The sequence below is a fragment of the Nymphalis io genome, chromosome 19, assembly GCF_905147045.1.
Source record: "Nymphalis io chromosome 19, ilAglIoxx1.1, whole genome shotgun sequence".
Taxonomy (NCBI): domain Eukaryota; kingdom Metazoa; phylum Arthropoda; class Insecta; order Lepidoptera; family Nymphalidae; genus Nymphalis; species Nymphalis io.
In genome coordinates this window covers 1,955,404-2,027,492 of record NC_065906.1, presented here as the reverse complement: position 1 = coordinate 2,027,492, position 72,089 = coordinate 1,955,404, and positions in this window count along the sequence as shown.

Here is a 72,089-nt window from a genome sequence, read left to right as displayed (position 1 = left end):
TTACCTCGAATACAATCTCTTGAAAACTGACATTCTAACTGGCTTTTAACTCTTTAATCTAATATTATATTACGTCATTATATTATAACGCTTTAGATATCGGGGCTGGTACTATTCATTCACCATTCATTCTACCACCAAATTATTTTGGTGTACCTGGTTTTGATGACGATTCAAGTAATTGGATCACTTCTGGATAGCTCCTTGCTCCGGAGAAGATTTGAAGTTTATTCCACCAAGCTGGAAGACGGGTTGATGGGTATTTGATAGAATTTTATTCGACATATGCAAGTTTGTTAACGATGTGTTTTTTCACCACTGAGCATGAGATGGATTTATAAAAAAAATAGGAGAGTAGCAAATTTCGCAGGACATATTATAGTGCACAAATGTGTGTGCACAATAGATGCACTCTTTATTACCTTTCAGCCAAGGTCTTTACGTTCTGCAGCTGCATCAGCTAGCCATAAAATCAACGGGACTATCACATTTTTTTAATTCAAATTATACAGTATGGAAATACCATCCCATACTTTTATACAAACACTGATGACATTAAAATACAAATAGAATCCATTGTTAAGACATTAGTCCGAACTGGATTAAGCTTTAAAAGAAAAAACTCTTTTTTTTAATTATTCCCAAGATAGACCGAACTATAGTATAGACGCCAAAAGGCGTCATTGGTTCACATTAAACCATAAATCGTATAGTATTTTATAATAAAGTCATTATGTGAATGAAAGCTAACGACTATAGTCGCCAGGCGTCTACATCGACCATTACGGCTCACGACGGATATAAAATAACTAGATAGAACAGGACATTTTTATTTATTTATATTCTAAGATGTTGGAATAATAAATAAATATTCAAGTACAAAATTGTTCAATGAAGGCCAATCTCAAAGACCATCCAACAGCACAGGAAATATTATGCTGCACACGTGTGTGAGCAAGTTGAGGTATAATCCTCGCACTCACATTGTTCGATAAGACAGAGGGTTAGCGCCATAGGCAAAAGCGCATTGGTTGCCTAGCAACATGAAACTTGGTTCGACCCTTAAACTTATGTAGTAGGAATGGAGACTCTTGATCAAAATGTCGTATTTTAATATAAGTATTAAAAAACGACATTTTTATCACATTAATCATATTATATAAAAAGGTTACTATCATAATAAGGTTAATTTGTTTAACTTAAAAAAAAACTTTTTAGAACCATTAGTGATGCTTTTTAGTAATAAAATGTCCAAGTATATACGAAATTATAGTAAAAAAAGAAAAATATTTGTTCTAGAAACTTTAATTTCGTGTACTCGACGTCAGATAGGCGCTTCGGCTTTGTTTTTGAACGCCTTAATAGTTCATTGTGCTTTTTGCAACCATGTACATTTAATAGCATACTCAATTATAGAACCTTGTTACATTAACCTGATAAAAATTGAGTCGTACCATCGATATTAAAATTAAAATAACAAATAGTGACATGGTTCCATAAAAAAAAAATATCTTACTTGCTTTACATAAATATAATTAAATACGTTTTAAGTTTAAAGTAAAATAATATTCCAATAATTTCAACCTTTCAAGTCGTTATTGTCTTTGAATTTTTTTTTTTATTTTGATGTTCCGTTCGTTGAGACGCAATTTTGATGCGTATGTCTTTGAAATATTATAATGATTATAGGCAAAGTATATTTGTTATAACAACTTTCTGACCTTTTGCAATCGTTTTCTACGTCGAAATTTTGGGAAAGGGCTTTGTGCAAGCCCATCTGGTCACCACTAGGTAACACGCTTAGATATCTATAAAAGTTTCTGATGAGTATATTTATTTATACTCTTTTTTATAGAATAGGAAGGCGGACGAGCATATAGGCCACCTGATGGTAAGTGGTCACCAACGCCCATAGACATTGGCATTGTAAGAAATATTAACCATCGCTTACATCAACAATGCACCACCAACCTTGGGAACTAATATGCTATGTCCCTTGTGTATGTAATTACACTGGCTCACTCACCCTTCAAACCGGAACACAACAATAACAAGTACTGCTGTTTTGCGGTAGAATATCTGATGAGTGGGTGGTACCTACCCAGACGAGCTTGCACAAAGCTCTACCACCAGTAAAAGCTACTACTATTCATCAGATATTTTAGCGTAAAATAGCAATACTTACTCCCTCAATTATAGGAAACCACAGCATTGTTCTGATATAACTAAGTAAGTAATTTTGAAGCGGAAAAAACCGCTGGGAATAATATTATTTTAATAAAACGTTATATAAGTATCTATAATAAGGTTTTATTATATATTAAGTTGCTTTAGTAAATTTAAATTAACGTATACAATATAATATAAGGTTAATAATAAATGATGCAAAGTTAATTCCATAATTGTACATATTAATTCATCGAATACGCGACCTTCAACTCCGAACTCGTTTCCAACGCGGCGAACCGCGCGAGATCATGCGCGCGCGCAGACAGGATAATGTCTTCATTTGAGATAATTCCACCGGTTCGAAGTGGCTTACATTCCATCGAGATGGGTGGGATGTACCGACCGCAGAATCATATGAATTATATTCTATTTATAAATTTTAAATTATAGACTTATAGAGCAAATTTCAAAATGATATATTTCATACTAGATGTGAATTATTCATAGAGTGAATTTATTTTAAAATTTTATTCTCAATGTCTCTATTTAATGTATTTTTGATTATTTCGAATCATTTTTAACATTAATCGTATGATAAAATTAATTAGTTCGATATTTTTAAACATACTGTAACGGCGACTTAATAGGTTAACTTATTAGTTTGGCAAACGAGCTTACTTACATACTGTATTACGTACTGAATAATAATTATATGTATTGCATTATAATAATAATTTTTATTTTGAGAATAGATAGAATATATATAGAATTAATAGAGTGAGTGAGTCAGTGTAACTACAGGTACAAGGGAAATATTAACATATTAATCTTAATTCTTACTTCTCAATGTTGGTCACGCTTTGACGACGTATGGAACATTTCATACGCTATACGCCATAGCGCCAATGTCTATCGATGGTGGTCACCGCTTAAATAAGGTAGCTTATTTTAAGACCTGTTGCTTATTTCATTAAAAAAAAATTCCATGTCATTGCTAATGTCAACAAATGATGACAAAGTTGATGAAGCTGCTTCCACTGATACTAAATAAAATAACTAACTTTGTTTTACATGAAATCTCGGAACTGTTCCCGGTGGAAGGACTGCGTTGCAAGAATTGCATTGTTTTGCATTTTATGTTTTCTTATGACGTATATATAAACAAGAACTGTTAATTTATAATTATGAGATATTATGTATCAATATATACAATAGCCTATGTTTTAGCTGTATGTATATACAATATATGTATATACAATATCCCATATATCCCCATTACGAGATCACGTCAATCTTAACCGAAGATTATTATTCAAACCAGAACAAGATTTATAAAATTATGTGATTAATATGCTCGGCGGTGAAAGTAAACTTAATGAAGAAACCTACATGTTTCGAATGAAGTTCTGCCAACTTCAAGGGAGATTAGCCAACTACAGACATAGTATAATGCACGAGTGTGTGTATGTACATAGATGCCCATGCCAATAAAAGAGTTCAGGCACTGGAACGAAAGGCTTTACGTGCTTTACGAAACACGGTGCACAATTCCAACTTCAAAACTCCAGGCTGCCATTGAGAATCTTTCACAGATACAACCAATAACTTTTTACTAGATCAACCAGGGGGTTTGAGCCTCGGGTTTGGGGCTTTATATCTAACCACTATATCAACGAGACAGTAAATACATTTGTACCCAATCACCCGCAATAAAGCCTTTACCCAGTTGTGGCACATTTATGTGCCGACACTATTACATAGTTACATCAAATTGCATTACTTTTTATATTATACCACGAATGTATATAATTATTTCAGTTACACAAGAATTTCTGGTAGAATTTCTTCTAGAATGTCTTGTAATATTGTAGAACGAGCTTAGTTCTCCCGTGGGAGATAAATTCAATGAAACAAAGGACCACATGTGAGGTGTTGTAAAGGAGCTGAAATTTATGAATATTATACTTTAAGAACGTTTTAGATTTATTTATAAATTTTATTAAACCTTAAAAATTTAATCTTTCTTTCCTAATATATTAAGGTAGTTCTTTCGCTGTGCTTCTTGCAACAGATTTTAATTTACACTATAAAACGTAATATTTTTTTGGAATAATACAAATCATTTTTTAAACATGCAAAGTCCTTGTCTTATTACTTTGAACACAAGGTTATAAGACAAGGACAAAAACTATACTACCGATAAATTTGTATTATAACGCCTTATTAAGCAGCCAATATATTGCAGAGCACTAGTTAAAGCTGGCAGATCAATTACAGTCCCTGTTGTAATTTTGGCAAGTTAAGGCAATTTATGCTTGAACAAACCAAACAAACTTATACAGTAACAGCCTGTGAATGTCTCACTGCTGGACTAAGGCCTCTTCTCTCTCTTTTTTTTTTGAGAAGGTTTGGAGTTTATTCCACCACGCTGCTTCAATGCGGGTTGATGGAATACACATGTGGCAGAATTTCAGTGAGGTTAGACGCATGCAGGTTTCCTCACAATGTTTTCCTTCACCGTCCAGCACGAAAGAATTATAATCACAAATTTAGCACATGAAAATTCAGTGGTGCTTGCCCGGGCTTGAACCCATGATCATCGGTTAAGATTCACGCGTTCTAACCACTGGGCCATCTCGGCTTTTTTATAAGCCATCCAGCTCTCCTCGAGAAGACATAAATTACCTACGTCATGAGGTGAATTCGACTTTGACCAAACAAACTTACTTACATTTATATAAATTTTTAACAAATAAAAAATAACTAAAAATAAATTATATTTTTTTGTCAGAAATTTTACTTTCTTCTAAAAATAGGTACTCGAAAAAAGTAAAATAGGTAGTACCTACTCATCAGATATTCTTACTTCAAACAGCAATACTTAGTATTGTTGGAAGGAGGAGTGTGTGAAGGGTGAGTGACCCAATGTAATTACTGGCACAAAGGACATAATATCTTAGTTCCCATAGTTGGTGGCACATTGGTTATGCAAGGAGTTGTTAATATTTTGTACAGCGCCAATGTCTATGAGCAGTGGTAATCACTTACAATAAAATGACCCATTTTCCCGTCCGCCAACCTATTAAATATATTATATTGTATAAAAAAACACTAAGCAATTACACACCATAAAAAAGGTTATTCCATCTGACTCGGCATTTTTAAAAGAGATCTTGTAATTTGATTTCATCTTTTCGAATTGAAATGTGGGGTCATTCAATTCTAAATGCCAATTAATTTCTCACTCCGAGCAAGACGTCGCTTACGTCAAGGACTCTTGGCAAATTATGACGTGGTTTTTTTCATAATTAAATCATAAATTTTATGACGCCATTTAAGAAGGAAAATCAGCGGTATCTTATTAAATATATACTTACCAATATATAAATGCCAAATCGAGTTTGTTTGTTGTTACGCTTTCACGTCTTAAATACTAAACCGATTATTGTTTTTGGTTAATTTTGCATACACATTATCAGGGGTACAGAAAAGGACATAGGGTACCTCCCATAGGGATTCTTACCCTCGAAAGCCATTACAATGGCCGTCGTAGGCACGGATAAGAGAGCATGTCGATACAACACATGCGCGGCCCTCCCGTGCTATGCTCTGCTCGTGACTTGGCGGAGTTCTCCTCAGTGTTCTTGCACGCCACCCCTACTTATGGCGTGCGAGGCCATCGCGACTGCCGTCACCCTCAGGGTGAATATTCGCTTATAATTCAAAACGAGCTCGGCAGTAAAAGAAACGCAACCAAATTGGAGCAGTGTGGTGGAATAATCTGCAAACCATACCACACGACACCATATCAAACTCTAAGGATACTTCAGCCTTATTTACATGTTTCTTCAATTTTACTAGCTTTACTCTAAAACAAACAGAACATATTATATTTTTTTCACGTTTTGATAAATTGCTGCACTTATAGGCTTTCCAGGTTTCAATTACCGAACTTTTAGATAACTTTACAAGTTCTACCCAAAGGGCTTTATATCAGTTCAGTGTCCGAAAATTTCCAACTCTATATTTAATAATGATTAAAGCTCTACAGCGTAATAAAAGCTTAAAAGTGCCTAATAAAATAACTTTACTGCCGTAATGTCTTTCAGCGGTGCCTGTTAAGCATTAACGCAGGCATAACAGTCCGTGGTAACAAACTCAAACTTGGTTGAAAGTTGGTTAAGGCTCTTAGCACACCAAACCTACGCTGATAATTGAGTTATGCTTTTTATGTATTTGAGTAAATAATGATGCAAAATTAGCTTATTGTATTCATTAATTTTTGTAATTTGTTTTTGTAAATGTAAGGTACATTTTGTTTTTTATTTGTTAAGTGTAACTATTGTGTGTCTGAATTACTAATTAATATTTGTACTGAATTTTATTATATGGCTTTATGCAAGCCTGTCTGGGTAGGTACCAACCACTTATCACATATTCAAGCGCCAAACAGCAATACATATTATTGTTGGATTTCGATTGGACGAGTAAGCGAGTGAGTAACAAGCATAAGGGACCTAACATCTTAGTTCTCAAGACAGATTGCACATTGGTGATGTAAGGAATCGCTAATATTTCTTAATGTCTGGTGACCTGCTGCCATCAGGTGGCCCATTTATCCGTCCGTACATCATTTTCTTTTCAATGTTTTTTTTTATATAATATTGGAATTGGTTCAGAAAGTATAGCAAATAAATATTATTGTGGCATTATAAATTGAGTAAAGTAGTTTAAAGGTAATAAAATACTTAGCGACTCAATCTTCCTATATAACACATTTCTAACATATAACACAACACTAGACGAATGGTCTTTATATATAACAAGGATCCCAATTTTTCTAACAATAAAATTTACATTTTTGTCGAGAGTTACAAAACGTATGGATTAGGGACAACTCACAGTCAAGGCACACACAGCTCATCCGTTTGGTCAAAATATCAGAACTCGAGGCAAGCCTTGTCCTGTACATGCCGCGGGGCGAAACGCCGGCTGTCAGTTATTCGTTATCCTTGGCTTCGTTGTCCAGAGTAGTTTGGAAGCATAACCGAGTTTTTTTTCTTAGTACTCGTGTCTCGAGCATTGCAAAAGTTAGCCTAGGTTTCATTTACACTTTCAAGAATGATTTCGATATTTTTAACAGTAGTTTTTGCAGTCTAGGATAGACAAGAAATTTTGTATATAAAAGTTTGTTATTTTTTCTATTAATTTATTTAGGGTGGTTATTGCCTTATTGGTACGGGATGGATGCAAGCTGCCCACGATCAGGATGGTTGGCGTTCTATGGAGCAGGCTTTCTTCCATCAGTGGATGGCAATAAGCTAAAAAAAACTCTCTCTGACTTTCACTTTGATTTTATTTCTGATCTCCAGACACTGAAGTTCATAAGAGCATTAAAATAATTAATAGTTTTCTTTTTAATAATTATATCTTCAAGTTAATATTAGAAGTAATTTTTAGATACGTTACTTTTTAGGCTCATATTTTTTTATTCATTGTTCGTTGTGTGTTAAGACCCTATATTAAGATGTCGGGACCAATCACTGTCAATTAATTACGCTTCAGTAAATTTGAATTGGGGTTTTAGATTCTTTAAGTACATAATTAATTTACATTACTAACCTAGTATATAAACATTTACTTGGTGGTGGTAGGACTTTGTGCGAACCAGTCTAGGTAAATATCACCCACTTATTATATCACCAAACAGCAATACTTTATATTGTTTTGTTACGTTTTGAAGAGTGAGTGAGCCAGTGTTACTACAGGAAAGACAAATTAAGCACATAAGTTAATAATACTTGCCAGAATTTTAATCGTAATCTTGTACGATAGTATAAAGATTAGTGCGGTAATAAATTATAACATAATAAATAGAGAGCCTCATTGGCTACTTACTTCAAGTCGGCTCTTACAAGTATATAACCATTTCAATGTACTTTAGACTGCCTCGTTGGTCTAGTGACTAGATATAAAGCCGTGAACTCCGATGTCCTGTGTTCAAATTCCAGGTCGGACCAATAAAAGATTATTGGGTTTTTCTATCGAAAATTCTCAGTTGCGGCCCGGAGTCTGGAAGTTGAAAGTGTGCACATTCCGATCCGTTCTGCGCTTGAACTCTTTCCGGTCCATCGACATACGTAAGTATGTGAATAGTTAATTATTTTCAAACGAAGTAGATACTTAAGCGCTATAACTATATAACTTTACTTTTTACATTTTTACTGGTGGTAGGGCTTTGTGCAAGCTCGTCTGGGTAGGTACCACCCACTCATCAGATATTCTACCGCAAAACAGCAATACTTGATATTGTTGTGTTCCGGTTTGAAGGGTGAGTGAGCCAGTGCACATTTCTTTATTTTGAAAGATAACTTAATTCGTATTGAAAAGTATATGTAGTGATTAGTAGTTTAAGAAAGTTTTTATGAGTCGCGCATGAACAGACCTTCACAAGATTTGGTTGGCTGTATATGTAGGTCTATAAAGAAATGAGATTGCGACTTCAGAGTTTATAAGACAAAGTATTAAGGAAACAAGACAGTTCGATCGTTTCAACGGCTTCACAACGGGCCATTAATGAAATTCTGTTGGTGCTAAACTTTACTGAAATTCTTAATGGCTTTCTCGATCATTTTATAAAGGCTTTTAGAAGAAGGCTTTATTGTGATTTAAACATTCGCTAGAATGGTCTGAAAATTTACTTAATACGGGCTACCCTTATTGTAAATGTATTTAAAGACGCTGGTTCAAAACTGACCTCGTGATTTATTTTTGTATTTCCTCTTGCGTTAGTTTGATTATTATATAATTAAGACAATAATTTATTTATTTATTAAAGATTTCCAATAAAAGATACATAATTACGAGTACATTACATCGTGGAATAATGTTTTAAAATATGTGTGCTCCTTCAATTAAAGGAGACTACAGCAAGCACATAAATAATGACTAAACAGAAATTAACGAATTATAAAAATAAATGTTACATAGTGGCACTCAATAAATAAACACATTAACTATAAAAAAGGTAAACAATAGTTAAATTAACACTATGTTGTGCAAAGGTGAGTTAATTACATATTAAAAAACAAAATGTACACTGTAATTAAATAATAATAAAAATTAAAATTATAAAAACGAATTCTAATAAAACTAAAAATAAAAAATACTTTAAAAAAATCATAACATTAATAATGATTATCAAAATCATTATCCCCATCATTAATTACAAGCTGTTATTTAATTTTCTCTACTAGCATCTGTTGGTCAAATCTTACAAGTGAATTTGACGAGCCGGTTGGCGTGGTTGGTAGAACACTTGCCTTTCACGCCGAAGGTTGTGGGTTCGATTCGCACCCAGGACAGACATTTGTGTGCATGAACATGTCTGTTTGTCCTGAACATGTCTGTTTGTCCTGAGTCTAGGTGTAATTATCTATATAAGTACGTATTTACAAAAAGAAAAGTAGTATATGTAGTATATCAGTTGTCTGGTTTCCATAGCACAAGCTTTATACAAGCTTAATTTGGGATCAGATGGCCGTGTGTGAAAAATGTCCCAGGATATTATTATTATTATTATTATTAATTATCCTTTTCAGGAGTAGGTTTGCAGCTCATTTCATCACATTAACACAAGTGGCAGATTTTTATCCCACACATGTGTCGATGAAATTATGATGCTTACCTTCAACGACAAGTACACGATGAGGTATAGCACAAATTAATCACATGACAATTCATTGGCCCATCTTGGTTCTCACGAATAATTTTTAAATTCAGTATTTACTATGTGTCTATGTGTGTGTGTTATATATTATACAAAATGTTAACGCGTACAGTCTGTTCTGTACACAAAATCTTTTCGGTCTACTGGAATATGAGACTGTGTACGCTTTTGTATTGCACAATATGTTTAGAGTAGTTGGAAATAGACTTGACCTTGAAAATAGCCGAAGCCGTTCAGATGGACATCATCATTTTCAATGTACATACATTCTTTGTTCATCTTGACATGTAACGATATAATCTTTAAATTTTTGTATAATTATTCTGTACGTGTGTATGACACTGATGTTTTGGGTGTTTTTGAGTGCGTGCCTGCTTAGTTTAGATAGGACAAATAAGTCGGAAAAAGACCTGAAAGACGGCGTGGAGGGCCGTAGCCCGTAGTAAATAAAAAGATAGGACACATAATTTGTTAAAAAAAATATACACAGATTTTATCAACTGCTTCTTATTAATTAAGTATAATATTTTCTAAATTTTAGTTCACACCTTTTACCTAATAATTTAAATATTTTATATCACGTATAATTCAAATAGGCATCATGTACGTTGAAAATTGCAGATTTTCATTTTGTCAGAAGCTGCAACACGAAGTTGCGAGATTTGCAATAAATTAAAATCTTATTTTACACGTACGAATTCGGGAAGCATAGACAGATGATCGTGTCATATAGATTTAATGAATATGATACAATATTTTAAATATGAATCGAAGAAATTATCAAAGAAAACCGTTTTGTTAGAAAATTTGAGTTAAAAATATTTACACTTACTACAACATTTCTTTATTACTACTTATTTCTCTTTAATATTTAAATTGAGAATAAAACGAAAGAAAAAATAGTATTTTTAATAGTGTTAGATCATTCAATTATAAATAAACTTTTATACAAAGAGGAAACAAAATTATTAAAAGAGAAAATGTTTTTAAACATAAACATTCTTTCAAAGGAATATGAACTAAGACGTCCTTTGATACGCCTACAAAGAAGTTCACGGCAATGGTGAGGAATTAAAAACACTTTTTATTTGCTCTTTTCTGATCCTGAGGTGCCATCTTCGGCTCAAAGCGTCTGTTTCAGGCTCTACATTGAAAGCTTTCAAAAGAAATGTCTTTAAAGGCACCTTTCTAAGATCAAAGAGTGGATGCATTTATCAGCAACCACGTGCGCTTTTCTCTTTAAAATTCAGGTTTTATTCGGTAAAGATTGAGGATATCTTTCAGTTGATTGACCTGTAACTGATTATACGTGAGTGGCATTTATAATAATAATAATTATTATAATTTATTTATTCAAGTAACAAAACTTATATAAAAAAACAGTCTATCTACTACTTATACAATTTACTGGTCCAGCAGAAACTTTAAAACAGCGGTTTGAATTTTGTTAGACCTAGCCCGCACCCTGTGAACCAAGGATGCACACCTTTTTCGCATTAATGCGTAAACAGTCTATATTCGCTTCAGCAAACATCCCCAAATCACAACAGAAGTTAGGCAACCCCATCAGCAATCTAAAGGCGTTATTGTACTGGACACGAAGAGTATTATATTGGTTTACTTTATACTTCCAATTAATAAATATATAAAATACACAATTAAGAAACTAATTCAATTTTTAAGTTGTAAATAGGACAGTAGTAAGCATAGAAATTAAATAATATTTAAAACTAAACCAAATGAGAAAGGTGATCACTGCCTAAATTATGATTATTAAAAATGTTGTTAATAATTTAAGCATTATGTTGAATTACCTTTTGATTCACTATTATGAACCTCAGGCTTCAAAAGCACTAGCAAGGATCCTGACAAGGGGAGTCTATAAGAGATGTGTTATATCACATGTTGACTAGTTTATTGGTTAAATAAGAACGAAGATGATAATATAAATGAAAGTTACAGTATGCACAAGAAGCATTTGTTTCATATGACAATTATGATGACATTAATTTGCGCCAAGTTAAATAAACGCTTCCGAATTCAGCACTTCTATATTTCATTGGCGGATGTTAGCGCCATTGTTTGGCAAAATATGGTATATTGCAATGGTATTTATTACTGGTGTGCTACGATAGAAACGGTTCTAACTAACGGTCTGTCTGCGATGTATACTACTATTACCACAGCACTTGATTTATTGCGAAGTGTGTTCTGTTTTACAACGACTTGGCAAACTTATCGAATTTTATCTGCATTCGATTTTCTCGGAAAAATCTATAGAGTAATTCCATAAAAATAACTATTAAACACCACAGTGTATCGTGCGAAATAAATATATTATTTTAAAGAAAATAACTAAGACATACTTTGAGTGTATATATTTACTTTAATGAAGTAAAACAGTTGTACTTGGTATACCAGGCAGTCACCGAGGCCGATACTGGTCTTGGGCGACTTCAATGCTAAATCAAGTGCCTGGGGCAACCCTGCCACGAATCCGCGAGGAAGGGCTATTCAGGTGTGGGCACTACTCTCTAGCCTGTCCCTACTCAACAGGGGGCAGGTATACACGTGCGTGCGGCAACAGGGGGGGTCCGTGGTGGATCTCTCTTTCGCCACCCATGTTGTAGCACGCAGAGTGTTGAATTGGAGAGTAGAGGAGGAGGTGGAGACTCTGTCGGACCACAGGTACATCCGGTTTGAGATCTCTACCTCTCGCAGGTCGGTGGAACCCTCTAGGGTGCCAACCACGCTTCCAAGGTGGTCTCTTAGCCAGCTAGATCGTGAGCTGGCCAGGGAGGCTGCCATCGTACAGCAATGGGGTTCCACAGGAAGGTGGGAGGGCGCCAGTGCAGAAGCGGGCTACATGCGCAGTGCCCTCATAGAGGTCTGCGATGCTGCCATGCCTAGGATCCGGCGTAGAGCTCCGCGCCGGTAGGTGTATTGGTGGTCGCCCGAAATAGCAGAGCTTCGGGCGACGTGCAGCCGGGTGCGAAGGGCTTACGTCCGTTGTAGGAGGCGCAACGGTTTTGATGCGGACTTGGAGGGACAGCTATTGGCCGCTTATCGTCAGCTGAAAAAAGACACAGCTGGCGATAAGTCAGGCCAAGGAGTAAGCTAGGAAAGAACTACTGGCGGGCCTGAACCGGGACCCCTGGGGGCGTCCGTTCCGCGGTGTGCGTGGAAAATTCTGCACGCAGGGTGCCCCCGTGACAGAGACAATGTCATCGGATCTCCTCCTGCGCCTGGTCGGGGAACTTTTCCCCCATCCAGGTGAGCATGTCCCTCCACAGATGGTCCCTCGCTCTATGATTGACGACACAGTGGCTCCACCACTGATCACGGAGCGGGAGATGGAGGTGGCCTTCGACCGCTTGAGGGCCAAAAACACTGCGCCGGGCCCAGACGGGATTCCAGGGCGTGTTCTATGTGACGCTCTGGAATACCTAGGCGTAAGGCTTCGGGAGCTGTTCGACCAATGTCTGTGCAGCGGGCAGTTTCCGAAGCCTTGGAAAGCGGGAAAGTTGGTCTTGTTGCCAAAGCAAGGTCGACCGCCAGATTCTTCCTCGGCATACAGGCCGATTGTGCTGCTGAACGAGACGGGCAAATTCTTCGAAAAAATTCTCGCTGCTCGTCTTATTCAGCACCTCGACGAGGTGGGGCCGGGTCTGTCAGAGGCTCAGTACGGGTTCAGGGCGGGTCGATCAACTATCGACGCCCTGGACGCCCTGAAAACCCGGACCACGGATGCGGTGGCCCGAGGGGACGTAGTTCTGGCGGTATCGATAGATGTTGCGAACGCCTTCAATAGTCTTCCTTTCGAGACTATTGGGGAGGCACTCCGATACCACGGGGTGCCTTCCTATCTCAGGAGGCTGTTGGGGGCATACCTCCAGGACCGGGTAGTCCTCTGGGAGGGAGGCGATGGGCGTCTTGTCCGGCGTCGGGTAGGCTGTGGCGTTCCACAGGGGTCAGTTCTCGGCCCAATTCTGTGGAACGTTGGCTTCGACTGGCTCCTGCGGACATCCGTCCTTCCCAGAATGGGGGTGTTGTGCTATGCGGACGACACTCTCATCACGGCGACAGGGCGGAATTATCAGGAGGCGGCTCGCCTGGCCGAAATCGGTACGTCGTTCACAGTGGACCGCATAGGAATGTTGGGCTTGAGGGTCTCCATCTCAAAAACGGAGGCCCTCTTATTCCACGGTCCACGTCGAGGCCCCCCTCGAGGGGCGTTTATCACCGTCCAGGGGACGGTGATTAAGGTGCAGGCCCACATGAAGTATCTGGGCCTGACCCTGGACGGAAGATGGAGCTTCGGGCAGCATTTTGTCCAACTTGGCCCGAAGCTCATCAACGCTGCTGCTGCCTTAAGCCGGCTCCTACCAAATGTAGGAAGGCCGGAAACGCCAACGGCGATTATACGCCGGTGTTGTGCGGTCCATGGCTCTGTACGGTGCTCCCATCTGGGTGGACGCTCTCACCGCTCGGAATAAGGTTCTCTTGCGAAGGCCGCAGAGAATCATAGCGGTGAGGGTGATACGCGGATATCGTACGGTGTCGTGGACGGCGGCAACACTTCTCGCGGGCGATCCGCCTTGGGAGCTCCAGGTGGAGGTGCTCGCGGAAGTGTACCGGTTCCGGGCGGAAGTGAGGTCGCGTGGCGACCGTCAAGGGTTGGAGGAGCTGCTGCGAATCAGGACTCCCGCCCAGCAAGCATTGATTCGCAGGTGGGAGGAGGATCTGAGGTCCCCATCAGCAGGCCTGGCGACAGTGGAGGCGATCCGTCCCCACTTGAGTCGCTGGGTAACGAGAAAAGGCGGCACACTGACCTTCAGACTGACTCAGGTGCTTACTGGACATGGGTGCTTCGGTAAGTACCTGCACGGAATAGTCAGGCGGGAGGTAACGCCCTCCTGCCACGAGTGTGGTGCGCCTACGGACACCGCATGCCACACTCTGATGGAGTGTGCCGCTTGGGGGCCTCAGCGCCTTTCCCTGGCGACTTTAATCGGCGGAGACCTTTCGCTGCCGAGCGTGATAAATGCCATGCTTTGTAGCGAAAGGTGCTGGATGGAGATGGTCTCCTTCTGCGAAAATGTCATGTCGCAGAAGGAGGCCGCGGAGCGGGAGCGCGAGGAGAGTGCCTCCGCTGACCCGCTTCGTCGAAGAAGACCGGGGAGAAGACGCCGGCGCTATGCGCATCTTCTCCTCCCGCCGTGAGTGTCGCCGGGGCCAGGGGGTCTCTGTACCCCGAGTACCCCCTAGTATTTGGAGGACCGCAGAAGCGGGCCAACCGTCGGGACGGCACGGTAGGATGCGCAAGCGATCCCGTGACGTCCCCCGACAAGATGGAGTGGGTACCGCTGGTTTTTAGTGGGTATTCCGGCGCCTTCAGCGCCGGCGAGTCCCACATACCCCCCCACCTCATGTGGGGGAAACACATAAATGTGTTTTTCCAGCGAGAAAAAAAAAAAGTTGTACTTGGTATTGTTGTGTTCCGCTTCGAACGGTGAGTGAGTCAGTGTAATTACAGGCACAAGGGACATAACATCTTAGTTCCCAAGGTTGGTAGCGTATTGGGGATGTAAGTGGTGGCTAATATTTCTTACTATACCAATGTCTATAGGCGATGGTGACTTACCATCAGGTGGCACATTTGCTCGTCCGTACAATATTATAAGTAGTATACTATAAAAAAACAAATCATTGAAGTTGCTGGTATAGTGGTGTTGGTGGTACAAGAAATAAAAGTAACTTCCAATTTAAATAATACATCGTCTACTGGTAGAAGTGGCCATTTATCATCATAGGTTTCCCCGTTTGCCTTTATACAAATAATATACCAAGAACCAGTGAACAACGCTGGAAGAGAGTTGAAGAAAAAATATTAGTGTAATGTTAAATCGATTAAAAAAGGAAAGTAAATGCTGAGAAAAGTAAGCAATTGCCACAAAGAAAGAACGCGACAAGATTTAGTTCCTTAAGTTGTACGTTTCCGACGGATAAAAACATTGGAAATAAAGAAAATGAAAAATTAGAGTGGTTAAGGATTTATTAGTGTATCCAGGAAAGTAGAGAGTAGTTTGTGGATTCATAAGAGTTGAATAAAGTTGACCAACTACTTAATCGTAAGCGATTTAAATAGCTTTTAATTATTCAAAATTTATTTATAGATTGACTTTAGTATTGGTTAACTAAAACAAAACTATGTCAGTCTAAGTCAGATTATTTGAGTTTAAAACAGTGAAGAAATTCGCAAATTAAATACTATAACAATTTGTCAAATAATATTATTGGCTTATGTATTTTGGTCAATGTTTACACAGAACTAATATCGGATATACTAAAGAAGGGTTTCCACTTTTCACGCTGTAATTTTTTTTGTCTGATCATTTTAATATAATAACTTTTACATTACATATATTCAGTAGCGAATCTAGACAGCGCGATTCAGAAAACTGACAGATTTTATTTTTTATACAAAATAGTAATATGCGCAATTATACAGTCTATATTATAAATAAAATAAACAATTCTAAAGTTATCAATAAAACAAACTTAGCAAAGAACTGTTGACTTTATTTATTTATTTATTCTTGTCCTTTATTGCTCGTATCTGAAATAAAAAATGTAATCACCGAAGTTCGACGTATGGTAAGATTTAGTTATCACCCGAAAGATATAAAGCCTCCATTTTCGCATCAAATACCTTATCAAGTGTACCAATTCTGTATTCAGTGGTAGTATAACAGATGTCTGCTCCAATCCCATTGTTCGACACTAATAAATACAGTATAATGCCTTAACGGGCACAATCGGGAACAATGTAAAATTATTACTGCAACTTTGCATTTACACCTTGGAATGGTAACAGGAATGTTTTAGTTTTAAATCAATAAATTGGAATTGCTAAACGCTATTGTTTACTTCCATTCATAATTTTGTTTGTAAAATTGTAAAGTATGGAGGTGGAATTTAGTATTTGTTAAATGATCGATTTTTTTTCAATGTATTTAGTACAATAATCTTTTTTTTATAGATTAGGTAGGCGGACGAGCAAATGAGCCACCTGATAGTAAGTGGTCACCAACGCCCATAGACATTGGCATTTGTTAAACTCAACGCTACGACCAACGCGTATATAATTTAGAATAACCTAATATTTATTTAAGTTAAGATAATTATAAATTTTGTTTCAATGTATTTAATTTCGTGATATTATGTTTTTTTACAACTACCAACATTAAAATGACTGGTATAAATAGCGATGTATTTACAATGAACGATCATAATTATTGTTAAACTTGAGCGGGGTGGTTACTCTGCCTGTTTAATTAATATTACACAACACTTCTTTTGCTATCCTGGCCCACCTTTTGTTTCACATTGTATGAAATTTTTACCATCGCTTACATCACCAATGCTCCACAGACCTTGGGAACTAAGATATTATGTCCCATGCGCCTGTAATTACACTGGCTTCTCACCCTTAAAACCGGAATACATCGATACCAAGTACTGCTGTTTTGCGGTAGAATATTTGATGAGTAGATGGTACTCACCCAGACGAGCTTGCACAAAGCCCAGTAAAAACCTGTTATTATCTTACTGCTAGACACACGGCTCAGCTTCTGTTCATTTCAATTAAGGTTGAATGTGAACGGCCTAAGGCCTACTCTCCCTTTGAGGATTTCAATTATGCTGTCATGTAAATGGCATACGACTCATCTGGTTTACCTACATCACTAAACATGATTTTAAATACAAATAACATGCACACAAAAACTCATTGGTGCTCCGATTTAAATTAACAATCTTCGGCTAAGATCCATATGTTCGATTTACAAAGTCATCGAAGTAATTAAGTCATCCGAAATTATTTCTGGGATTGTGATGATGCTTCAACTGTCACTTATTAGCATATATATCTTCGAATGGAGTTTTTGGAATAATGAGTTTCAATTCACGCCAACATAAATCAGCTTGTGATACTGACTACTAATCACAGCTTGAGAAGCACTTTAGAAAAAATACTTTTTATGTCACAGCTACTAAATGTACAGTGAAATATTAATGCAAGTGCATTTATCTTATACTACTTTTGATAACAATTAGGTTTTTAATTATTTTTTAAATGCGTATCGTATCAATATTATAAGGTTAGTTTTGTTTATCTCTCCAATTGATCTGATTTTTTTTTATAGAATAGGAAGGCGAACGAGCATATGGGCCACCTGATAGTAAGTGGTCACCAAACGCCCTTAGACATTGGTATTGTAAGAAATGTTAACCACCGCTTACATAGCCAATGCGCCACCAACCTTGGGAACTAAGATTTTATGTCCCTTGTGCCTGTAATTACACTGGCTCACTCACCCTTCAAACCGGAACACAACAATATCAAGTATTGTTGTTTTGCGGTAGAATATTTGATGAGTGGGTGGTACCTACCCAGACGAGCTTGCACAAAGCCCTACCACCAGTGATAATTATTAATTATTAAAGATAAATTGTGAATATGGATAAGTGATTATTGTTTGCGAAACAGATTATATTGTTCTATTGTTTTACTTATTATTAATTAAAAAATATATAAAAACATAATAGGTATACTAAGGTATTATTTATCGCATATGAAGCGATATTGAAATTTTTGAAGGTAAAACTTCTTTAGACGCGTTGCGCTGGTTTATCGCATGGGATATAATGAAATCGTTGAAAGTACAAATAACTTAAGTATTGCGGAAATTAATAAGGATAATAATGATTGAAATGTATGTAAATACTAACAGTATATATATATATATATACATATATATATATATATATATATATATATAGTATATAGTGATATAAATATATTTTAACTATTATTTATTTAAATTAAGCTGTAAATATTGTACCAAGATTGCTACGTACTAGGTATATTGATGAATAAAAAGCTATTAATAAAAAGGGATAGAATTATTACTTGGAGTGCCAATAGATGTGGAAATTGGACAAATATATTTAACAATTTCGAGTTTTCACTTCTATCAGCAGTCCCTACTGGCTGATTTTTTTTCATATATTATTGTTGTACTGATATGAAGTTTGTATACAAATCTGAATAGTATATGAAAATGCATTACCATGATTATGTTCAAAGAAAACATGTTCATGATTTATTTTAGTTGAAATTTAAATATTAGTTTGGCAAGTTTTTCAATCTAATTTTGTTTTTAAACCGGACCGCCCGCAATATTTGCGAAGCGAATAACAAAAGTACATTTCGACGTTTTTCAATAGCTTTTAGGAAACCAGTGCGATAAAGTTTTGTATTGAAACTGTTGAAATTCCCATTTCTTTTTCAGCTCGTGGTTGGAAACGGACATATATGTAATTGTTTTTCCATTTCCCTATAATTGACTTGCGGTGTATCCCAATAAATGCTTTCGCGTTTAATAACATGAGCTCAGAGAATTTGGTTGCTCTGTGTTTAAATAATCTACATCCGATGTGCAGTCGTTTGTTAATGCGTTTGATATTATGTTTATTTTAATCTTGGCAATCATTGAAAATAAATTATAATTAAAAATAATCGATTTTATATAAAATAAAATATTAAATACTATAAAAAATAAAATATAAAATATTAAATACTCTTTTTTTATAAAGAAAATAGTAGCCATTACAACTAATTTTTGTCAAGTAAATAGACAGCAACAAGTAAGCTGTCAGTGTTGTGTATATCTGTAATTGGAGCATATATGAGTCAGATGTCACTTAATTGATTTAAATTCACAAGTGTTTAATATATGTACTGTTGACTTGCTTTTTCAAATAAAATAAATAAACATTATCTATTCATGGTATGAAGTAAAATTAACTAACAAAGATGGCCATATTTATAAAACTCTATTATAAAATAAAGTTTCATTGTGTAAAGGCATTGATAATGCAAAAGGTATGATATGATTGTGATATTTACTAAAATACATACTCACTACCGATTTGAACATTTTGATTTTTTTTCGTATTTGTTGAAAAGAACATTAATGTGGTTTGTGTTACCTTATTAAATTAAGTAAACCATGTAGCACTATCGACGTGATTATCTTGGCACTGTCACTGTCCCCGTACGTTAGCATTAGTTTAGTGTACAAAATTGCCTATATAGCCTGGGACATTATTCACACATGGCCATCTGATCCCAAACTAAGCAGAGCTTGTACTAAGAAACCAGACAACTGATATACTACATATACTACTTTTCTTTTGTAAATACATACTTATATAGATAATTACACCCAGACTCAGGACAAACAGACATGTTCATACACATAGATGTCTATAAAAATTACCGTTACTTAAAAAGCTGTCACTTCAAAAATTGCTCCTCCATCTCCATCTTCATCTCATCTCCTTCTAAAAGGCGCATCTGGAAGCTTTAAGACAGCAATTACTTTGAATTCAATTAAACTTTTAATTTTAAGAATTTATATAAAATATATTTAATTATATACTAAATTATTTTTTCCTATAAGATGTCAGCTACACTATACTTTCAAAAGAAATATAAAAATATCTCATGCACCTTAAATCCAACAGAATTCGAAAGGACTTATCATATTGTAAGATGCCTACGCAAAAATACGTCGAGATCTTTTCAAGGCTTTTATAATTCAATATTGTTGTATGAAATCTTTTCTCAGAGGTGCGAATGTTATCCGCTTTGACGACAATAAATCAGTTTATCCTTGAGTATTATTAAGATTACTCCCTAACTCCACAACACGGAGTTAGTAAAATTTGGACAAGATGTTCAGTAGTTATTACGATAGGCTTGTCAGTATCTTTTTTTTTAAATAATGATTAATGACATATTACTTCTAGTTGCAGGAAAGCCGTCTGCGTTGGTTTGGCTATATTAGCCGCAGACCGCCAGACTATGTCAGAAACCGATGTCTGGACTATGTTGTCGAAGACCCTAGATCCCGCGGTAGGCCCATGCAGCTCTGGCTCGATGTCGTGAGGGACGACATGAGAGAGCACGATCTCACTAAGGATCCTCCTTACGCTTTAGATCGGGCAAAGTGGAGGTTTAAATGCAGGAAAGCGGACCCTGGCGTTACTAGGCCGGGAAAACACTAGGAAGAAGAATAAGAAGAAAATATGCAGGTATTGTAAAAACGACTTTAAATTAACTTACCTTAGCTGTAAAAAAATAATACTCAATCACGAGTACTTTGTTAATGAATCATTTTTACGATTTTTAATCATTTATGTAATCTTGTGTTCAGTAAACATTGCTTTTTTGACATTTGATTAATATTTATTATTTACGTTACATGTGATATTTTTCAAGTGCGTTATTTATGAAATAGATGACTTAATTATAATTATATTATGTAATTTTTCGTTTGTCCCTTTTTCCAAATCAAACATCGATGAGTATATTCTTAATACTACTACTACTATACGACGGATATTGATCCGATGTTAAGACGAAATTTAATTTTAAAATGCACATAAACTGCTATCTAACTAAAACACGTTCACGTACGAAGTCTTGTTATCCAATCTAATCTCCTCATAAACATGTTAGTATTGCTTTTACAAACTTTCGGAATATTCTAGTCTTTCCAAAACTTAAATACCTAAAGCTTTGCTAAGTTTTGCCACCAAAGTTACTGTGTAAGCACGACACATGTTTCAGAATCCTTGTTTAGTATTCGTTAGTAAAGATTAATGTTTAAAAAAAATAACTTAAATTGCATTTTTTAATTAAAACATTGACAACGACACTAATAAATAATAATTAATTGAAAATGTTTGCATATTCCTATCGAAACAAATTATCGTGATGTGATCTTACCGATGCGCCATTAGAAGTGACATATAAATAAATATTACTGACATCGTTCATGCCCACTGCATGCATCATTTTACAGTCCGCAATTATGTTTATAAAGACATGACAATTCTTAAGCTTTTGTTTTTTTTTTTTTACTCGAATTTGTCTTTTTTTCCCTCTTGAGTGTGCAATTAAGTTATTTAATAATAATAATAAAAAAAAACAAATGTCGTATCAATTATTTAATGCATCCTGTGAATCCCCTTTGGCAAGTCACGACGATCGGTCCCTCCATTCAACTAAAATCATCTTACAATGAAAGGGAAATTTTTGTAAATTACACCCCATGACACCCCATTACTCTATCGTAGGGGTGAGCATTATCACAACTTCGGTTGTAAACGTGTTGACATAAAAGTCTTAGTACTTTGAGTTCAAACTTCCGATTTACTACGGAATTACCTTTGTCAAAAGTCGTAATGTAAATATTGACCTCTTAACACATGACTCTAATTATGTATTAATATGGATATTTTATGTAATTACTATGTCAATTGGATGGATTGTATAATATTACTTATTGAACATATATGACCTTTATTTTTCATTGGTGCTGTGAAAAAAGTCAATCAGTTTTCATTATCATATTATACTAACTAATAATGATGCTACTATACGAAATGGTCTTAACCTTGCTTAACAAAGGAGTAATCTATACTGTACTGTGTAGTAATGTAGTGCACCTATTTGTATTAACCCGAAAATTGAATGTTTTAAGTTAATTTCATGAGTTTTCATAACGCCTTTTATAAATATTTAGCACAAAAATAATGTACTCTTTCAAAAATGATATTGCTAACTAAATTCAACTAGGCGCTTGTTCCTTTTTCCGAATTCCATATATCGAAAAGATGTACTATACAAACATAGTAATAGCTGAATTCTAAGCGTAATCAATATCCCCCTTTTACGATAAATGTTCTACGTATTCGAAACATGTAATGTTTTCATTAGACTTGATGAGGGAACCTATAACTGAGTTACTACATGCGTAGGGCTCTAACCCTTTGAAATATTATACGTGCTGTATTGATTGGAACTCGGGAACAACCCTTTAGATACGAATGTAAAGATCAAACAATATTAGAGCTATCATTTTATGAAAAAAATATCTAAGGCGACTAATAAATATAACAATGAGGTGTAGTTTAAAAATATAAATATTATTATTAATATTATATTATAACAAACTAGTGCTTTACACGCAACTTCGTTTGCATCATAATTCAGAATTGCTAAATAAAAATATCCATAGCTCTTTCTTCAAAAATGAATGATTTTCATACGAATTTCATTCCCGTTATCACTTCCTTACATTTTAAAATATCGTCCTTTAGTGCAAGCCTACTGTATGAAAGGAACCCGTATGCAAAATTTCATGGTGCTAGCCCCAGTGGTTTGGAATGTGCGTTGATATATTAATCAGCCAGACAGTTATTGTTTTATATATAATTTTTTTACAAAACATAACACTCAAAACTTAAAAAAAATCTATAACAAAATCTATTCGATCTATCAAGATACAGTAGATGAGCACAAATCTTTACAGGTAATTTTGGATTTAAATCCAGGCAAACACAACTGAAACACAAATTTTCATGTTTTACTCTGTTTATAATTCATCTCGTATTCAGCGTGGATGAACATCTGATACATAAGTCAGATTTCCCCCCACACTCAGGCAGTGTTGTGGAATAAGCTCAAAGCCTTCTCCTCAAAAAGAGAGGAAGTCTAGCAGTGGGACATTTACAGCTGTTACTGTTATTAAAGGATACATGCATCAAAATTACGTACCATTGTAAGTCGGTTTTAAACATTTCACAAGTAACGTACGAAGTGAGTTCTTAAAGAATTAACAAGTACAACTGGTTCGAAATGCAAATTTCAAGAAAAACTGGCAAGGAACAAAACTCTGTTATTAAAAAAATTGTTAAATTATACACAAATTTTAGATTTTACTCTAAAATTTATTTTATAGTAAAATTCTGCATAGAAGTCAGTGAAAACCAACTTCATGCCAGTGAAAATCAACACATACCATATGTACATATGATTTGAAACAATGTTTTTGTATTCAAACATAAGCGTACTATGTAAGGTAATTTTGTTTATATTGAAGCGTGGTGCAGCGATGAAAAATATTATATGGTCGAACACGATTTTGGGGTAGATAAGCCTTTCGAAAAGAAATAACTTTAAAATTTAAAGAATAATAGCAATTACCATCTGAAGAATTACTAATATTTCTTTTAGGGGATATTTTAAATAAGGATACTTGTGTTAGGAATGGGGATGAAAATAGTCCAAGGGACTAGGAACGAAACTGCGAATTTTACATTGCTGACCAGCCCGTAAACCATTGCGCTATTGACGCTTAAATATGTATATTTATTTAAACTTTTTTTATATATAATATTGCCTATTATTAATAGATAAGGCGATATTTTTTTAAAGTATTAAATATAATACTTACTATTGCATCTATTATACACAAGCAACTCTAATTATGGATTCCCTTTGTCCCTACCCTTTCACTCGGTTATCAAAATATTGTCCTCGCTCTGAATATTAACTGACTTCCCTCTATTTAGTGGCATCTAAATTATTCAAGGTTCTACATATTGACCGGCTTAGTACTATATCCAATGAGAACCATTTAATTGTGACCTCCACTCTCCTTTATTTAACTTCGAATCCCTTGCTTTTGGAATATTGGAAATATTCCCGCAAAGATCAAAATAACTTGGTCGATGTATATAACTTAATTGCTGTGTTTGACGCCTCGGCAGATTTAAATAATAACTAATTAATAATACAATTTTAGCAAACAAAATTAAAACATAATATAATATGTCAGGCTTAGCTGTAATGAATGAATGAATGAATGAATTAACGAGTTTCCGCTACATGACATTGTCAGCTCAGCTTATTTGGGTTGCCAGTATCCATTCCTTCAATCACTTCACTGCTCCTTATAATACGGATAATAGTTTGAGATGTATCAAACCTTCTTTTTTTAATACTTTATGCCACAATGCGCGCGTTTATAAAAGCATACTTTAACAGAGAACTGCGAAGAGGGAAAATCAATAAATTTATTTATTGATTTTCCCTCTTCATTTAATTATTTTACAGAAAACAGGATTTAACAGAAAACAGTTTACTCATACTCACAAATAACAAATAGGAAAATAGATACAAATATGATTTATATACTTAGAATCAAGCGATATAATAATATGAAATTAAATACTTTTTGCTTTTGAAATAACAGTATTGAGTGTTTTTTTGAGCCATAATAATTTACAACACATTTTTTTTTTTTTTTATAGAATAGGAAGGCGGACGAGCATATGGGCCACCTGATGGTAAGTGGTCACCAACGCTCTTAGACATTGGCATTGTAAGAAATGTCAACCATCGCTTACATATCCAATGCGCCACCAACCTTGGGAACTAAGATTTTATGTCCCGTGTAATTACACTGGCTCACTCACCCTTCAAACCGGAACACAACAATATCAAGTATTGCTGTTTTGCGGTAGAATATCTGATGAGTGGGTGGTACCTACCCAGACGAGCTTGCACAAAGCCCTACCACCAGGACATTTTCAAATGAATTAAAAATAAATAGTATTGTTTATATTACACATTTATATTGCAATTGAATATCTTATTTATGTCAATTCGTAATCATATAGATTAAATTAGATTAGATTGTGATGCTGCCTGGTATCAAACATGCAGACTCATATATGTCACGTTGCGAAACGTGACATCCCTTCTTATATAATTTTTATATAAGTAAGTCTCCAATAAGTCTTGTTACAAGAAAGCAGAACAAGACATATACTCAACTTAAGCTCCAATACTTTTGCGATAATTGGTAGTTATTTTTATTATCTTGGCTCATTACAAGCAATCTATCTTTTAAGCAATAAAGTTGGCTTTGAATGTTGACAGTGGTTATAGTAGTATCATAAATAGGTTGTTACTACGAAGGATAATTATTAGATAAATGATTTAAATAAAAATTGATGAGTAGAACCGAATCGGTATTAAGAGGTTTCCATTTAGGCAAGCATTTCTTTTTGTGCGCAGCTTATTACAATACAAATACTATGCATCAATTTGTATCGTGCTCAGCGGTGAAGGAAAACATTGAAAAGAAAATCTGCACATTGGATTAAAATTTAATAGATCAGCATATTGAAATATACTACACATGTTCTCCGTGAGAGAACAGGATACCTTTGACCATTTTTGCCGGACATTTACGGGTTGAAACTTTTTTTATATTACACTGCCAATATTTACGATATTTGATAAGCACGGTCTAAAGCACCCCTGCAAGTGTAAGGCGAGAATAATGTTAAGTAATCGAGTTGTGCTTACGTCGTATCGTCAATGGGCGCTGATTGAGCTCTGTAATGATGTTACCGTCAGAGACTGATGAACTTTACCGTGTTGTGGGGTCTAAGTGTCCCAGCGGAGCGGAGAGGGGTTGACCAATGAATAAACATTTTGTACAATCAGGCATTTGTTTTGCATTCGACTATTTATGTGTATATTGTTGAAGTGATTCATAAAAAGATGAATATGAAAATTAAATATGTATATTATATTCAACACTCTTTATTTCTAAAGACTTAACCAGATATTTGATACATTTTATATAGTCTTTAGATTTCAATGAAAGAGGGTTATGATCTTGTGGGTGGTTTTGATGTTTTGTCGTCTAAAATATTGCCTGTATTTTATTAGTTTGTCAATTATTGACAAAAAAAAAGAAAAGAGCTGAAATGGTCCAGTGAATAAAATATACACATATTATATTCAGATAATACATAATTATAAGTAAGCAATTAATTCAACTGGTTTTAAAATTCGTCTATTGTTTAGCGGTTAAGAAAAACGTCGCGAGGAAACCTGCATGTGTGGAATTCCAAATGTGTATTCCACCAAACCGCATTAGAGCAGTGTAGTGGAATAAGCTCCAAACCTCCTCAAAAAGGAGAAGAGAAGTTAGCGCAGCAGTGGGACTTACCCATTAACAATGATTAACAAACAAAAAACATTGAATTTTTTTAATGCGAGCTTAGCAAACACCTACCATGTCATAACTTGAACCACGTAAAAAAGCTATTGGTTCAAACGACACTGTCTGGAAAGTACGGACAAAGGTGAATTTGTTAGGAACTAAAAGTACAGAAGCGTGGATTATTTTATTATAATTCAGTATAACCACAGCCTTGTGTTATTTAATTAGTTAGAACAATTTTATCAAATCAAAATATTCTCATGTTAAGAATATATTGGCGTTTCTTGAGATTAAAATTGGCTCGTTTGTCATTTTTCCACCTCCATCCCGATCAGCCTTTTTTTGGCATTGTAAAACCATTGCCGTTATGTTATGTCCCTTGCCTGTAATGCCTGCCTGTAATTACACTGACTTACTCACCTTTCAAACCAACAAACAAAACACACACAGACACACACAACACACACACAACTTGATGAGTGGGTGGTGCCTATCCAAAGGAGCTTGCACAAAGCCCTACCACTAGTGAAGCAGCCCAGTCAAGTAGACCCCACTCGGCTCCCTTGTGTGTGTATGGCGTATACTATTTATACTTCATTGGTCCGTGTGAGTTTTGTACAGCACAAACAGGAAAAATATTTTATTTTATTAATAACAGTAATGTTATTTATATTAAATTTAATTATCTCAGTAGCCATCCATTTATTAATACAATATAAGAAATTTAAGTCATTTACTAACTTATAATATCTAAAAGCAGTGGAAACAAATAACCATTCAAAAAAAATGTTCGATATCCATTTAAAAAAATTTGTAAACCTTTTGCTAATGGCGTTATTCAAAAGCATTCCTATAAAACGTCGTAAATTGTAGGTAATAATAATCATTTTATTTTATTTTATTGAACGAGTACAGCTTAATTATAATTTATCGAAATCGCAATAATACAGGGTGTATAAAATCAAGCGTATAACTCAAACAGTCGTTCTCGTTAAAAACTCATTCAGTACAATATCTTAGCGGCGGGGTTACAATTAATTCCAGAGCGGTCTGTGGTCGCCTCCAGACACAATGGTAAGTTTATTCCACTTTGTCTCTTATAAATGCTACCATTTTTTTTAACAGTTTTAATTTTCAGACGAGAATATGTACAGATCAAAGTGAATTGCCATATGCTTAATTTGTTTTTATAATAAATTTCGTGCTCATCGGTGTAGGAAGACATCCGGAGGTCACATGTGTATTTACGAAGCATGCATAATGATGGAATAAGCTCCAAAACTTCGGCTTAAAAGCCTGGGGCTGTCTTAGCCCAGCTGTATTTTTATGCTGGAGATTTTAAAGCTGTTATTTTTTTTATTTTAAAGTTTGTAGCCATTAGATGTACATAAAATATTCGTTAAGATTCCTCCAAAACAAAAATTTCAATAATACCTTTTCCGTTTTTATAAAAAATAGAATTGTATATAAAGCCGTGAATGTATTATTTAATATTTAGAATACAAATTAAATAAAATGCATCAATATATTATCAATAAATAAATATCTTAATGTTACAAGATAAAGATAACAGATATGTATCAGATATGTATTTAAAAAAAACAGTTTTATTTATAATTATTTTCTTTTTAAGGATTTAATACTAAAGAATTTTATTCTTTGTAACAAATATTTTTAAGAGTTGCATTTCTAGTGAATTACTAACTATGAAGATATTTTTGTATGAAAACGGAACATTTTTCAAAGTTTTTGGTAAACTTCAGTCGATAAGACAAACGTCGAAGAACTGCAGTAACGAATAGATTAAGTACAGTTTGTGGACAGTTTCTAATAGTTTTAGTTTTTCTTCGAAACCCAACCATCGAATGAATACAATTGATCGACAATTTAACATAATCATGCTATTGATTTGTTTCAAGTGTAAAAAAAAACATTAAATTAAAATAAGTGTTTTTTTAAATAAATAGATAGGCGGTAACGCAAATGAGCTCATCGTAAGTGGTCACCATCACCCATAGAAATTGGCGCTGTAAGAAATATTAACCGTTCCTTAAATATCCAATGCGCCACCAACCTTGGGTACTGCAGTTACACGGGCTCACTCATCCTTCAAACCAGAACACAACAATACTAATTATTGCTGTTTAACGGTAGTATATTTGATTAGTGGGTGTTACCATCCAGACGCGCTTACACGAAGTAAGTAAAAGTGTATATAACGATATAACATAATTATAAAGTGATTATGGTTGATTTTGCTTATATATATACTTCTTTAAAGTGATAGGTGATATAACCTGATAAAAAATATAATTAATTCATTTAACTTTTTCAGTCTTAACAAACGTCCTTTTGTTTTCCAATAATTTGGATTTTAAGAACTTTTCTACACAGACATATTATTGCAAATAAAATTTCATTGTATATATCACACGAACAAATAGGAACAAACCGTTTTATCGGAGACACAAATGTGTAGATCCAATACAAATGGCGAATCGACCGCTGCGATCAATTATAAAATAGAATTGGTTTTGAAGGTGCTTCTCTGCCTTTAAGTCGTATTAATAAACTAGTTTTAAGCCGCGATTTAACATAAATGTGCGGTTAATTGCACCAACAATATTGCAATGCTTTCATTTATCAATCAGGCGCGTCCACAATAATTCGCAAATTTAATTATTTTTGTTAGTTCGATCTCTTAGTCGACAGAAAGGACGCATCTCATACCCATAATTCATTTAGCATATTATTTTTAATATATGAATAATATACATATTCTGATATTAACTTCAATTTAATTTCACACAAAAATTGATGCTTAGGTAAACAAGCCGTAACCACTGAGCGAACCAATGTTATTACAAATATAATTATTGATAATTTATGAAAAACATACGTGAATTTGCATGTTTCGAATATATTTTTTCCATTTCTTTATTAATAGCTCAATAGCTTCCAAAATAAATAAACAATGGCGTGAGTGCCAAGGCACTCTCGAAAGTGTGATATGTAGATAACAAATTTTACGCTGACGTCATCTGATGCTCGAAATCTTACGCTTACTCATTTGACGCTCGAAGTCACATAAAAAAAACAAAAGAAGATCGGTTGCCAAACAGAAGAGAAATAGGCATTGTACTGTTTTGTCTTTGCTTGCGTTAAGATGTAGCTTTCAGTAATCAGTAACAGCCTATTAATGTCCCACTGCTGGGCTAAGGCCTCCTCTCCCTTTTTGGGGAGAAGGTTTGGAGCTTCTTCCACCACGCTGCTCCAATGCGGGTTGGTATAATACACATGTGGCAGAATTTCAATGAAATTAGTCACATGCAGGTTTCCTCACGATGTTTTCCTTCACCGTCAAGCACAAGATGAATTATAAACACAAATTAAGCACATGAAAATTCAGTGGTGCTTGCCCGGGTTTGAACCCACAATCATCGGATAAGATTCACGCATTCTAACCACTGGGCCATCTCGGCTTTTTTATAAGCCATCCAGCTCTCCTCGAGAAGATATAAATTACCTACGTCATGAGGTGAATTCGACTTTGACCAAATAAACTTACTTACATTTATATAAATTTTTAACAAATAAAAAATAACTAAAAATAAATTATATTATATTATACTAAAAATAAATTATATAAATTATATTAAGCCATCTCGGCTTTATGTATAATGTAGCTTTAATTTTATTTAAATAAAATTAATTCTTTATCGATCTGTTTTTATTCTTAAATTGATATCAAATTGATTTTGAATATCGAATTAGTTCTAAGTAATTAGGTTTGCAAATTTATTTTATACCGATAACGGTTTTTGTTCTCAGAAATCGTTTTCAAAAGTCGTGTGGCATTTCCAAGTAACCACCAGAGATCGGACAGGCAGCCTTCTTATATACGGGCCACATGAAATGAGTTGTGCTGGTGCTACTGCAAAGCTATTATAGTTACGTTATGTGTATTTTAATTGTATATAGTGCCTTATTTATATATAAATTATAGTACTCCACATACTTTCTCCTAAATGTCTCCAGTAAGTAATGTGAAGCTTAAAAAATCATCTAGATTCACAGCACCTTACCCAGGTATATTCACTTTCAGACCGCTGGTTTTCAATGGATATTCCAATGTTCAGGGCGCACTCGTCGCCTTGGACACCGGCGAGTTCCACACGGAGGGAAACGCGTAATCCTTATTTCTAGCGTTAAAAAAAAGGTATATTCACTTTTATATATGCCTTTATGTTTATAATTACACTGGTACACTCACCCATAAAACCAGAATAAATATAATGTCTGGCTGTATAATAATTGTTAATTGGATGATACCCAGACTTGTACTAAGCCATTTCACCGTCAGTAAAAACCTTTAGAATACGCAAGATGAATATCTTAAATAAAATCTTGCCTTTAAAGTTTTAAACAATGACGTTAATTGAAAGTAAAAGGTCTACCCACATTATACAGATGTACAACAGCTTACAAAGTCCACATAAAAGATTTATGCTAAGGCGGTCGTTATAAGCTAGATAATAAAAGTGTTCCTGAGGACCGTCTTTAATTTAATATTCTATGTAATATCTTATTTTTATATAACCTTTTTCGTGGACAAAGCGGTCTCATAAATTTTCCTCAAACGGATTTTTCTTTTTAACAAATTAATTTTTTACTCTTTCATAAGGTTTACTTTATCTATATACATATTATGAATGCGTTTCGTATACTCTCCGAATCGTCTTCTGAATGAGAATCTTGGTGTAAGTACCCCTTCGTATGTTATATTATGCTTATTCCTCTCTGCTCCACTGAAGCTAGATGTATTGTCATATAAAACATTCAGGTTTCTTCGTCATATATTTCTTTTTTTTTATAGAATAGATTGGCGCACGAGCAAATGGACCACCGGATGGTAAGTAGACACCAACGCCCATAGACATTGCCATTGTAAAAGATTTTTTTTTTATAGAATTGGAAGGCGGACGAGCATATGGGCCACCTGATGGTAAGTGGTCACCAACGCCCATAGACATTGGCATTGTAAGAAATGTTAACCATCGCTTACATCACCAATGCGCCACCAACCTTGGGAACTAAGATGCCCCTTGTGCCTGTACAACAATACCAAGTACTGCTGTTTTGCGGTAGAATATCTGATGAGTGGGTGGTACCTACCCAGACGAGCTTGCACAAAGCCCTACCACCAGTAAAAGTCTGCCGAAGAGCGTTAATTTTATTAATAAACATAAAATAAGCAAATAGATATAGTGATGCTTACCAGGTTCGAATGCGCCAACTTCTTTAAAATCAACGTTAACTTATCTATCTTAACTATCTACACGTATGACTGATACTACTTATTACGTGATTAATACTTTGGCAAGGAGAAGGGAAGGAATAGAGAATGCGACTATGTTTGCGCAAACACTTGTGCATTTAAATATCTCCTACGCAGTTTGCCAAGACATCACCAAGGCGGGGAAACTGTAGATTCACAGCTAGTATATTGTACTATGTGCTATTTAATATGATACATTTTATCAACAGCCTGACCTGAATTCGTACAGGTGATATGAAAATTTTAAATATCTTTGTTAAAATAAATCTAAAACCAGTTTGTATCATCAATTTACACACACACAAAAAAGTTCATCAAAATCAATCCTGCAGTTTAAGAGAAGTTCAGTGACATACACATATACAAAATAATTTTATATATAAAAAAGATAATCTCATTTCATGGCCATACAAAAACACTGATTCCTTTAATTTACTTAACAATTTTTGCACTTGGTGTTTTATTTACGTATAAAAACGAGAGAGAAATTTCTCTTTCTCAAAGTGATCAGACATCGTCTCTCGTTAAGAACCGCGGGAGCTTGCTTAAGCTTTGCACCTGCTAAGTTCAATTTACATTTAATTATACTAACATTTTAATTAACCTCCAAATTTAGGTTTAAATTTCGTCGCGTTAAATTAAGTTCGACGTACGAACGTCTGGGAATAATCATGCACTCAGTTGAAATAGATTTAAAAATTTGTATATATTCTATATATTGTTCATGAATAAATTAATTATATATTATATGAGGCATAGAGATCTTTTATTCGTTGATTTTCATAATGGTTTTAAGGAAAAATAAAAGAATTTACTTATAAATATATTCATTCACATTAAATCTAAATTTTTATTCAAATATACTTCTAAAAGTATTTATGATCAATCGCTACCACCATCATTGTAAAAAACAATCAACAAAAAACTACCCGTGTTGTTTAAGACATTTCTTTAAAAACATGTAGTAGATTTTCAACAGTTAATAAGTAAAATGCTTCTATGATGAATACGGATTTTAGTATAACTTTATCTATCTATTATAGTCTGCATAAGAAAGTACTGTAATTCTTGCCCATTATTCATGGTGATTAGAACTAAAGAGTCCATTTAAAAAAAGCTCAACGTCAACATCGTTTCGTTTCATTAAAATTTTTTTGGATCTGTGCGTGCGTGCGTGTGTTATTCTTTTAGAATTTTATTTAGAATTATTGTGTGCCCGCGGCTTCGCCTGCGCATTAGTGAGGAGGAGCTGGTGTTTGGGACAAAATAGTAGTCTTTTCCCGGGGCTCAAGCTTGCTTCTTACCAAATTTCATCAAAATTGCTTCAATGGTTTAGCCCTGAAAGCTAATTAAAAAAACTAATTTTAGTATAAAAATGTTATGTTTTACTAACGTCTTTTAAAATGTTCGCCATTTTAAGAAAAAATTAAAAAGTTTTAATTATTCAGCGATCATATCACAAATAACTTTATAGAATTACTCCAAGAGGAGTAAATACAACTGGAAAAGCGGTAATATGCAACTAGACTATAAAATTGGAACATGAAATTCGTATTAACAAAAATACATTTACATCTTATGTTTTTAAAACAGCACAACGATAGCGCGATTTAATATATTACTAACAACATCTATTTGTGAAATATATTAAGCATATACTAATGTAAAACAAAAATTATAGTGTGGCAGATTACTGCTTGCTGTCGTGGCTTTAAATTTCTTCGCGCCAATGCTTCGCTTCATTGCATAAATGTGTTCGTCCTTTAACTGTCGCTCCTAATATCATCCTGCTTTTTACATAGCGTCCCGTCATTCCATCGAAGAGACTTTGAAATGACATTAAAGTAATTTTAAGTCTTACCACTAAAAGCCCGTGTCACTTCGCTGGGATGAATCTTCAGTGACGTCGTTGGTTGGAAATGATTAAAATTCTTCGTATTATAAAAATGTATTTTCCATTAAATATTTTCGTCATCATATTTCCATTAAATATATAGAAAATTTCACCAACCAGAATGTAGGTATAGTAGTGACATGAGATCAAAATCGTTTCTAATTGAAAAGAGAAAGCTTTTACCTAGCAGAAGAAATTTATAGTACTATTTACGCACGTACGTATACATATATATACAGTAACAGTCCGTTAATGTCCCACTGCTGGGCTAAGGCCTCCTATCCCTTTTGAGGAGAAGGTTTGGAGCTTATTCCACCACGCTGCTCCAATGCGGGTTAGTAGAATACACATGTGGCATAATTTCAATGAAATTAGACACATGCAGGTTTCCTCACGATGTTTTCCTTCACCGTAAAGCACGAGATGAATTATAAACCCAAATTAAGCACATGAAAATACAGTGGTGCTTGCCCGGGTTTGAACCCACGATCATCCGTTAAGATTCACGCGTTCTAACCACTAGGCCATCTCGGCTTACATATATATACAAAGAAACTAAATATAATAATATATACTTGGTAATCTAGTAAAAAGTAAAATACAAGGAACATAATTGAAAGTCAAAGGTTCATATCTCGGCATCACTGAACATGTTCCATGGAGAATTAATTCTTAAGTGTTGCCCTTCATATATGTTTTAGTATGTTTTAGTTTTAGTATATATTTAAAAAAAATCTTAATCTTTCAAATAGATAGATAAATATTATCTTAACTTACTCTATTCCAAACTACAATGACTAGTAGCTACACTAGCAATGGCTAGTTGTAAGCAATGGGTTCCTGAAAATTCTTTCAATGTCCCAATAAGGAGCTTAAAGTCTATTATTTGAGGATTTCGTTCTATTTCATTTTAATGGACTGCAGGTGAGTCGAGGTCCCTTTGTGCTGCAGTTAGGGCTATCACACGACTGACATATCGAACCGTATTGACTTTCGTCTATTGAAAATCTATTATGTCAAACATTTTCATAAAATCAAATTGTCTTTATACAAGAACGTTTCACTTATTTGCAATTTATGTTGATCTCCCATCAGATAGAATTGTAGATTCTGAAGAACCGGCAAAAACCTTACTAGATACTAATTTTCTAAATCATAAAGGCAACTCGACGAATTGCGCATTTATTGGTGAGTATTAAAATTATCCAACAGATATTGGCACTGGTAAGAGAATTCACCACTCGTTACAGCATTAGTGGAATTTAAGATGTTCTTTTATCTTCTTGTGTAAATTTCTTGTGTCAAACATACAAAGTTTTGATGTTTGGGTACGTTAATAATGGTACAATTTACTTCCTGAAAGACCAGATTAACCTGGACAATTCCTACTTCCAACGACCATAAGGCAGTTGAGGTAAGAAGCTTTTGTGTATATTAATATGTATAATATTGTTGTAAGCAATTAATCTCTCAAGCAAAGTTGCTCCTAGTATTCAAGATTTTATATATTCATTATAAAATTTACTTTTTTAAAAGTTGAATAATTTTTACCAACATTAGCAGCCCTATCTGAACTTAATAGAAATGAACGGAAACCTGTGCCAGAGGACACTATTTTTGCTTTAAAGAGCAACTTATTGTATTTTATCATTATTGAATCCTTTCATGGTTTATCAACTGATGATAAACTTACCGTTCATAATTATGATAGAACCTAATCACTTCTTAATTATTTGACTCAATATAAAAAAACTTAAAAAATAAAATATTTATTTGTGTTGGTTGAGTTGATTGAATGGTGAGTGCGTCAGTGTAACTACAGGCACAAGGGACATTTTAGGTACCAAGGTATTGTCGAAGGAATTGCTATTTATTTCAGCGCCAATCTATAGGTGATGGTAACGATTTGCCATTGGGTGGTCGATTAAATCATCCGCCTTCCTGTAAAATATAAGGTCTCACTACTAGGCAGTCTTTTCTCCTTTTGAAGAGAAAGTTGTGAACTTATTTTCCTATGCTGTTCCAAAGCGGGTGGATACACATGTGGCAGGATATCATCCCACAAATGTATGTTTTGTCACGATGTTTTTCTTCACCGCCGAGCATGAGATGAATTGAAAATAATAAAAAAGTTAGTTAAAAAGTTTTAAAATTAGACATAATACCTTCATCCACTCATGTCTTGAATTATAAACACAAATTAAGAATATAACATTTATGTTCCATTTTTAAAAAGAATTTTTGGACATTATTTAAATAAATAAGATTTAAGCTTAATTTAATACAATAATATATAGCGGCGTAAAGATCGAGAACCGGAGCAGAAAACGCTGAAATGGGAAAATGAATATACTAATCCTATCAAATTATATCGTTCTCTCGCTCTATTTAATGCAGATTTTAGAGATAAACCGGCAAGCCTGCATAGCTTATCAGATAGATGCATAGTTTTTTATTTATTTGTTTTCTTCAGTGTTCTTTGGAGACTGTGCACAAGATAATTCTTAATCTTCTCTCTCTCTCAATCGGCAGCAAATAAAATCGGGGGAATAATCCAACTCCGCAGAAAAGAAATAATTCAGACGTGAGATATTTATGTGTATTTACTTTTATAACAAAGTGTTTTTAAAGGTTAAAAAGGTTTTGTATTCTCTTTTGTTCGAAAGAACAACATCGTTTTAGACCTTTGTATTATTAAAATATTCTAGACATTCTTTTGGCATTGTCTATGAACAAAATTCGATATTTGATGTCTTGAATACTTGTTCCGATAGCCAAACTATAGCAAGTAAAATAGGATGCACATTCAAGATGTATATTATAAACGAATTATCGAAGTCATATTATAAATGTTAAAGTGAGTTTGTTTATTTATTTGTTTGTTACGCTTTCACGTCTTAAATAGTCAACCGATTATAATGAAATATTGTGTACGTAGTCAGAGATACAGAACAGGTCATAGGGTATTTGACACCTCTCAAACTCAAAAGGGGGGGGGGGGTCTACACACACGAGCGGTTTAAGTCACTGGTGGAAACTTGTGAATGAATAAATGTTGGGAACATTTATTCATTCACAAGTTTCTATCAATCTTCTAAAAATAAGTATAAAAGTTATCTTGTATTTTACGATAAACAGAGATAAAATGTTATATTGACTTTGTCTTTATAAAATGTATTTCTAATACATGCTTAATATTTTTCGAACAGTTTCCTTGTAATATATTTCTAATATTACTTTAAAAGTTGCGTACGAAGTTCGGAAGAGATCCCTTTTTGGGATAAATACTCCTTGTTACACTTTTCATTTAATATTAATTAATGCATTCAGATTTTGTTGACTACAAAACTCCATCGATAATTTCGAGTCAGTCTGAGTTTATCAGACCACACTAAAGGTGAATAGGAGAACGGGCATAATACAGCGATTAAAAGCTTAGAATGTATTGGCAGCTGACAATTAAATTATTATTATTGGAGAAACTTTAAATTCAGATTCGAAACTCAAATTTATATATAAATCTTCAATGTTCGGCTAAACTATCATTTCAAACATAGAGGAGGGAAGGGTAGGTAAATAATAAAGTAATACGAATACGTATAGAGTGATGCATCTTGTATGATATGTTAATACTAGAGGTTAATATTCTGTGACGGTGTAGTGTAGCAGGCGCAAGCGATCCCGTGGCGCTCCTCATTAAGACGGAAAGGTTGTTTGGGGCGCACTCAGTGCCGAGGACACCGGCGAGCCCCACATACCCCCCCCTCACTGTTCCCGTGGGGGAAACGCGTAATGCATTTATCCAGCGGTACAAAAAAAATGTGGTTAAAAGACATGAAACAAGCACACATGGTAAGTGGCCACCAACGCCCATAGACATTGGCATTGTAAGAAATGTTACCCACGCTTATATCGCCAATGCGCCACCAACCTTGGGAACTAAGATGCTATGTCCCTTGTGCCTGTAATTACACTGGCTCACTCACCCTTCAAACCAGAACACAACAATACCAAGTACTGCTATTTTGCGGTAGAATATCTGATGAATGTGTGGTACCTACCCAGACGAGCTTGCACAAAGCCCTACCACCAATAAAAAGTCACCTTGCGCTTAAGTATGATTTAGTCTCAAAACTATCAACTTTCAGAACGACAAATGGGAAATTGTTTTCAGTATTAAAATACTTATAATACTATACTATAATAACTGTCCTTGGGAACCAAAATGTTATAGTATATCTCTTGTGTCTGGCTAATAGTTCGCTAACCCTTCAAAACAGAACACATCAATACTAATTAGTGATGTGTAACGGTAGTGATGAGTGTTTGGTACCAATCTACAGCACAAAGCCTTACCACTATGTATGTTTGTAAAACGTTCTGTATTAATAATGTATTAATTTATGTACTATACATATATTAATATATTTTAATAGATATCATATATTAATTAATATTCATCTCATTATATTTTGATTAAGAAGTCTTGTTGGTATAGATTTTAAACGTCTGTAATTTGTAACATTACTCGTGAAAACGAAAACAATTGAGGCTCATAAATAGCAAAATTACATGTTCGTTTTGGAAGCACCTAAAGGCTTAACTTGACAAAACATGTACGATGCAATCGCATCAGGAATCGCAGTCAAACACTAAACGCACAACATACGAGAAATCACAACCAAATTAAAAAAACTGGCAGTCGATTTTAACCCTTACAGTGAATAAAACTGTGACCAAAATCGCTTGTACCAATTATATCTGTTACATGGATGAATTTTGATGAGCACGTGCTGTACGTTTGCCGAAAATTGGCATATAGATGTGGGAATTATGCAAAGCAGTTTTACATTTGTTTTGAGGTTGCTTCCTGTGCATGCAGCTAACCTACACGGTAGAGTGAACAGTATTGTTGGGTTTAGTGACCAAATGAAAGGTCGAAGGGCTTCCGAGCCCTTACCCAAATGACAAACTATATTCAGACTTTGTTTAAAACAAGCTTTAAACAATGTTTGATGTGACCTTACATCCGGTCTTTACGCTTCTACAAACATGTGCCTTTCCGTAGTCAGTTTTGATACTGTACGTCTTTTTATTTACCTTTTCATGCTATTTACCAAAAGGATTCTTGACTAGGGAACTCGTTAGTTTTAATGAATCAATGTTCCTATTTAAATATAAATACACGAATATTTGTATTTGATGCTACAAGATAATATTCAATAGTATACTAGGGATGAACTATTATAATAGATATAATATTTATCGCACCAACAGTTCATAGCTTATAAATATTGTTATGCAAAATTAGTCTTTAATCGACTTAAATACAAAATATTTAGCAATTGAATTCTATATGTTAAAAAATGGTTGTATCTGATAGTTCTGTTTTTTTTTTTTTTATATGTCCGGGATGGCAAATGACTCTACTCCACCTGATGGTAAGAGTCCAAACGCGACGACGGCCAGTACAGTCGGGAAGAATGTTCTGTACTAGCCGTCACCGCCTTGCCGGCCCGCAAGATGCCTCTTCACGCCTCGTTTGAAGGAACCCGGGTTGTAAGAGGAGGGGAACACGTGAGCTGGTAAGGAATTCCATTTTTTGGTAGTGCGACAAAGAAAGTAGTTGCCAAATTTCTTTGTGCGCGATGGAATTGATGTCACAGTTAAGCGGTGACATCGAGACCCAACTCGTGTGGACTTAAGAAGGAAGGGGGAAGCAGGAATTAGAGAGAATAATTCCTCAGAGCACTCGCCGTGATACAGTCGATAGAAAGCGCTCAGTGCTGCTATCTCGCGACGCTATTGTAAAGGTTCAAGGGTGTTTGTGACCTTTACGTCGCCAATAATGCGTACTGCACGTCACTGCAACCGCTCCAAGGCCTCCAGTAGGTACTTAGCGGAGCCATCTCAAACCTGTGTTTGACCGTACCTGTGTTTTGTATAACAGGCACAGTTGTTGTGGCGTGAAAAAACGCCGCACCTTGTTCAGAACTCCGAGTTTCCGTGAAGCTGTTTTTATAATAGTCTCGATGTAATCCCTTGGACTAAGGTCGCAGCGAACGTCCATCCCCAGCATGGCGATTTTGCTTTGTATCATCAGCGGTGTGCCACAGAGGGAGGGATGAGGGTAAAATGGTGACTTTTTCGCTGTGAGAGCGCATACCTGTGTTTTCTTGGCATTAAACTCAACAAGATTATCAGAACCCCATTTGGCGATGAGCTCTAACGTCCTATCGAGTTCAATGACAAGATTCTCCCGCCTCTCCTCAGTTTCCGCCCGCCCAGCCACTGCGCGTCCGTGGTATCCACCATGCACTGTACTATCATCTACATAGCAATGTATGTTCCCAAGAGAGAGCATATCATTGATATGCAAAAGAAAGAGTGTGGGAGATAGCACAGATCCCTGGGGGACCCCAGCATTCACTACATAGAATTGTGAAGCGCAACCATCAACTAAAACACGAAGGCTACGCTTATGTAGAAAGCTGGCAATCCAGGTGCATAGCTGAGCAGGCAGACCATATGCCGGTAGCTTGGAGAGAAGACTTCTATGCCAGACGTCGAAAGCCTTGGATATATCGAGGCTGACAGCCAACGATTCTCCATGCTTGTCGATAGCTTCACCCCAGAGGTGTGTTACGTACGCTAGAAGATCACCTGTGGACCGTTTTGGTCGAAACCCGTACTGACGATCATTAATTAGACAGTGATCTTCTAGGTAATGGATCAGTTGGTTGTTTAGAATCCGTTCCATCAACTTACAAAGTACTGAGGTGATAGCTATTGGTCGATAATTTGTCGGGTCAGACCGATCCCCTTTTTTGGGAACCGCTTGCACATTAGCTCTTCTCCAAGCCTCCGGCACACATCCCGAAGAGAGAGAAAGTTGAAACAGGCGCGTTAACACAGGAGACAGCTCCGCCGCGCACTTCTTCAGCACAATGGCTGGTATTCCATCAGGACTGCTAGCTTTCCGTATATCAAGTGATTGCAGCTCCGCACGCACATCACGTTGCCTGATTTTGATGTCAGGCATCGTGTGGCCACATGAAGGTATTGTTGGTGGCTGCGCACTACAATCATCGATCACAGAGTTGTCGGCAAAGAGTTTAGCCAGGAGGTCGGCTTTCTCCTGCGGACTGTGAGCTAGCGATCCGTCCGGATTTCTGAGCGGTGGCAGCGAAGGTTGGCAGAAATTGTTTTGCACAGACTTGGTCAGACGCCAGAAGCTACGGGAGCCCCTAGGATGCGAAATAAGGTCATGACCAATCTGTACAATGCGCTGTGCATCCGCTCTCGTGTATGCCTTCCTACAATAATGCTATTTTTTTCATTATTTTTTTTTATTTGATATTAAACTAGCAGACACCAGTAGACACCAAAATTAAATATTGAACAGTAGATATGATTTCTCTTTTAATAAAATGTAATTGCTGTTTGGCGGTAGAATCTGATGAGTGTATGGCATGGTATAAAGTGTGCGGCAGATTCATTTGACTCAGGCTGGTTTACTCACGATATTTTCTATCAGAATAAATATAAACACATGTAAACACAATGGTGCCTTTGATTTCCTTTTAATTCACGTGTTCATCAACTAAGCCATCTTTATTATCATAAAAGGTTTTAAACGTAGCTTGTAACTAATAAAAATTGTTTTTGTTATTATTATTTATTAATGGGAAAAATATATTACGCCCCAACTTTACACGTCTAACCAACACTCAGACTTGAGAAGGGCTGGAAGGACCCTCAACCACCCTGATTGATTCTCAAGGTGTACGCAAATCTTTTGAGCAAAATTGGCGCTCGTTAGGGGATAACAGCGTAGTGTTATTTTTCTTCTCCCTTTGATAGAGGAAATAGGGGTGCGATTATGGTTATTTGCATTCGACACGTTTGAAGTTAAATTCTTGAAAGAATTTTCGGGTTTGATACAAGTATGCTAATAATAATAATATGGTATATTTTGAGAGATGAATTTTATTCTTTTATATTTTTCAACACTCTTTAACTTACATACACTTAAAAATCATCACAACAGTCGGTTACGTTTGCCCCAAAATGTTATGCCAGGCAAAGGACAATCTAAATGGTCATCTTATCCATGACATTTTCTGCCTCGCACAACCGCTGTGTGGAACCAGCCTATGCCGGGGACTTTTCCAAACCGATATTATATTGAAATATTCAAGAAAAGAGAGCTGGCCTTTAAGTATTCAATACTTAAAGGCTAGTAACGCACATATAACTTCTCCGGTGTTGCAGATATTCATGGGCTGTGGTAGTCACTTTCCATCAAGTGAGCCTCCTGTCCTTTTGCCTCACTCGGACAAAAAAGAAATCTAGACCCATGTATTTCATTTTTTATTCCTTACACTTTTTAAATCCACTTAAAACTAAGATATCCAAGATATGCCTAAAACAAGAGTCCTGCAAAATGGTAATGTATCCAAAACTTATCTTTCTAGACGTTATTGTTAAATTTAAAATCTTACTGCCATAAGTCATTATTAGCTCTCAGTATTCCATTGCTAGGAAAACGACAGGAAAAGCGAATTTTGACGATGTAAGCAGTGCATTATCACAGATACACGATTGATATATAAAAAATAATTTAGTTTTGAATGCGAAAACGAAATGCGTAGTTTTTAACGAATGTGAGGAAGCAAACTGAGCTTCTTACCGGTTCTAATTGATAGAATCTACATTTCAAGAATGAAGTATATTTTAATTGATTGATTCTTCCGCCACGCTGCTTTACTGTGATGTAGTGGATATAGTTAGTTAAAGTGGTGGTAGAGATTTGTGCAAGCTCGTCTGGGTAGGTACCACCCACTCATCAGATATTAAAACAGTAGTACTTGGTAATGTTGTGTTCCGGTTTGACGGGTGAGTGAGCCAGTGTAATTACAGGCACAAGGGATTAGATTCCCAAGGTTGGTGGCGCATTGGTGATGTAAGCGATGGTTAAAATTTCTTACAATGCCCATGTCTATGGGCGTTGGTGACCACTTACCAACAGATGGCCCATATGCTCGTTCGCCTTCCTATTATATATAAAAAAAACATATAACATCATGATTCTTTCACTAACGAACACGAGACGAAATTATAAAAACGAATATGATAAAACTACCACATATTGTATTTAAGAAAGTCATACTATTTGTTACAATTCTCATAATAAATATACACATAACTAGTCCGCCATCTTTACGACCGCCATATTGGATTTAAAATTACGTCACATAGCTAACAACGCATTGTCATCCAATCCATACATGCTTTCAAATAACATAGTTTAGGAATAACTGTCTTAAAATTCAGTTGCAAGGTTTGATCTAAACGAACTAACATACACAAAACATTGTTAAACAAAAGCTTGTAAATACAAACACTGCTGTCAATGCGAGCCAAACATTTCATGAATATCATGAAAATTTGAACCCTAAGAATATTTCAGTGTTTTGCATATACGAACGTGTTCCTCAGGGATGTAAGTTTTAGACAGCTGTAACAGTTTATTGTCTCGTCTGATCTCACTGGCAATTTGCTTATGAATAAAACATTTTTATTGCGTGTAATGTTTTGTTACTCTTGTTACAAAATTTTATTAAGAACTTGTTGTATACTAATATTATTTAAGATGTTTCTTTTGTCTAAACTAATCAATTATAATTATTAGTAATGCCTTACCGTAAAAATACTAAACCGATGTACATAAAACTAATACCAGATGTTGCAATGCGTTTGGGAAATTTTAGTATATAATATTATTATATTAATAGCTATGCTTCGCAGTTTCACTCGCATTGAATTTAAACTATAATTGACGTGACTCTTAACAAATAATGACAATTTCAAATTCAAGCTTAATAATATAGCTTAATAATAGTCTGGCAAAAGGAGCCAGTTTGTAATGTCCCACTTCTGGGCTAAGGCCTCCTTACCTTCCACAGCGTGGTGGAATAAGCTCCAAACCTTCTCACTACCAATTCATATTGGTAGATACAAATGCGGCATATTTTCATCCGACACAGTTCATGTTTCCTCACGATGTATTTCTTCACGAACGAGCTTTATTACAAATATACTCTACCTGATTAACCAAAAATCCTATACATATATTTATAAATACATTCATTCATATAGATATACTATATATAATATCTACGATAAAAGTCGATGGAACACAATACTTCTACGTGAGCTGTCGAAACGCGTTTAACGGTCAGTAAGAAATATCGAGACGATGAAATAAATAAAAACAAATACAGCTCAACTCACTAATTAAGCTTGTTCTCTGAAATAGTAAATGTGTAACGGTTTCTTGCCAGTTCTAATTGATAAAATCGAAATGCTGTACCAGTTGTGAAGCTCCGCATGTGCTACGTTTCTTGCTGGTTCTTATTGCTTACCGACATTCCGTATCCAGTGATTCAGTACTATTCTCTAGAAACTCATTTCGTATCTCACTCGTGAGATATACATAAATTTAACATATTGAAAATATGGTGGTATCCCATTTTGGCATGTATCATAACTTTTAAAACGTAATTAATCAATGTCGCTTATTACTTAATACTTTTCGCAATCGTTGTCTGCGATAACTACTTGGTGGTAGGGTTTTGTGCATGACCACCTGGGTAGCTACCATCTCCTCGTTACTTATCTGACCCTGAATAATCACTTCTTATTGTTGTGTTCTGGTTTAAAGGGTGAGTGAGCCGGTGTAGCTACAATTGTAACTTTCATCTTGCAATGTCTGGTTAACAGTTAAAAAGGTGACAAATTGAATATAAATAAATTAAGTAATTTATATAATACTGTAATTTCTGAATTGTTTCATATGTTTGTGTAACATGTGTAAGGTTTATCTCAAGTTTCTAGTGTGAAAACACGCTCTGTTTTAACAGCTATAATTGAGAAGTTCCAGTTGAATCTCCTAACCAATTACTTAGCTGTAATAGATGACATATAAAGGCATTCATACATATACGACATACTGGACTTCTAAATTATTTTAAACAATAATAAATAATATATGATTAAAAATAATATTTTTTGGAAAAAAGTGATATTTGATATAATAAGAAATAATCATTCACAAAATTACGAATTTCAAGACATTTCATTTAAAAAATATTTTTAAATTACCTAATTATATAAAAAATCTTCTTTTTCTGGCTAGTTTAGCGTAAAATACTATATCAATGTCACGTATAAAAGAATCATTGAATGATGATTAGTAATTATGTAATATAGTATTAGACATTTAGAACAACATTATAATTAAATGAAATATTTTATTGAACGTAACATATAACTAATATAAAAAAAATTATAAAAATCATTTAAACTGACATCTTGTAATATCTTATACACTGACAGATAACCGTTACCATGGTAACCGCGTGTAAAATAATAGCAAAAAAAAACCTTGCCAACAACGACGTGTGCCTGAGCTATTGTCAATAGATAATCGCTAACAATATAAGTCTCTGCAACTTAGTATACGTTGCCTTTTTAAGACGTTGTACTCAAAATGCGTAGCTTAATAGAAAGAAGATAATAAAATGTTAAATAGTTGCATTGCAATGCTGCAGCGATTATATCTTGCAAGATGTTATTGACCTTGTACAATAATTAGCTTAGCCTTAAACCGGAACACAACAATACAGTAGTGTATAGTACCTAATAACACATTATGTTGTAACCATATTATAGCACAAACGTAAGATCATGAGCCCAACTGTCTCCTCAGTACATTGAAGAGCAAATTGGATTACTTGATGCTTGAAGGACTTTAAATATTTGGTTCTTAAGCTTTGTGAGTTATTTCATTTCAACTAAGAATAATTCATCTAGGCATATAGAATAATTCCTCCTTCCTTCTTAAGTCCACGCGAGCTGGTTCTCGATGTCACCGCCTAACTGTGACATCAATTCCATCGCGCACAAAGAAATTTGGCAACTCCTTTCTTTGCCGCACTACCAAAGAATGGAATTCCTTACCAGCTCACGTGTTCCCCTCCTCTTACAACCCGGGTTCCTTCAAACGAGGCGTGAAGAGGCATCTTGCGGGCCGGCAAGGCGGGGACGGCTAGTACAGAACATTCTTCCCGACTGTACTGGCCGTCGTAGCGTTTGGACTCTACTACCACTTACCATCAGGTCGAGTAGAGTCATTTGCCATCCCGGGGCATATAAAAAAAAAATATAAAAAAGGCTTAATACGTATATAGAAGGATAAGTGTATTAATAACAAGTGATAATGTAGTATTCCTAGTAATCATTTCCAAAACAGTTAGGAAATTCATAGTAACAAAGTCACTATTTGAAAGTCTTATCGTACATCTACCTTGCAGTCAAATATTCAGACTCAAAACGTTACACAAGACGAAGTTTGGCAAGTGATGTCGTGTAAATTAGGGGAACAATACAGAATACAAAGTTTGGGAATAGGGTGTAACATTGTAAATATACAGAGAGAATTTGTGTACAATAAACTAAAGAGGTATGGTGGGACAAACTTTGGGAAGTTTGATATGTCAAAGTTTTGGGATTTGTGCCTTGTGAGAGGCGAATAATTTTATAGAAACTATGAAAAATTATTCTAATTTTTTAAAAAGAAAACCATAATATGTAATTCACCCTTTTCACGTCAATAGTCTAAATTTAACTGGAGAAACTTTGAAGTGCAGCCACTTATGTTTTTATTTTTTTATATTAGGTAGGCGGTTTTTAACAACGGGAAAAACGCTTAACGCGTTTTCCCCCCGAGAACAGTGGGGAAGTATGTGGGACTCGCCGGTGTCCAAGATGCCGAGTGCACCCCGAACATCGGAATACTCACTAAAAAACCAGCGTTATAAGACATAAAGCACTTTAGCGCTTGTTTGTAGATAACAAACGTCATTTGTACAAAAACGTCAATATTATTGATCAAAGAGTTATGGAAAACGCGAAAACGAAAACTCACCTAGAATAACAATAGTGTGTCATGTTTCATGGGAAATTGAACATAAAGTAATAAGAATAGATACTAAAATCGCGTATTTACGGCAAAGTGTGCTGAATTTACATATTTATTGCCATCCTCGTTTGTATAAGGCTATTTATAAATGCACGACAAGACTGTCGCAATTCGAATGGACAGTTGTAATAAGTATTTTATTTTATTTTTAACATTGGTATTATTTGTGAATTAAAAATAAATCATATCACGTGACATCAAAAACAACTACATATTTTACTACAAGTTTTAGTTAAGTAGAAGACTCAGTGATCAGTACACCTGAATATTAACCTAAGATTGTAGATTCAATCCCAGGCAATGACTACTGAGTTCACATGTGCTTAATATTTAAGTCATTTCGTGTTCGGTGTTGACAATCGTGAGGAAACCTACATAATTCGAATGAAATTCTGTTACATACCTATCGCCACGCATTGAAGCAACGTTTTGAGCACCAAGTTTTTTTCAAGAGATGAACAGGACGTTGTACAAAACTTGTGACTTTACTTGACTTTACTTACTATCATCTTCATGTTCTTCCATAGTTCGGATGACATTTTTGCCACATCCCAAACTAAACCACAATGGAGCAGCATGAAATTCCTGCTTCCCCCTTCCTTCTTAAGTCCACGCGAGCTGGTTCTTGATGTCACCGCCTAACTGTGACATCAATTCCATCGCGAACAAAGAAATTTGGCAACTCCTTTCTTTGTCGCACTTCCAAAAAATGGAATTCCTTACCAGCTCACGTGTTCCCCTCCTCTTACAACCCGGGTTCCTTCAAACGAGGCGTGAAGAGGCATCTTGCGGGCCGGCAAGGCGAAGGCGGCTAGTGCAGAACGTTTTTCCCGTCTGTACTGGCCGTCGTCGCGTTTGGACTCTACTACCACTTACCATCAGGTGGAGTAGAGTCATTTGGAGGTGGAGCCCTCCCGGCGAATATAAAAAAAAAAAAGTAAGTTCCAAAACTTCCCCCAAGAGGGGACGGTCTTTTGTTACTTAACACAATACAAATAATGTACCAAAATTACTGTGTTTAATAAAATTATAATAATAATAAATGACCTTGAAAATAATTTATTTTGTACACAACCGCATTGCGTTAGTTGTTTTTTTGTCGTCAGACAGTCTTGACTTACGAAAGGCCTTTAGCTCTTCAGGTGACACGTTTTATACCCGAGAATAATGCAATTCCCGGCGAATAGACGATTAACAGGGTAATTTGAGATCGAGCCGTTTTTGACGTTATTCCAGAGTTATTATACAAAGCTATTTGTTTTATGATAATTTTATAAATGAATAACAGTTCCGCTATTTCGAGAACGGTCTGAAGTTACTTAACTTTATCAAAGCACGGAATTGGAAACTTAGATTTGTTGTATTATTTATTTTGTTTATTAAAAAAGTTATTATTTATTCAACTATATACATTAAAAGCCATTGTTCTGCTATAAGATATGTTTCCATTTCTTTCTTCTACTTGTTGTTGTGTCACCATGCTCGTATTTACACTGGTCCACTCAACCTTCAAACGGGAACAATACTAAACATTGCTGTTTAGTAGAATATTTGAGTGGGTGGTATCTACACAGACGGTCTTACACAAAGTCCCACCACCAAGTAAATATATAATATATATAGTAAGTATTGCCGTGTTTCAGTTTAGATTGTGAGTACTTGTTCGTAGAACAATCGGGAACGAACAAAGCGCTCAGTAAATAGTTTTTAAAAAACATTATTTTATCGGCCTCAGTATTAACTTTGCTTAAAGGCTGGTTAGATAAATACTGTTTTTTCCCTTTCTGTCATTATTGATTTGACATACGAAAGAAGAAGACACGGCATTGTTTAACTAATCACCCGCCTAACAGCTTTTATAATTACATACATCAGTTCGTAGCGTTCATAATCATTACTATTATACTTATAGTATCTAACTTGATTTACGTTTTTTAATTATTGTATGATATTATTAAGTTATTTAATTCAATAACAATCTATACGATATTTAAATGCATATATTAAAATTTGGACTTGCCCGTTGGTGCAGTTGGCAATGACCCTTCCGTTCCCGGGGTTCGATTGCCGCCCTGAGTCTGGGTGTATATTATGTACTTATACAAAACAATGAAATCAGTCAGCTGTTCCTATAACTCAGGCACTAAGTAGCATATCTTATAATAATATATATAATAATTAGATTTTTTTTATATTTTATTCTATATAATATGTTAGGCCTTTGACACTTGTAATATTTTTTTTTTAAACTAGTAATCTTTGAGAATAAAGTTGCATGAATTCATATTAAGAATATAATATATTCCATTTCAGAAATGCGAAAATCAAAAAGAACATTATATTTCTTTCAGAGGATAACCTGAATCAGTCTAATTCTCCAAGCCATTATGTCTACTCCAGACCATCTAACGTTAAGGATTTATGGTAATGTCCCATCTACTAATAAAGAAAGAAGAAAATTGGATCTCGAATAAAAAAAAAATCTATTTTGGATTCGAAATATGAAAATGTGGAAATAATGAAAAGAAAGATTTGATTTATTTTTTGTATTTATTTTTGTGTAAGAAAGAAATCTTAAGGACTCAGATGTTAGATATATATTAGTATCTTCAGATATTTTAACAGAAAGGTATGCATGTTGAATTCATCGGATACGGTGAGCTAGATATATATAATATTTAAATACGTCAAAAATAAGACCACAATCAATTTGGCCTCAATTTATTTCTCACGTGTATAATGCGAAACTATCAAGGAATCGATAGCTCTATAGGTTGTGAATTAATTTTGATAACTCTATTATATTCGTTCGCTTATATATAGAAGTTGATGGCATTTAAATTGAAAATCCATTTGTTGATTCGATGACGTTATTATAAAACAATTTAAAAATTGTCTTTAGAATAGTTAAATTCCTTACTTCAAAGTATTTATTTATAATTAAGCCGAGATGACCCTGTGGTAAGAACGCGTGAATCTTAACCGATGATCGTGGGTTCAAACCCGGGCAAGCACCACTGAATTTTCATGTGCTTAATTTGTGATTATAATTCATCTTGTGCTTTACGGTGAAGGAAAACATCGTGAGGAAACCTGCAAGTGTCTAATTTCACTGAAATTCTGCCACATGTGAATTCTAGCAACCCGCATTGGAGCAGCGTGGTGGAATAAGCTCCAAAACCTTCTCCTCAAAAAGAGGAGAGGAGGCCTTTAGCCCAGCAGTGGGACATTCACAGGCTGTTACGGATTTATAATTATGTAAATAGTAGAGTATTCCACTCTTATCAGTGAATTTTATATATTTCATATATTCTAAGTCTAAGCGGCGTTGTCTCATTTAGCGGCACGTTTTGAAGAGCTGCACATTATATTTATTATAACAAATATATTACTTATTTACCACTACTTAAGTTCACTTAAATACTTAATTTTTTTTATTTCAATATTATATATATATATAATGTTAGGTATGTTTTCGTATGTAATGTATAAAGTCAGTTTCAATAAAATCGCTAAAAACGTCTGATTTTGTTTTCATCTGATTCTAATTTTATTAAAAAAAACTACATAATTCCCACAAAAAAAACTGTTTCCGTTATAACTTCGTATGTTTACTAAGATTTGCTGATGATTATTATCTAAGACACTAAGAAAGAAGTATGTATTTTACAAACTGTACTTATTATCAATAGAAATGTTTATACAGAATACGGCAATCGGTTGTAGTTTAAGTCTTGTTTTCAATAAACAATTAACGCTAATTTTCTTCCGTAGCTAACAAGCGAAGTCGGTGTGAAAGCTTAATCGTGTAAGCTGAATAATTACAGTTCAATGTAAAGCCATCAGCAACGTAATGGCTTCCAGATTAGTACTGTAAATGCATTCCTTTTAAAATATATTGAAAACGAACTGTTGCACTAAACTCGTTAAAATTATATCCTGTATATAGATGGACAAAGATATTTTATTCTTTTGATACGGAGATTGATTTAAATTAGCACGTGAACTATTTTTTTCATAAATAGTTTATAAGAAATTATAATTTATACAGTTTTATATTTAAAAACTGTCGACCTTATCTGATTAGTTAAACAATGTTGTGTTTTCTTCTTTCGAAAGTCAATTCAATAATGAAAGAAAGAGAGAAATCACTGTTTAAATAATCAGTCGCGAAGCAATTTTTATAAGTAAGGCCGTATATATCTTATTAATGCTTAAATTAAATTAAAAACTTTGATTGTTGTCAAATACACTTTGAAAAAAGATCTACCAGTGAAGTCTGTATTGCATTGTTTATAGGTGGATATATATTTTTTTTATAGAATAGGAAGGCGGACGAGCATATGGACCACCTGATGGGAAGTGGTCACCAACACCCTTAGACATTGGCATTTTAAGAAATGTCAACCATCACTTACATAGCCAATGCGCCACCAACCTTGGGAACTAAGATTTTATGTGCCCTGTGCCTGTAATTACACTGGCTCACTCACCCTTCAAACCGGAACACAACAATAGCAAGTACTACTGTTTTGCGGTAGAATATCTGATGAGTGGTTGGTACCTAATCCGCTATCATTGCCATTACGACTAAGGGAAGGTGCTGGTATTATAGACAAATGCCACCACATTTTCCACCATCATGCGCCATGGTATCGTAACCGAAACATGTAAATAGAAATTGTTTTTATACGTTCACAATTGAACAAACGGTACCTACCACCTACCTCATAAACTTAAGTAGGCTCAAAAACTTATATTATCCAATTTAATTTTTTTTAATTTTTCTGCATTATAATTTTTTCCATTTTTTATGACGACGTAAGTAACTCAAGCTATAACCACATATTCATTTGAAACACAATCAGACCAATTCACATCCCTCGACAATCATGGTAATTAACTCACTCGTTCCAAAGAGTTCTATTAAACAACCCTTACCCTAGGGAATCTAGGGGCCCTTTTAGTACTTTGTAAAGTCTTATGGGATGCATATTTGTTTTACAACGTTTTGTTTTGTTAGTGCGGTTGAAACTTGAAAGCAATTTGGCTTAATTCTCGTGTTTTCATTTTTATCGCTTAGTTTTTCGTAATTTGTTTAATAAATATTTTCGCTTCACGTTTTTAGGGAACGTATAAAGTATTCCTGAGTTTTATTTCTCTTAAGAAAGGTAGTTTTGAATAGTAGGTTAAGAAGAAGGTATGGAGGTTATTTGTCATCCAACTGTCATGTTTTCTCTCGATGTTTTCGTTCACTGATTTCTTATAATCAATAATAATAAGTCTTTGGGCTTTGAGCTTATTAACGCGATGTGATGTTTTTGATTTGAACTCACGATATTCGGTTAGGATCCATGTGTGCCCAAAGAGCTATAGCGCGATTGAAATCTTAAATACGTGTTAAGAACAATTTTTATTTTATAATTTGCTCTTAAATAGACAATGAAAATGTTCGAGATACATACATATTTATGTTTTTCTAAAATGTTCAATTAAGATTTACGTGGAATTTTTGGTCAATTGCCGAACATTAATCACAATTAATATTCTATTTTAAAAACATAATAATATAAGAAAAAAAGGAAAAACATTACCCTCTACAACACCGATGTAGTAAGGTAAAAAGTTATAGTATATAAAATATAATTTCACATTAGACTTTGAGACAGCAGTAACCATAAAACGCTAAACCCTTGCAACGCTACATGGGGTTGCTCAAGGCAATGAAACTTGCCTAATTAAATGTATCGGGAACAATTCGTTTCATGTCTGATTAAGTATTCACCCCCTTTGTTTGGGCGTCGATAACTTTTTTATTGGTTTCTAAAACTCGAAGCTGATAAGGTACATAAGACCCTATTTGTTTACTTAAATTAACACATTAAACTGCAGAAAAGGGTTTAAATTGTTCTTAATCCTCCCTTTTTTTTCCATCCCTTTTTCGATTTTTCCTTTCTTTATATACTTTAAAATACATGAATTTGATTTGAAACTTTTTCTTGAATTCGTTAGAAATTCGTTAGTAAAAAAAATTGTTGAGTTGTTACTCATATAAAAATATGTTTAGCTTATCATAATTATATTTTATACCAATTATGTTATGTTGTATCCCTAGTGCTTGTAATTACTGTCTCACTGACCCTTTAAGCCGGAACACAACAACATGTATATTGCTGTTTGGCGTATCTACTGATGGAGTGATTACTGGAACCTACCCAGACGGGCTCGCACAGAGCCCTACCACCAAGTAATTTTATTTTAATTATTTAATTTAATGTTACCTTTTTTGTATACATATGTGGCTAAAACTTAAGCTAGTTCCACACAATCAATTGAGATTCACTTTCACAAACAGTTTTGTGCTGATGATATACTAACATGTAATTCATTAAATTAATTTTCTTAAAGCTTCATAACTTTTTTCAAACGACCTCCAAGGAACTGGTGATAACGGCTAATATTATTTGTCTCTTGTTTATGTTTCTAAATGTTCAAGGTACCCATTTTGCTGTTTTTAAATACCTTCGAAAGACATCTACTGATCCTCGAGGTACGGTTTATGTGAGATTCGTTATAAAAGTGCTCACAATCTAATGAGTGTTCGTTTTAAGATCGAATTTACCGTCGAAGATCAAATTTGTTCTTACGTTTGCTGTTTCTCAAACTAATATCATTAAATATTAATAACAATGGATATCGGAAGCAACTCTGAGTCACCTTCGTTAGCTGAAGTTAGTGGTTTCCCGTGGTGACGCTTGCACTAATTGATTAAAAGCAATCCCGTCTGATTGTGATAAATTATTTAGATTTGATTAGGATAAATTGCACCGTTTTAGTAATTTGGATTTCCTTAATATATATTTATTATAAATGTTTGTCTCATCGGTCTAGTGAATAGGTTGTTAGGCTGTAGACTCGAGGTGCCTGGATTCGAACAAAGTAGATTCTACGGGGTATAAACAACAATAAACACAGTAAACTCATTTGAAAAGGTAATTAATAAAATACAATCGATTTTATAAATCCTGTCTGCGTTATCCTTTTTATTTTATTTGTTTCCGTTCACAAACAATTGCTTACCACGACATACATATTTATAATTTTAATGAAACTAACAATAACTTAAGGGTTAAAAAATAATAATAATCATTGAATTTATTGAATTCAGAATTTATATTCCACCCAGAAGAAATAGTAAATGTCACTCTTATCATCAAATAAAATAATTATTTACAGTCGACTACATTAAATTAATATTTTAGAAATCAACGAATAACTACTTCACGAAGTTTTATCATCTATATATTATTGTGTGCGTGCGTGTATGTGTGTGTGTGTGTGTAAAAGTGGCTTATCACGTAACTGATTTTTGTAAGAAAAAATTTAACTTGTTAAAAATATCTGAATAATATTATAATTGAATTTATATTTAATATGCACTTTTACATAATATTTCACTTTTTAATATAATTACGTACCAGTCCATATAAAATTTTACAAAATATAATAAATAATGTTTTAAAACCAAGTAATTACGAAACAAATGCAAGTTTAATTCGTACATGTTTCTTAACAAATTGCTCTTAAATAATTGCTTTAAGAGTTCCAATTATTTGAATGGTGGGGTAACAAAGTTTACTTGTCTCGTGATACAATAGGGGTAAGAGGCTTGGGGGGAGTTGGAAATTATCGCATGTTCACACAGATGGTGTTTTTAGTTGATTACACTTGGGTTTTCGAGTTTATGACATTCGTTTAATGTAACAGTGTGTTTAATTTAAGGTATTATAAAACATGGTAAAAATATTAATCGTAAATATTAAAGTCTATATTATATATCCTAAAAATCAGCCATGATTTTAATACAGGCAATTTAAGCCTACCTAGAAAAAATTGTAATTTTTTTTGCAATATTTATATATTCTAAAATTGATAAAAACTATTACAAAATAATTAATTATAATTATGACGCAATAAGTTTGATTTCAAAAGAATTGCAATAAAGTTTGAAATTATAATTAACTTTATTATAATCACGCAAAATAAGCATTGAACTATATAGAAAATAAATATAAGCACATAATCGCAATAGAGTGCTTGTTGTTGTTATCAAAGTTAAACAAATTACTGTACTAAGCCGGTGTCTTGTTAGAAGTTGTGGCAGCGAGTCTCTGGAGACGACCACCAGGTAGATGGGATGTCGAATGTCTTATTGGCTCGGATTAGACGTAGGATAGCAAGTAATGTTTTCGTTGCTAAATAAATGGCTATCCTTTGAGAGTTGAAAGCACGAATAGTATGATTTATTATTGGTATTGATTATTTGCTGTCTAATTATGAAATAATATATTGCAAATAGTTTTCAATGCTTTGTACATTACGGATATCCATCGAGAATTCATGTTGAGTGAGTAATTAATTTTGTTAGAAGAATTAATTATTTGTTTTTTTAATTAAAGAATAGGTCAAAATTATATTTTGGGAAACATTCTGTTTTTGAAATTTTAAGGTACGATTATTCGATTTTGAAAAGTTTTCGAGGTAAAATCTTAGATCCCAAGGTTGGTAGTGCATTGAAAAATAAGGTGCGGTTAACATTTCTTATTGTGCCAATGTGCGGTGATAACCATTCATTATCAGGTGGAACATTTTCCAGTCTGTCTAATTATTTCATACAAATGAAAAATTAAAAAATTAAAAAAATATAACTCCCACCTCTTCAGTTTTGGTACCTGGTACCGAAGGGGACCCATACCTTAGTTTATGATGTAATTTATTGACAGTCCCTACAGATAAAATAATAATAAATGTATTTTACTGGTGGTAGAGCTTTGTGTAAAGCACTCATCAGCCATTCTAACGAAAAACAGCAGTACTTAGTATTGTTGTGTTCCAGTTTGAAGGGCGACTGAGCCATTGTAATTACAGGCACAAGGGACATAACATCTTAGATCCCAAAGTTGGTGGCGCATTGGCGATGTAAGTGGTGATTAAGATTTCTTGCAATGCCAATGCCTATGGGCGTTGGTGACTACTTACGATCAAGTGGTCCATTTGCTCGTCGGTCTACTTATTCTATAAAAAAAATAATTCAGAACAGCTGAGCTGAGATAGTGCTGTATCTAGAACGCGTTAATTTTAACCGACTATGGGTTTCAACCTGTCTAAGCATCACTCAGATTTCATGAGCCTAATTTGTCAATTCCATGTCAATACATCGCGCCCTCGACGATGATGGGAAAATTGAAAGAAAATGCTGGTTGTATTTGTCGAATGCACTTAAGCTTAGTGTACCGACTAACCAACATAGGATAAGGGTGATGGGATACGCTCTAAATTCAGCTGTGAAAACTTACGAGCTTTCACAAAGTTTTCCACTTATTCCTTACACTTTTTACATTGCTACCAAAAAACTTCCAACACTCTCCAATATCCAAATTGTCCTACACGATGATAAAAAACCATCTCCGATGTAAATCAGACACGAGCTAAAAGTAATTCCCAATTTTTCAGGAAAGGACCGATATAACTCAAACCGGCCCTGCGACTTGGGATAGTGACAAAAACTATCGGGTATAGGAAGGAATGCGAATAGAAATATAAATCAAACCGGTATAGATCCCCGTAGTCCACGTTAGAGCGACGGGTCGATCCTATTCATTTGTGCTCTTAAAATATTGTATTTGAGGACTTTGATATCTTTTGATGTCACACAATGGATTCCGTACCCTTTTTCTACGGTGAATAAATTTGTTACTACCGAATAGAATCTTTAACAAGTGAAAGGTAAATTAATGTGTCGAAGAAAAGAAGCCCGTGTTATACAATCACGAGGGACATAACATCATAGTTCCCAAGCTTGGTGGCGCATTGGGGATATTAGAGATAATTAGTATTTCTTACGACGACAATGTATACGAACATTGACCACTTACCACCAGGTCCTTTTGCCTTTCCGCCTGCCTATGATATAGAAATAAAACACTTCTATTCTTTTCATAATCCTTTTTTCATTTCAGTAAAAATACTTATTATTAAAATGAATCACAAAATGAAAATGAAAAGATGCGATGTTATTAAGCAGCCATTTTCTTTTTCCCTGTCATTGTATAGAAACTATTTTATAAATCCGAGTAATACGATTTTATGCTATTTATATTTTTTTCCCGTCATACCGAATGGGTAGTGAGATTATCCGTATTCTGTTAAATTCATCGGAAAATTATATTGAATCAATTCCAATTTGGATAAGTAAGCTGGACTTTTACGCTTATGTACATTCGATTTGGTTTGAAAATAGAAAATAACACTTATCAGCTTTACATCAGGATTAGAAAAATAATATGCAGTTTATTAATCTAAATTTAAGCATTCCATGTAAGATTCTAACAAAATTATATTTTTGAGGCCTGTTTTATTAATAACTGATTCCCGCCCGGGACTTCAATTAATTCTTATGAAATATGTATTAGATTTTGTTCGCAAAATATAGCTAATTCTGTGAGAGCAAACATTGTACATAATAATTGTAACATATCAACACTACACGCATCAAAATAGCATATCATCAGAAGACGGTTGTCAACATTTCACGGGTGAGTAATGAAGTGACTTCTTACAGAATAGCACTGCTGGATGAAATAAATTAGATAGTACATACAGGACACAATAAATTAGAAATAAAATAATTAATTTTATCCTACTATATATATGTATTTATCATATAAAATTACCTAGTATCAGTATTTAAATCAAACATTTACACCTCAAAAGCCTTGAACAATTCCTCGCGTATTACACCGAAGGATCCTAAAGTAACATTCACACGTTCCGACCAAAACAAATTACAGTTTCTAGAATATTCTCGATGGAGCTGGAAGCTAAGATCCAACAAGTTCTGGTTCTTACATGAAAGCGATGAAACGGTAAATTGTTTGCGACGTCGCACCCGATGCTCACCGCGGACTGTTAAGACGGGAACACACGAGAATTTACAGTTTTATATAACATAAGTCAAAACAGTGGGTAAGAGTGTATTAAGCAAAATTGCTTATTTTTTTTTTATATAGGTTAAACCAGGACAAACAATTTCTTGTATGTATAACTACATCGTATTTATATGTTCTGTTTGATCAAAACTATAAAAGAATAATAATCATAAAATGTCGTCTTATTTTTATATTTATTTTATTTATACTCGAAAGGGTTATTGAGAAAAAAACTGGTTAATTAATTATATTTACAAACTATCTAGGGTTGACATTATGATTTTTTATTAAAACGCTTTCGTTTTATTTTTATAACGATAAAATTTGGCGTTTACTAAATCACCTGTGCCATGTCACTCATATATTAAAAACATACATATTTGTTTCTTAAATCATTCGCCGCGATGCTGTTACAATTCCTCCTGGACTGCGAAAAAATTGACAGAGCGACTATTAATTATCATATTATAAAATATGTTCAACATGAAATTAATTAAATAGAATATTATCGGTCGTTGTAAATAGAAAAATTATAGAAATGATAATGAAAACGCGATACCCAAAGAATTTGCGGTTCACATAATTATCGACTAAAGGTTGTTACAATACATGTCGGTAGGGCTTTGTGCAGGCCCGTCTGGTAACCACCCACTTATCATATTATATACCGCCAAACAGCATATAAGTATTACTGCTTGCTATTGTTATGTTCCGGTTTCGAGGGTTAGTGACCCGGTGTCCACAGACACAACGTGGCTCATTGACGATGTAAGTGGTGGTTAATATTTCCGTCAGTGCCAATGATGAAGGGTAGTGGTAACCTCTTACCATCAGGTGTCCAATTTGCCAGTCCACCTGACTATATGACATAAAAATGATGTGAAATAAATACTCGTATATTCATTTATTACTTGTTATTTAACACAAAAATAAAATGTTTGTTTGCAATGAGCACGCAGCCTTATATAAAAGCTTTAGTGGAAAAATTTAAAGGAAACCAACAAACCATTGAATTAAGGTTAGTTTCAGAAATAAAGCCAGTTTTCAAACTATTGCCCGGAACAATTTACTTTTGTAACGTTTTGATATTGAAGACGAAACTTTATACTTTATTTTGATCGAGTTACAAGTTTCAACTTATTGTGTTTAATATTTTTTATCAGCACGTTAGAGGAATTATTATTGTCCGTAATTAATATATTACATATAACCTTTACTAAATAAGCTATATATTGGGTTGATGAAATTATTTTTGCTATAATATGAAAATATCATTTTAATAATAAATATATAATTTTCATTTACGTTTAAATACTTTGACCTTGGAGTAATGGTCCAAAAACGTTTTCTAAAAGATATAGAAGAAGCCCTTTCGTTCTCCCCCTTTGACTCTACTGGTGACTTCAGTGGTCTGATTCATTTTTAACCCAGAAAGCTTAATGCTGCTAAGATTCTTATTACCATTCCACGCAGTCATTTGTACAGTAGTTATTTTTAATTTTGATTCCTATATACTTATTTAAGTCATCAATGTAAATAATTATATACATGACGGTCGGTTTCAATATTCGACCGCACTGGCCGGCGGCTGCTCGAGAAGTGTCGAGTGCGCCTCTCAGCCGGTGGATCATTGACTCCGTCGAGCGCTGACAGAGGGCGCTAGCGTTCCAAGGATGACACGATTGCGATGTTGTAATTTTAAGCTAATAGCTTTACCTACTCATCGTGGACTTACTAAGGGGCAGTTAAAATTTTAAGACAATATTGAACGAAGCAAGCGGGGCACACACAAGCAGGAATAATCTTATGAAAGATCTCCTATGAAATGTTCCTTACGTCGTTAGTTGCCGAGAAGAGATCGCTTTGTAGCCGCCGAACGCCTAACCTAATCCTAACCTAACTAACGAAATGTCTGTGAACGCCGCCAAGGTTGTAAACTAATTAATTTGTATCCATTAATTATGTCATTTTAATAAATTTGTGGTGTTCAATAAAGTTTATGCTATAATAATAATATAATAATAATAATATCCTCAGACATTATTCACACACGGCCATCTGATCTCAAATTAAGCAGAGCTTGTACAAACCCGATAACTGATATACTACATATACTACTTTTCTTTTGTAAATACATACATACATAGATAATTATACCCAGACTCAGGACAAACAGACATGTTCATGCTCACAAATGTCTGTCCTGGGTGGAAATCGAACCCAAAACCTTCGGCGTGAAAGGCAAGTACCTACCAACCAACCAATTATGTATATATTAAAACCCATATAACGTTGAATAACAATAAAATCAACGTTTCGCATTATATTTTTTATATTAAGAATAAATAAAGTTTGTACTCGTAATTTAATAAGCCGATTTCGCGTTAAACAAACGAATACATTTATCTTAAAATAAAAGCTTTATAAATAGTATAGACCAGGTCACTTGAATAGTTCATTCATGGCAAATGCGATGCAAATATCAGGTTTATTCCTAAGTGTAACAGGAACAGCTGGGACTGTGGCATACATTATTTATGGTAGCAATAATCTTGAGTGCCGCGTAAGTGCAGCTAGATTCTTGTGACGTCTATGGGTCCATATGACTAATGTTCCAGACGGAATTCTTTTCGTGTCTGTGGTTTGTTTTTGAAAAAAATATTAATCGTAAAATATTTGAAGTTTTTTTTTTTGAATTTCGAAGGTTTTTTTTAAAAAATGTCACAATATTTGAAAAAAGCCTCATCCTCTCTTGATTAGAAGTTTTCTAGATAACAATAAGCTTATTCTCCACACTACACTTATATGTCAGAATTTAAGTGCAAAATGGCACATGAAGGTTTTCTTAAGATAAGTTCTTTCACCGCCGATCACGAAAAAAATTTAACACATGAAAACTGTTTGTGTTTGAACCCGCAATCTTCGATTAAGATTTAGGTGTTCTAGCTACTGGACTACCCCGGCTCATTATTCCAAATCCGAGAATACGTCAATTAGAATGATACGATGAGTGGTCCAATAGGATGACAGCGACGAGGGAGTTATGTCAGATTTGCATAACTCCTACAAATGTGCAAATGTCCATGACTAAATAACACTTAATTAGCTGAACCGACTGTCAGGTGCAATTCGAGATGGAATTGGAGTGACAACCTTCAACACCGATTGTCTAATAAATTATGTTACATGGAACGAAGGTATTTATAAATTTTTGAATGTTTTTAAAAATAACTGATTAGATTTAAATTACGAAAATGATTATTCATCTAGATTTCTTTTTGTCTTTATTTTAGATTATTTTTCTTATATTTAAAATAATTGTTTTCATATAATTTAGATCTATGTTTATATATAAAATGTTGTATAATTTTTATAATATTGTAAATGTGGGATGAAATGTTTAATCTATACTATTAATATAAATGCGAATGTAACTCTGTATGTATGTTACGCTTTATTCTTGGCTATTTTTTTGGCTTAATAATCGGACGAAGCCGCGTATGAACACTAATTATTTTATAAAACATAAATATTATTTGAGTAAATATAGATCGGCTATTTCCACAAAACATATAATTGTATAAAATATTTTACAACTTCAAAAGCAGTTCTGCCTGAATCCAAAGCGTATCTTATCTATCTGTAATATTTATTAAATACATTAACAACAAAGTTTCTGATCATATTAATTAAGCAGGAGGTAAGAGTAATGTGGGTCTGGGGTTGACAAGTTTAATTTCTCGCATGGTGATTAGTTACATATGATTTCGTTTGTAACATTCCCTATAATTAAACAAAGCAATGTATTCATACTAAATAAACCTAATGAATACACAAACGTAACATCTCTTCTCCCTTTTTGAGGCGGTTAAAAAAATAAAGTCACTTAGTGGTAAGTTTTTGGAGGATTACTCACCACATATTCTAACGCCTAACAGCAATACTTTGTATATTTGTGTTCCGGTTTTAAGGGTAAATCCAAATATTTCTTACATTTATTTTATTCTTATTTGTCTTGTTATAAATTGATTTTTTATTTTTGTCAGGAAATAATCAATCACAAATACAACTTCTTAAAAACCAGACATGAACTCTCGGTTTGACCGAAAAAAAAACCGACGAAAAATAGTGAATTCTTATTATGAATAAAATAATATATTTACCGAACAGATGACCGGATGACGGTGGCTGGCCCCAACTGGATGAAAATAGCAAAAACAGGGAGCTTTGGCGCACCTTGGGTGAGGTTCCCAGCAGTGGATAATGATGGGAGAATGAGGTTGACGATATTATATTTATATCACAGACAAATTAAAACTCAAATACTAGACTAGACAATGCCAGTATCTGGTTTATTAAATACGACTAAACAAAGTAATTTAAAACGCGTCAAACCTTTTAGTATCAATATTGACTGTCAATAACTTTTAGATAGCATTTATCGTTATTAAAGCTATATCAACTTTGTCATACCATAATCAATTTTATACTAAAAGTCGTAAGGTTCAATTTTCAGTGTTTTTAATGAAAGTAACTTTAGTACAAAATCCATCTGTCACAAACAATAATTGAATTCAGCGGTTGTGATTTATATCTGTGTGTGTGACGAGTTTATAACAAAACGAAAAATTAAGGTAAGCGAAGGTATAAACCGAATAATGTTCTCTTTGGTCAAAGTTTTTTATTTCCATTGTCGGTGTATCTGTATGATATACACAACACTTACATACACATACAAGCGTACTTTTCAAATATTATATAATAGCCTTGATTTTTGCTTACGACGTAATTAATGCTTACCTTTAGAATAAGTATAATATAATAAAGGTAAGCACCTTTAGAATAAGTATGAAATGAAAAATATGTAGTTCTTGAATAAAACGCTTCGGCTGGTTGAGACATTTTTCTTAAATAATCACGACTGCTTCGCGAAGTCAGTGTAATAAATGTCGTCCTTCACACTCGCAACTCACAGCTTTAGTTTAAACTTGGGCGCTGAAATATGTATTAGATTTTTTTTTTTTTTTTTTTATAGAATAGGAAGGCGGACGAGCATATGGGCCACCTGATGGTAAGTGGTCACCAACGCTCTTAGACATTGGCATTGTAAGAAATGTCAACCATCGCTTACATATCCAATGCGCCACCAACCTTGGGAACTAAGATTTTATGTCCCTTGTGCCTGTAATTACACTGGCTCACTCACCCTTCAAACCGGAACACAACAATATCAAGTATTGCTGTTTTGCGGTAGAATATCTGATGAGTGGGTGGTACCTACCCAGACGAGCTTGCACAAAGCCCTACCAACAGTTCTACTGAAGCCGCAGTGTGCTATAGCTAACAAAATTGCGTGTATTTGAAATATCACTACGCATCATCGCGAATAAGTTTTTTTATTTATTATTGAATAGGTAGGCAGGCGGACGAGCAAATGGGCCACTTGATGGTAAGTGGTCACTAACGCCCATAAACATTGGCATTGTAAGAAATGTTAACCATCGCTTACATCGCCAATGCGCCACCAACCTTGGGAACTACGATGTTATGTCCCATGTGCCTGTAATTACACTGGCTCACTCATCCTTCAAACCGGAACACAACAATACCAAGTACTGATGTTTAGCGGTAGAATATTTGATGAGTGACTAACCTACCCAGACGAGCTCGCACAAAGCCCTTCCACCAGTTAATCACATATGACCTGTCATACTGAAAAGTGTAAGGTTTTGAGTCTTAGCAACATATATATTATGTTAAAATGATAATAAATCTTAAAACGTATCAATCTTAATATTAAAAATACGAAAGTTTGTGCGTTTAAATATTTGTTACTCTATAATGCTTAAACAGCTAGACTGATTCTTATATATGATTTGGAAATAGATTACTTGGCGGTAGAACTTTGTGCAAGTCCATATGTGTAGGTACCAGCTACTCGTCATATATTCTACCGCCAAATAGCAATACTCAATGTTACGGTATTCTGGTTGAAAGGATGAGCCAGTGAAATTTTAAGCTCAAGATACATAATATCTTAGTTTCCAAGGTTGGTGGTGCATTGGCGATGTAAGGAATGGTTAATATTTCTCACTGCGTTGGTGCGCTCCCGGCGACAATGAGCACTTACAATGAGGATGGTCCGTTCGCCCGTCCACCTCTCTATATTATAAAAAAATACATAGACAAAGATAGAACGAAAATAAAATGGTTACTTTCTATGCCCTGTGAAAGGAACGAACAACCGTGTATTCAAACCCCTTAAATTACTTATAAATCAAATATTACTATCGAATTTCCGGTAAACCTCATTGATTGACAGCTTAACGTTTTCTCCCCGCTATTTACCATTAACATTGACAACTTCCGAACCAGTGGCTTATTTAGTAAATTATTAATGACCCGGAGTTGAACCTAAAACCGCTAAATAAGATTTGTCATTAAACTTTATTAATTATTACACTTAGACATAATTTATAATATTGTAACTTCAATCACTAATAAAAACATCAACAAAAATCATTTAAAAACTGTCCCATAATTTGTTTATATAGTTGTAGTTGAAACAAAAACACATTAATGCAAATTCAATCTTAAGAACATCCCTTAAAGCTGTATTCACAAAACAACACATATTTATTACGACCGAAAATTTATTAGTGATCGAAATATTCTAAGTAATCTATGTATAATTATAGATAGAAAGATGTGGCGAAATAGACTTTTTAATTCAAAATACATTTTTCTTACCGAACCGAAACACCGAAACAGCCTGTGAATGTCCCACTGCTGGGCTAAAAGACTCCTCTCCTCATTTTGAGGAGAAGGTTTGGAGCTTATTTTACCACGCTGCTCCAATGCGGGTTAGTGGAAATTGGGGGTCCTGGTCTCCTCGGTAAGTCGTAAATACGTGTAAAAACGTAGATACGACATGAGATGAATTCCACTTTGACCAGATCATTTTTCAAAGCTCTTAAGTAATTGTTTTAATATAACAGTAACAGCCTGCTAATCTCCCACTGCTGGGCTAAGAAGGCCTCCTCTCCCTTTTGAGGAGAAGGCTTGGAGCTTATTTCACCACGCTGCTCCAATGCGAGTTGGTAGAATACACATGTGGCAGAATTTCAATGAAATTAGACACATGCAGGTTTCGTCACGATGTTTTGCTTCACCGTCAAGCACGAGATGAATTATAAACACAATTTTAATATAAATTAACTTTAATCAGCACTGAAGCAAAGTGTTTTATAAATAGTTTTTTTCAATATTCACCATAAAAACTACTCCGAAACGAACAGACGAAACTTCAAAACATGCTAAAAACTACTAACACATCACCATTAAAGAGAGGTGGTTAAAATATTCATTTTTCATAACTCATAAAAAAGTATATTAAAAGTTTTTAGCAGACCATAGAATATGCAAACGGTATGCATCCGAACACCTTTGAGATATGTCGGGACGGATGTCTATGCCATTTCCATTTTGTGAAGAATTTCTTTCTTTGCGTGATTACATTGAGACACTAAGGATTTTGATATGGCATTCAAAGATTATTATTAAATCATTTTGGCCTCCATACTACATGGTTGTATTAATATCAAATGACTGCTTAAATAATATTAAACAATTGCTAACATAAGATTGATATTATGTACTGAATTAATGTATATAACAAATCACAGCTATAATATTTGAACTATATAAATCTAGCCGCGTGGAATGTTGGCTTGAACGCTAGCCAATAGTTCCTCCAGGCTTACGTCGACGGTGTCCTAAGCCGAGGTTCGACCTCACAGGAGGCGCCCTTAGGACACGCGTATTTTGAGCCCTTAATTGGTCTCCCAACATCCTGCAAAACGCTGTTGAGGCCATTTGGGCCAACAGCAACGAGTCAATCCAAAAAAAAATAGCCAATAGCGTAACGGGGCATTTAATTAGACAGTTACTTATATTTATAAATGTATTATTTATTTGTACATTTATCGCAAAATGTTGGGACGTAATTTTTTTCTTTTATTTTGGAAACAAGCGGCATTATAACATTAAATAAAATAAGAAGCATTAACAAAACTTAACTAATAATAAATTTCGATATTACAAAAGAAAAAAAGAGAAATTTACCGCAGAAAACGGTCGTAAAATGTCAGAAAATGATATGCTACATTGACTATAATAATTATAATATTTCAAGAATACACGCATCAAAATAGTATATACCATAAGTTAGTTGTCAACATTTCACGGGTGAGTATTGAAACGAGTTTGGCAGCACTGCTGATATTGACGTCTAATATTAAAAGAAAGACATTTGTCTTTCAAACAAACAATACAAATTATAATAAAAAATAACAAATTAAACAAGAAAGACAGAGAGAGACTATACGATTATAATTAATTAATTAATTATTACTAAATTATATAACACTATTTAAATATTCATAAAATTACATTTTAATTTATTAAGAGATTGAAATATGTCATTATTTGTAATGGCTTAATTTTTATTAATAATCAAATTTGTGGAACATTTAGTTTTAATTTTATATTAATAAAACCGTATCCGTTATAATAGAATCTTTGACATTTTAATACACAGTCCTAAAATTCCGCTCGGTTTTCCTGTTTGACGTGAAGAACACTGCGGCTAGATGCCCGCATCTTTTTTCTTATCTCCTACATTATTCCAAACGAAATTTTTCATTTCTTTGCCGTTCAGTTTTAGTAGGAAGCGTTGTTTCCGTGAAAAGAAAACTGATAACGTATGCTTTTAAAAAATGTGAATTGTTGGGTTAAATTAATATAGTAAAACGTTCCATCTAAAATAGTTTGCAATTTCTATATTTGAAACTTCTTTGGAATTCATCAAAAACTCACCAACTTTAGTTTACATCCACAGCGAATTAAAATTACTTTGTAACATTAAACCATAATTTTAACTTATATTACTATTATTATTTTGCTTTTGCTAGTATCAAATATAAATATTTTTTTATACATTTATTTATTTATATCCTTGAATATGATATCATCTTTGATTTCGGCCACGGCGGCCAATCTCAATAGAGATTAGCCAACTGCGCAGGAGATATTATAATGCACAAGTGTTTGCACAAGCACAGGCGCACTCTCTCATCCCTCACTCTCATAATCCGATGGGACGGCAATCCGACACGACCGGAAAGAGTTCAGGCGCAGGACCAACAGCTTTACGTGTTTTCCGAGGCACGGGAGTGTACACACTTCCATCTTCCAGACTCCGGGATGCTACTGAGAATTTAATGACAGAAAAACTCAATAACTTTTTACTGGCCCGACTGGGAATTGAACCCAGAACCTCTGGGTCTGCGGCCTTACATCAAGCCAGTATACCAACGAGGCAGTCAGTTAGTTTTATTATATACTTTTTCTAACTTATCTATATTTTTTATCTTATAGTTTGACGTTTAACACATACACTTTGCTTACTTTAATGCAAAATATATATGAACTGAACAACGTACACAGATCAACTCAATTATATCGGGGAATATGAAACTTTTAGTAATTTAGTGTCCTCTTTGACGTTTTGAAATTTTAACACATAAATAACGTTTTTAATCCAATTTCAAAAACAACAGAAAATTTAAAAACAGCTCGATTGAGTATTTCACTAAAAAAGTTTATTATGTTCTACAAAATTCTTATAAAACCTCGAAACGATACTGGTTAAAACATTCAATTCGGTCAAGTTGTGTACGAAATATCAGTGAACAAGTGTAAAGGAAAAACAAATGCGTCACTGCCTCCATAAAACCTCCTTCTATATCGCTGTTAACGATGATCACTGATCAGACTTCTATAATGAGCAAAATGAAAACAAAATAGAAAATATCCTTAATGATAATGAATAATGAAAAGCCGAGATGGCCCTGTGGTAAGAACGCGTGAATCTTAACCGATGATCGTGGGTTCAAACCCGGGCAAGCACCACTGAATTTTCATGTGCTTAATTTGTGATTATAATTCATCTCGTGCTTTACGGTGAAGGAAAACATCGTGAGGAAACCTGCATGTGTCTAATTTCACTGAAATTCTGCCATATGTGAATTCTACCAACCCGCATTGGAGCAGCGTGGTGGAATAAGCTCCAAACCTTCTCCTCAAAAAGAGGAGAGAAGGCCTTTAGCCCAGCAGTGGGACATTCACAGGCTGTTACGGAATTACGGATAATGATTAAAAACGTTATTTTTTAATGTCGATTTTTAAATTAACAACTGAAGCGTATATTGCGCAGATAATGTTGTTTTTTATTGCATACATTAATAATAATAATAACTTTGCTGCCAACGAATTTGATACATAATTTTGTTTTCATAATTAATTTCGATAAATTACTTTCACCAAGCTAAATAAATTAATGTTTCTTATATGTTGAGCTATTTTGATACATCAATTGTAATCATTGATGATTACAATTAATGTATCATTTTTCAGTTATATCTTTGGTCAGATCATAAGCATCTTATATTTTTATTTATGATAAGATTTAATCAATCTATGAAATCAATAATTTAACTAGTACTAAAATTTAGTAAAAAATACCACAATTATTTAAACATACTCTATAATTTGACAGGGTTATATTCAATCCTCTTATGTTACAAAATAATTCAAAGCCACACAAGACAAAACCCAAAATGACGAAAACTGAGATAAAATGTCACTGAATAAGAAATATGTCTGCGTCCCCACACATTTTCCGTTCCGTCTATTATCAAAGACGCAAATACAGAAACTTTAACTTCAAACAGACTATCTCGTAAGACGTGTACACAAAATGGAACCGACTTATGAGAAGCAGTCACTAGGGAAATAAGGTGCGAAGTTACCGTATTTGTTGTGACCCCACCTGTGAACGAACACAACAAATAGATCCAGAGACGTGAAATTCATATGATATATTTTAAACTGTTGGTTGTTAGATAAACAATTTACAAACAACACAAGTAAAAGACGTGCATTTCAATTTATCGTATTTATATCTCCACATATGTACGTGTTGTTTATGTCCGTGACTTTGTTACAACGTTTTACGTACCTGCATGCTTATTACCAGGCAGCATCACAGTTTTAGTTTCATTATTTAAAAAAAAAGAGATATGGTATTCATATGCAGTATAAATATTGGTTTGCAATAAGCGTCATAGACCCCAGATGATATCTTCATTATTCTTCTCGGAATGTTTTTCAGTTGACATCCTTGAAGGTGTGTTAATTATCTAGTGGGATTTATATTCCAGAATCTTCTTGTTAGAGTTTTGTGTCCTCTTCACCAGTGTTCCCAAACACGACATTAAAAAACTAATAATTCGAGATTCGAACTTCAAATGTTTGAACACATATCTATCGCAAATGTTTACTCTGTGAAACAAATTTGACAGTTGATATTTATCCCGATCGTAAAATGTTAAAAGCCAACTCACAGTGATACGCTATTTTATTGCTTGTCTCCCTTAAATGTTATAATTATTGTAGTGTCTTGATGAGGAGGTCTGAAATATATTTTTTATTATTTATATGCCTGCCACACGATGTTTTCCTCCAACGTCGAGCACGAGATGTATACACAAAAATTAAATTTATGAAAACTTATTGGTGCATATTACCGTGAGTTGGTGCTTGACCTGGTTAAACGCCGAAATATTCAATTAAGACGTAGTGTAGGTGCTGGACTATCTCAGCTTATCAATTCATTGTAATTAGTATGTAGCGAAATAACGAATAATCTCTCTCTGGTATTGAAAACATACTTTGCAACAAATGTCATACACTAAGGTTACAGGCTTATGTTTGTGGTGTTCTTTAAAGATTGCCATGAACTTGAAGGTACTCTTCTACTCGTAATTATATGCATTTCATCCTAACCCTATGGCGAGCAACCCGGGAATCTTCACCATAAATTGCGGATTCATCCGCAAGTTCAGCCTGGGCAAGCACCAATGTGTTTTCATATTCTTAATTCGGCATTGGAAAATAATATTGTGAGGAAACCTACATATAGATCACCAGGTACCACCAGTTCCTTATAGTACCATTTTACCGCCAACAGCAGTAAGATCAAGCACTGTTGTGTTGCAGTATAAAGAATAACTACAGTAACAAGGGACACAGCATAGTAGTTTCCAAGGTTGGTGGTGTGTCATAAGCGGTGGCAAATATTTCTTACAATGCCAATTTATCTATGGGCAGTGCTGAACTTTTACCCTCATGCCAGACTGCCTAGTACTAGACAATAAAAAAAACTGTACTTTTGTAAATTGCAATGTCTATTCTCATTGCGAACGCCAATCCATATTACATTATTATTGCTATGCCCTCTTTATATTCCATTCCAAAACAAACAAAAGCCTAATATAGTCATTGATGTAATTTCTCCTAAGAAGTGCATGATCGTGAGATCCTCGTAAACATCTTACAATCTAAAATGTTGCTGTAGAATCTTAAGAACTATTTTCTCGAATTCTTGGCAAGACTCCTGTGAGTCAAGTATTCGACTGACTCGAATGTGTTAACTATTTTAGCTGAAATTCTAAGTGTTACTTTAATTTCCAAAGACAAAATTTTATTAGGTATCTAGTTAAATACAATTATATATAGAGCTATTGCCAGCAAATATACATTTCCGAGACCCATGTTATAAATTCAACGTAATTTCGTGATATTGCCTCGTACAAATGACCTTAAATTAATGAATTAGAATATTAATGTCTCGTTTTAAGGCTCTTTAATTCGAATTAGTTAAAAATCTCAAAAGAAAACTGCTGATATTCAAGAAATACCTAATAAATTAGTAACGAATCTTAAAACATACATACAGATCTTGAAGATATTGAAGATATATCAAATATAAATTATGAAAGAGGAGATGAAACTATTAATCGTTAGGTTTAAGACATCAATGTAGAAGAAGTTCATCCCCAAAAATAAATAAACGTAGGTTAAATTCAACCATACTCAGAAGTGTTTTAAAAAAATACGGAATTCAACTATACGTGCCATTTGCGATAATATTTTTCATTCTTATAAGATAATCGATTATAACAAATTCAAAATGACGTCTACATATAATAGTAATCTATATATTATATTAATCACGGATTCAACTTCAATAAAATTAACTTTAAAATCGTAAAGTGTAGATCAACAATAATTACTGTCAAGCAAGTTACAATACCATATGACAAATATGGTTAACGTTCACACATTATAATGACTATGACAATAGGACACTTGATTCTGAAATGTGTGTGTAAAATGTATGTGTGAAAATGTATACTTACAATTAAAACAAAAATCATTACCAATATTTCAAATTCCGTGCAACGTAATTCGATAATTATTAGGGATTTGTAACATAAATGGCTTTTGTCCGAGAATTTAATGGCATACCATATAATGGGTTACATCAAAATGCGCACATATAATTGAATTTAGTTTGCATAATATCGGTTACCGGATGTTACCATTAATATGCAAAATTCACGGCAATGCAAGCGAAAATCCGGGATGGTATTATGCAAATTCGTCTCAATGTATGGACAAAAAATGTCGTTTTATTGCAACGTTTGTGCCATTCGATCGTTACGGCTAATGTTCAAAATGATCTTATTTACTGAATAAGTAATTTTAACATTACTTTAAAACATACTGTACGTTATATTTTTAAAATCATAAAATATTATTAATTTTTAAATTATATTTTGGCAACGATGCTATTGCTTGTTGTTTTAAAATAAATTACAAACGTATAGGTTACATTTTCACTGGTGGTAGAGCTTCGTGCAAGCTCGTCTGGGTAGGTACCACCCACTCATCATCATATTGTAACGCAAAACAGCAGTACTTGGTATTGCTGTGTTTCGGTTAGAAGGGTGAGTGAGCCACTGTAATTACAGGCACAAGGGACATAATGTCATAGTCCGCTTTCCTATTCAATAAAAAAAT